General features: G+C 34.2%; 7 protein-coding genes across 11 annotated transcripts in view; 4 read left to right on the top strand and 3 right to left on the bottom strand.

Annotated features, from left to right (window-relative positions):
* Positions 1-7,134: 7,134 nt before the first annotated feature.
* Positions 7,135-10,824, top strand: LOC130968879 (calmodulin-binding receptor-like cytoplasmic kinase 3). Of its 2 annotated transcripts, none has more exons than XM_057894367.1 (7): positions 7,135-8,321; positions 8,441-8,632; positions 8,834-9,105; positions 9,268-9,433; positions 9,515-9,604; positions 10,040-10,338; positions 10,497-10,824. In XM_057894367.1, exons 1-7 carry the CDS (start codon positions 8,060-8,062, stop codon positions 10,704-10,706), a joined length of 1,491 nt encoding a protein of 496 aa, XP_057750350.1. In that variant the 5' UTR covers positions 7,135-8,059; the 3' UTR covers positions 10,707-10,824. The 2 variants fall into 2 exon arrangements, with proteins under 2 accessions (XP_057750350.1, XP_057750340.1); XM_057894357.1 differs by having other exon boundaries at positions 7,136-8,321; positions 8,420-8,632.
* Positions 10,825-10,999: 175 nt separating this feature from the next.
* Positions 11,000-15,260, bottom strand: LOC130968860 (putative chloride channel-like protein CLC-g). Of its 2 annotated transcripts, XM_057894346.1 has the most exons (8): positions 15,047-15,260; positions 14,757-14,957; positions 14,399-14,576; positions 13,939-14,201; positions 13,195-13,464; positions 12,274-13,091; positions 11,963-12,171; positions 11,000-11,680 (listed from the first exon to the last, which is right to left on the bottom strand). In XM_057894346.1, exons 1-8 carry the CDS (start codon positions 15,196-15,198, stop codon positions 11,537-11,539), a joined length of 2,235 nt encoding a protein of 744 aa, XP_057750329.1. In that variant the 5' UTR covers positions 15,199-15,260; the 3' UTR covers positions 11,000-11,536. The 2 variants fall into 2 exon arrangements, with proteins under 2 accessions (XP_057750329.1, XP_057750321.1); XM_057894338.1 differs by having other exon boundaries at positions 11,963-13,091.
* A 6,158-nt stretch (positions 15,261-21,418) lies between these two features.
* On the top strand, positions 21,419-26,271 carry LOC130968841 (synaptotagmin-5). Its single transcript, XM_057894319.1, has 12 exons — positions 21,419-21,940; positions 22,054-22,101; positions 22,254-22,374; positions 22,558-22,679; positions 23,000-23,101; positions 23,565-23,639; positions 23,744-23,823; positions 23,937-24,087; positions 24,201-24,431; positions 24,976-25,272; positions 25,562-25,675; positions 25,927-26,271. The coding sequence occupies exons 1-12, from the start codon at positions 21,728-21,730 to the stop codon at positions 26,071-26,073; spliced, it is 1,701 nt and encodes a 566-aa protein (XP_057750302.1). The 5' UTR covers positions 21,419-21,727; the 3' UTR covers positions 26,074-26,271.
* A 298-nt stretch (positions 26,272-26,569) lies between these two features.
* LOC130968850 (bifunctional purple acid phosphatase 26) lies at positions 26,570-31,536 on the bottom strand. Its single transcript, XM_057894328.1, has 10 exons — positions 31,300-31,536; positions 30,553-30,775; positions 30,278-30,478; positions 29,970-30,081; positions 29,638-29,864; positions 28,875-29,013; positions 27,927-28,147; positions 27,582-27,703; positions 27,249-27,410; positions 26,570-27,131 (listed from the first exon to the last, which is right to left on the bottom strand). Exons 2-10 carry the CDS (start codon positions 30,715-30,717, stop codon positions 27,053-27,055), a joined length of 1,428 nt encoding a protein of 475 aa, XP_057750311.1. The 5' UTR covers positions 30,718-30,775; positions 31,300-31,536; the 3' UTR covers positions 26,570-27,052.
* A 1,332-nt stretch (positions 31,537-32,868) lies between these two features.
* Positions 32,869-34,497, top strand: LOC130932773 (uncharacterized). The gene is made up of 2 exons (XM_057862190.1): positions 32,869-33,744; positions 33,934-34,497. Exons 1-2 carry the CDS (start codon positions 32,869-32,871, stop codon positions 34,495-34,497), a joined length of 1,440 nt encoding a protein of 479 aa, XP_057718173.1.
* Positions 34,498-52,049: 17,552 nt separating this feature from the next.
* Positions 52,050-54,170, top strand: LOC130976792 (uncharacterized). The gene has a single exon (XM_057901721.1). It carries the CDS (start codon positions 52,278-52,280, stop codon positions 53,469-53,471), a length of 1,194 nt encoding a protein of 397 aa, XP_057757704.1. The 5' UTR covers positions 52,050-52,277; the 3' UTR covers positions 53,472-54,170.
* A 12,301-nt stretch (positions 54,171-66,471) lies between these two features.
* LOC130968824 (translocase of chloroplast 90, chloroplastic) overlaps positions 66,472-67,834 on the bottom strand; it is a 4,627-nt gene continuing 3,264 nt past the window's right edge. For 2 of the 3 annotated variants that reach the window (XM_057894298.1, XM_057894306.1), the window contains one exon: positions 66,874-67,834. This exon is cut by the window's right edge and continues 1,762 nt beyond it. In XM_057894298.1, coding sequence (XP_057750281.1) covers positions 67,342-67,834 — 493 coding nt within the window. In that variant the 3' untranslated portion in view covers positions 66,874-67,341. Of the gene's footprint in view, positions 66,696-66,873 lie in introns of those variants that run through there. The other variant, XR_009081749.1, reaches the window with a different exon arrangement.

The raw sequence follows: 67,834 nt of genomic DNA, 5'->3' as shown, positions 1-67,834 counted from the left end.
CTTTCCATCTTTTTTATTATCTATATTGGGAATGATTCCATGGGCTTTCAATGGGACCATGCCTTAGATTGAAATTCCTTGGGGTTCGTTCCATTTTATTGTTAGTTGATCTCTTCCATTTACTGTTCCTCTTTTGCTTGATGAAAGACCTCCTAGGCCGTGTATCTTGTTAAAAAAGGGGACTTTCATCCGCTTTTGAAACTAGATTTTTCGCAAAAATTTTCCGCTTAGGGAAATCCATTGCTGCTTGGTAGTAGTTTAAGGCTCAATGATAGATCATCCGCGCTAGGGCTAGCATCGCATCCCATCTTTTTCTACTAGAATTTCTCATCTTAAATCTTATTGCTTTGAGATCTTTTTCAGAAAGAGAAAGTGTTTCCTGTTGCTTTTGATTTTACATAAATCACTGAAAAGGAATCCTCGTCTTGTACCCTTTTGACCGTAATAAGACTCAGTTTGCTACTGAATCTCTCGATTGGTTTGAGAGAAGCCTCATATGGCCTCTATTATTCTGGTAGTAATAGAGACACTCTCAGGCACAGGTAAAAGGAAAATCTTTGCTATTTTGCTATATGTAATTATGTAAAGCAAATATTATTGCGCCTAGTTCATGTGAATGGGCTATGGAGACTTTTATCTCATATTCCTATGGATGGAACCAAGAGTCGTCTAAGAGGTTTTGCATTCTAAGGATATTTCATTATGCGACTGATAGGTGGCCATTATTGATCATTTATACCGTGTTTGAACTATTCTTTGGTCCAACATACGCGTCTAGTGTAGTTAGGATTCGTTTTGAAACTCATTTTGTTTTAACTCACATAGTTACACTCATTCCTCCCTTGGTATCAATACCTTTCTAGTTTATTATCCTATTACAGTTAGAAAGTACTAAAAAGTATGAGATAACATTCTTGTCTGGACAGCCTTTCGACTACTATGACTTCTGGTCACTTTTACACCATTTTCAAGTATGGCTGGCAGCAGAAAATGCGCAGCTAAACATAAATACCCTGTTGATGATGATGTTCTCATCACCAATAGTAAGGTTACCTCCAAATACACAAAGATTCTTAGTAAATTAGGTGTATCAATATTTTATAATCAATATATCATTTCAAATAATGGTGCAATCGAGTTTGCTAAGAAGTTTTGGGTCAAGAAAATGTAGGTCGATTTATCTCCTATATCTCTAAGATCCTTATTGCGTTATAGGAGTACGATTGGCTTGTGCCAAATAGGTGTTCACTGTTAATGTACTTAAGCGCCTAGGAGGTGCAGGCTATCATGTTAGATCTCATCTTATGTCTACTCAGAGTAAGTGTTGGGAAAGACTTTACGCGACCTAACAGTAGGGAAGGGCAGTTACCTTTAGATTGGAAGAGGTCTCCCTCTCAATCCTTATCTAAGGGGTAAGATCATTGCATGTCTTAGAAAGGAATTCAAGCTTAAGGAGTTACGGTTGCCTCCAGAGCAATTACTTTTCGAAGGTGAACTTGAATTCAATGAGCATACTGTGATCTATCTTTGGGTTAAACAGTGGCTTAAATGGGTTTATTAGTATCATTCTGTTGCATGAAAAGAATTTGTCTCTATCAATGAGTTCACTATTAAGATGTTCATGTTTGAAAAGTGTATGATATGGCTGCAAGTTGGTTGATATCAACCAATACGAGGATGAGTTCAACAAAATGAGTTTCATTATATTATATTCATTGGAAACAAATTTTTGCCTTAGAGTAAGAACTCTTTCGAGTATGTGTTGTTAGATTCAACCATTGAATTTAAATATGGAGTCATTGGCTCTTCTTCTCTAATAAGGTAAGCTTCAATACGTTCTGGGTAACTATCCTAAACTAGTTCATCAACGGGATTTTTCACTCACTCTTGACTTTATTAGTTAGACTATGACTGAATCTTATTCAGATACATACATCTAGTCTGAGATGTATCAAAAGTAGATAAAGAAGAGCTAGCGAATCTAATGCTGCCCACTAAAGCTAAAAGCTAGTCGAAGAGTACTGTCCTTAGTAAACTCTCTTTACCCTTAGGTCGGGGGAAACCCGAGTCATTTACGTATACTAGTTTCTGGGAAAATTCGGGTCTGATGTAGAATTACTGCCCTCCATTGAAAACAACTTGATAAAGAACATGATAACGGACCTAATCGAAGCCAGAGAGATCCCCCTGTCTGATTAGCCAAATGTACATAAAAAAAAAACTGCCAAATTCAAAAGTGACAACCTAGCTTTCGATACTGGTACCCCTCACCAAGTATTATAGGTGAAAGTAGCTAAAAGATATCTGTTTTCTCAAGAATGCCATACTTGCATACACAAAAATAACAGAAAGTTTCATATTATTTCGTCCCATTCATTGTGGTTCCTCGGCCCAGCTAGCCATTTTCTTACTCAAACTATACACATTAAAAAAGGGGGCTAAAAAAGTCCAATATTTGATGTATGGCTGTTAAAATTCTTTTATAGCCTTTCTCTCTTTGTGAGAAAAATTGGTCATAAGAACCTCGAAATTAAGGTTGATCGATAATTACTTTTGGTAAAGTTTATGAACCGCTTTTGGAAATAAATTATCTTTTCTTATAGACTTTTTGACCCAATTTCTTTTATTATGTCTTCTTCCTCTTATGCGTAAGGGATTCTAAGTCAATTTTATCGAGTATCCTCTCTCAGCCAAGGAAAGGCTTATTGTCTTTCTTAGGCATTCGATGTTTAAGTTTATACTTGACTAAAGAAATAATTTTTTTATTTTTATTTGCATTTTTACTATCTCATGCAAAAACGAGAGAGGATGCTTTTCTCAGGACGAGCAGTGTGTAACTAAAAACTAGACTAAGAACCCCAAGTTGCGTATCTTTGAACTAAACTCTAGAGGGGAAGAAATTTTCGCAATAAGAGATGTTGCTTTCGTAGTTTTGTTGAATTCCAAGGGACTTGTAATTGAATAAATTAGAAGGCTTTACTAACTTCGGAGAAGATTCTAGTAAAAGAATTTGTCTATTTATAGGTGTAGAAGTTGCTGATGAAATTTATCCTTAAGCCTATTAGACTAGACCTGTAAGCATCATTTGAAAGAGTTGATATATAGTTCTGTTGGTCTCCTTAGGCCTTTAAAAGTATCCAGTACGGCCAAGGTATTCAACCTACACTCATTCTATCAACTAAAAGAACTTTTGACTCTTCCTTTGTCTAAAATAAAAGCAAAAGCACTAATTCCTCACAACAAACTCTAAGGCATAATTTCCTGTTTCGAATTCAGACGAATTTTTTGCCTTCGTAAGACATGTAAACTCTAGAGTCTGTCTATACCTACTAGAAAGTTGACAAGGATAGGACCTCTAAGTCAATCTCAATTGAACTCGATAACTTCTTAGAAAAGATCAAAGACTATGAACTGCTTTAACAGAGGACTTAGATGAGTTACTAACTTTCCAATCCATTTGATCTATTAGTCGATAAGGAATGTTGTGATATTGGCCTCCTTAGACTATGGATAAAGTTGTTTTTCTTTTTCAGTCTATTTTGACTGTACATACTAAGAACTCTTCTATGTACGAAGCCACTTACTAGGAGACGGCTGAAATGTCTTGATTGTCAATTTGTCACGTCGGGTTTGAATTATAATATCATTTATATTAATAATGTTAATTTTTAAAGATATAATTAAAAAATATTTTAATATTAATAATTAAATATTATAATTATTTTTAAGAATTTAATATTTATATACCAACAATTTAAAGAATTTTATACTTTAATTAAATTTATATATTTAGATGACATTTTAACTAATATGTTTGGAAATAATGTAATAATATATAATTAATTAATTATTTAAATTTTTTTTACATTAGCACATGAAAATTAAATTTTATTTTTAAAATTGTTTAAAATTTTCAAAACAAAAATATACTTCATCCAATTTTTTATATTTTTTTTCTTGGGGCAGGAGAATATGATTTTTTGGCAAAGACGCAAGAATACGTTTAAACTTTGGGTCGGATTCCAGCCTACTAAACTTATTAACCATTCTAGTCGGCCAATAAACGTTTAAATTCTGAGGCTAAATTAAAGTTTGGACCTTCACATTCTCTATCATATTAAAATTAAGCTCAATGCCAAAAAAAAAAGGTCGCTATCACTCCCAAAATAAATACTCTCCCCCTTTCTTCCAAGTGCAGTAAATAAAAGAAATGATTATCATTAGAATTAAGAAAAAGAAGTGATTTCTTTTATAATTGAGAGAATGAGAGCCAAGAGGAGTTTCGATTTCATATGATTAGTAAAAAAGCATAAACTCGTGTTTCATTTCCACGACCCCAAAAAAAAAAAAAACTCATATTTCAGTTTTGATTGAACATGTATTTTTAAGGGTAAAACGGGCAAATAAGTCAATGAAACACAAAAATTGCACAATTCAACTAAATGGAGAATAGATACATGAATCAATCAGAAGCACAATTACATGTAGTTCGTATTAGAATAATTTAAATTAAACATTCACAGTAATTCGAATCATTCTGATTCAAATTACACACACTAATTTGAATAAGGCTGATTCGAATTACACACACATGCTATCCTCACTAATTCGAATTGGACAGCTTCAAAGTTCGAACTACTCAAGTTTTGGTGCCCAAGTAATTCGAAATAGGGTGTTTCAAATTACTCATGTTTTGCTTATAAAAGGAGTTCGAACCAACCTTATTTAAATCACTATTTCAACACCTAATCCCACCAAATCTCAGAGAAAACAACCCAAAACGACTCCAACAAAGGTTTGAGCAGAATATTTAGCCGATGAGGGATAATTCAGACAGACTTTATCGTTTGGATGGAGTAACCCATATAGCTGGTGTCATCAACGAAGAGGTTAGTACGAACTTGTTCTTTTAAAAGTAGGATCGAATAACTTATATATATATATATTTTATGTTTGTGGTTTTGATAATGAATGATGTTGGTAATATTATTTGTGAATGATTTTGTTAGTGTTTTTCTTAGTGGTTTACGTAGTGGTTTTGTTAGTGGTATTGTTAGCGATTTTGTTAGTGATTTTCTTGGTAGGTTTGGTCGGTAATTTTGTTGGTGGTTTTTGTTAGTGATTTTGGTAGTGGTATTGTTAGTGGTATTGTTAGTAGTTTTATTAGTGGTTTTGTTAGTGAATAATCTATTGTTAGTGAATGGTTAAATTTGTTTTTAATTTTCTGGTACATTATCTTTGTAGCCCTAGCGACGGAGAGGCGACAGGTTCGTCCTGAGGTGCATTCACAGGCACGGACGAAAATGCACCAACAGGTCTCGAGTTAGAACCGGCTACGGTGCCTATAATGTGGATATTCCGGTTCGAACCCCTCGAGTTAGATATCACATCAACCAACTTTGCCAACAACTCAGGTGTCCTGACCTCGAAAAACTGCCGATGACAATGGAATAGGACCTGCAAATCCTCATCACTCCCTATGGTGAAATAATCGTACTTCACGTCATCTCGCAGCACTGAGATTGGAATGCGATAGAATAATTTCTGAACCCGTTTCACGCCTTGCAGCCCAAGTTTTTGTAGTATAGAATTCACGAAGTCATCAAATCTCGTCGTAGGTCTCATAAAAATATTGAGAAGATCCTTATTAGTGAACTTCACACCAGATTGTGTTTTTCTCTTAATTGACCCTCTGTAATACACCAACACTACAAAACTCTCTTCACTAGTCATTTTGTCACTCTAATAAGAGGAATTCACATTCACACCATATTTATACACGTTTGGCCCTTCATAATTCGAAACAGCCTATTTCGAATTATACCAATAATAATTCGAATCAGCATTATTCGAATTAGTGTAAATTACTGTGTGTGTAATTTGAATCAATCTGATTCGAATTAATGTGTGTAATTCGAATAAAAATGATTCGAATTAGTATTTATGTGTATGTACGTGTCATTCGAATTAATGTGATTTAAATTACTGTAAATATTTAATTCAAATTCTTCTGATTCGAATTACATATAGTTATACTTTTAATTGATTCATATATCTATTCTCCATTTGACTAAATTGTGTAATTTTTATGTTCCATTAGCTTATATGGATCATTTGTCGTATTTTTAATATATAAAACAGTACATTCTTCGTTCACAAAAATTACAGTATATATATTTTTTTACTATTTTTACTGCATCTATATATTATTCCTAATCAAGGAATGAATTGTACAAAATTTAAAGTTAAAGGGATGAATTGAACCTTACACCTTATATATATTGTTAATTAAAAATGCTATTCGTATATTAAAATTAGTTATTAATATATTTTTATATAAATATATGTATGATTTAATTTATTTTTAATATATATTTATATTTTAATATATATTTTATACTGATAATTGATTTTAATAATTAATTTTAATAAATTAATAATTAATATTTAAACTAAATTGAGCATAATTTTTTCCCCTTTTGTTACAACAATAATTTCATCAGCTCCATACCGAGGCTACTTAACTGAATAATCATATGATTGAGACATCTGTTTTTCATTTTTTTATGTATATTTGGCTTTCTGCAAGTATATTCACATTTGACATTTCCCAGTTTTTAATTTTTTATGGTAACCCTTTTCACACTTTTAAAAGATAAATTATATTATATGAATATCAAAATTAATTATTAAAATCAGTTATTAGTATAAAATATATATTAAAATATAAAATATATATTAAAAATAAATTAAACCATATATATTTATACAAAAATATATTAATAATTAATTTTAACGGTAGATTTTGGTATACAAATAACATTTTTATTAAAAAATTAAATAAAGAAAAGAACATTTTCACTTTGGAATACAGAATGTCAAGCATGCCCCCCAGATAGTTTCCGGGTAATTCCACAACATTTCCACTCTTCTCTCTGCAGACTTCCAAAGTTCAATTGGTCAACCACGCCATATCAAAATCAAAACGCAGCACAACACAACACAATAATACCGTAATCATAATTATATTAGAATGAATAAAATAAACAGTTAAATAAATATATTAATAATATTAAATTAATATAGGACTATAAGATGAAGAGTATATCATACTAGAGACGGCAATGAGTTATATACGTCAGAGTCCACCATTGCTTTCTTCTTTTCTCTTTCTAAACTCTCTCTGTGCATCTCTCTATGCAGACTTTGCTGAATAGTAAATTATAAAATTATTTGATTCTTCTTATCTGTTATATATATTAAACAAAAACACAATTTTCTGAATTATTTTCGAGTGTGAAACCGGGTTTATGAAATTTTCCTCCATAGCCGCCTCTTATTGTGTGTTTGTTTCTTTTCCCTTCTTGCTATGCTTTAAGCTCTAACCCCCTTTCTTCCTCATTTCCCAAATCCCAAAATCCCAGCTTTCCTTGGTTTTCAGCTCAAAGTTCTGTTCTTTTGTCCTATTATGCTGTCCACGTGTTTCGCCTATGCAAGGAATTGAGTAATCGGAGTTGTTCTAAGTTCTAACAACACTTGATAGCTTTCCATGGTCTTGGATTCCATGCCAGCTGGCTCCTTGTGATTTCTTTTTGTCGGATTCTTCGAACTGGGTGTTTGAGATTGTTGAATTTCAAGCACCCGTGATAAAAAAGGCAACTTCTCTTTTGCTTTGATCTCTCTTGCCTTTTTTTTTTCCCTGCAGAAATTCATCTTGGCCTTCTCAGTTCTTGATAGCCCAATTCAATTTTTCTAGTGAATTGGGCTAATAGATTTATCGATTGTTGCTAGGATAGTTCAGAGAAAGGGGAAAAGCTTCTCCTTTTGTTGAGTGTTTTTGAACTGTGACACCAAGAGTCATTTGGGGTTTGGTGAAATTCCAGGTACTATTTAGGGTAAATTGTGATATGATGCTTTGATCAGGTTTCTTTAGGTTTTGTTTGGCAGAAGTTGTATACACCAGCTTCGTGCTAGCTTCTCTAGGTGTGTGTTACAGGGAAATGCTTTCATTCTATAGTAATACTGAGAACTGCAATTGGACTGCACTGTTTAGTTGAGAATGGCCATCTTTGCATTATTATTGATGCTGTTACTCCAATTGTCAATAATTTCTAGCTCAGCAGTTATCTTGAGATCAAATGATTGTGGCACTGATTGGGTAGCTCATTCATATTCTAGTGATGGTGAAGAACTGTTTTACATAAATGGGAATGTAGTTAACAAAGTTGCTTTCTGTGAGGCCCTCCAATTGTACATTGCAAATGGTTGCAATTTGAAGGACTACTTTGGAAGTAACAACTGCGCAATGGATGGCTCATTTGGTATGGATCACCGAGATGTTAGTTTATGCACAGGCTAAATTTCCAGAATTGGAAACAACTTCTCTTTTAACCGTTGTATTACAATCTATTGTTTGCAGTTAACTTACCTTCGATGGCAGGAAGGAAACTACTTCAGAAGGATTCGAGCAGTAAATCTGAATCGCAAGGGGTTTCCAACGATGTGTCTCCCAAAGTTGGGCTTTTCGCGGGCGGAGCATTGTTGGTATGTTGTGCTGTTCTTTGTCCATGTATATATGGGAAGAAGCGAAAAGCAACTGCTCATGCTGTTTTGACCAAGGACCCGAATTCAAGTGAGTTGTTTTTAGCAGTGTTTTTTATCTTGTTTTTGGACTTTCCTTTGATAACCTCTGTGTCAGGCATTTTAATGTAATAATATTATGAATTCTGGATAGGATCTTTTGCTGTATCATTTTAAATGTTCAGCTTACATTATCATATGAAATTGTGCTTCCATCATACTTAAATGAGGAATAACGAAAATTTTGCTGTAGTATTGGACTCGGCTTCCTCCTTCGAAGCAAATTCTGTCCCGGAAAAGGTCCAAGTCCCAGCCAGTCCACTTCGAGTGCCACCTAGTCCTTCAAGATTCTCAGCGTCTCCAAAACTCAAAAGAATTGAATCATTGCATCTCAACCTCAATCAGATTGCAAGAGCTACCCGTAACTTCTCAGAAACATTGCAGATAGGAGAAGGAGGTTTTGGAACTGTCTACAAGGCTCAGTTAGAAGATGGCCACGTCGTGGCTGTAAAACGTGCAAAAAGGGTAAGAAGTTGATCGTCATATGTAGATTGAAATTCTGTATCCTAGTTTTAATGCTAAAGTTCTGGATTCTGTTTTTAAGGGAATTAAGTATAAGTTGATTTTCAATCTCTTAAAAGGGTAGAAGTACTTATTTTCTCTTGCTGAAATGACTTAATTGTTTAGGAACATTTTGAGAGCTTGAGAACTGAATTCAGCAGTGAAGTTGAACTTCTGGCTAAAATTGATCATCGGAACCTAGTGAAGCTACTAGGTTACATTGAAAAAGGACATGAACGCCTTCTTATTACAGAGTATGTGCCGAATGGTACTCTTCGAGAACACTTAGATGGTAAGAGCCTGTTCTATTCTTTACAAATGGTTGTCTTCAAATAGAAAATGATTTGGAATCCCACGTTTATTTAACTCACAGGTCAGCGTGGAAAAATCCTAGACTTCAATCAGCGCCTGGAAATTGCTATTGATGTTGCTCATGGCTTGACCTATTTGCATCTGTATGCAGGTCAGTAATCTCTCCATTTTTGCAACTCTCTCCCGTTCAGTCTTTTTCCATTCTCTCTTTTTATAAGCCGAATTCATTAATATTGTACACTACAGTTTAGATGATCAGAGTGTAAACAAGACTCCAAGAATCTAAAGTTCAAAGAACTTTAAATATTGTTATTGTGTTATTTTTCATGGAAGCACACTCTATCCACATGGCATAATGCTCAAGTCATGATCATTGATACCTTTTCAACATATTCTTACTTTTTCCCGTTTTGGGACCGACCCTCTCTTTACATTGATAATGTCCAGTTATTCATGATTGATAACGTTTTTTTGGCGGGGACCAAATAATGATAGATACTTGTTCCCTTGCACAATTGGCATCTTTGTGCAATAGTCTACTCTTTATAGATCTGCCAATTGATTCCTAGCCTTTGTCTTGGAACAGAGAAGCCAATTATCCATCGAGATGTGAAATCATCCAACATTCTTCTGACAGAAAGCATGCGAGCTAAAGTTGCTGATTTTGGATTTGCAAGAATTGGCCCTATGAACTCCGATCAAACACACATTTCTACCAAAGTGAAGGGAACAGTTGGTTATTTGGATCCTGAGTATATGAAAACATACCAACTCACTACCAAGAGTGATGTTTACTCATTTGGAATTTTGCTTTTAGAAATTTTAACAGGTCGTCGTCCTGTGGAGTTGAAGAAAACTGTTGAAGAGAGGGTTACACTCAGATGGGTAAGCTCATAATATATTCTTATTTAGGTGAATTCTGTGTTTTTTCATTAGTGTTAATTGACCATTTATAGTTGCTTAGTACTATAATCAAAAGCTTTGTTGTCTTGCCTCGTTTCATTTTCAAGCATTTAAACTATATGGCTTGGATTTTTTTGCAGGCTTTCAGGAAGTTCAATGAAGGAAGGGTGGTGGAGCTGGTGGATCCGTTAATGGAAGAAGCTGTAAACTCTGATGTTCTGATGAAGATGTTTGATTTGGCATTTCAGTGTGCAGCACCCGTCCGGACAGATAGACCTGACATGAAAGCAGTGGGAGAGCAATTGTGGTCAATTAGGGCAGATTACTTTAAGAATTCAAGAAGTAATTAGTGAAAACTTCTTGATGGGATTGTGAGTTCTCTTGTTTTTGGTTCTTTTTTTCTTCTCTTGTATCCTGTCTAAACATGTTTGCTTTCAGGCATTGTGAATTGAAGTTTATTTCTTTCTATTTGGGTCTTTGTTCTCTCTTTTTTTTTCTTCTTAAGTTAATTTCTCTAACAATAATACTGTATAAACTCGTTCTCAAAGTGGGTAAAGTGGAAGGTTAAGCAAGTAGCAAAAAACATGAAAAACTGTTACAAAAACTACCTAAAGTAAAGTGAGGAGCTTCCACTTGTTTCCAATGTAATCTTTTCACTGTATAGTTGATAATGAAATTTGAAACATAAAAGATTATGTTAATGAATTATTCTGTGATTCCTCTGGACCACAACTATCCCTATAAACAAATAAAAAAGATGGCTACAAATCTGAGTAGGTATTAGATGATTATACACCACACTTCATATTTTCTCTATATGAAGAGACCAATTATTATGACATTTGAAGTATGAAGCTATAAAAAATAAAAAGAAAACCTACTTCAAATTATAGCCCTACTTTTCATGGAATAGCATGACATTGCCAAAGAACAAAATTTCATGTGAACATTCCAGGGCAATCATGTTTCTTATTTGGTCTATCCACTGTACATATGCGGATCAATAATTGAAGGACAAGTGACTTGTGGATATAGCATGGCTAGATTTTCGTAAGAACCAAATGTGATTCTCCCCATTAGCACCTTCATGAAGCTGGGTACTGTGTACTCATGAATATGTAAGCCTTGTCCACACAAGAATATCTACAATTGTTGGAAGTTCAAGCTTTGGTAGCATTACTCAGAAGCCAGAGAAGAGATTTCCCAGACAACGGAACCGGAACCTTAGTCTTTTCCACCTGCTACTTACCAGCAAAGGATGCACCCCCAATATATGTTCCGGCATGAAGTCGTGTCGCGTTAGTATACCCACTACAGGTGATCTCTGCAGCCAGCATGCACAAAATTTAGATAGAGAACAATAATGGTGAATTCCTGGTGTGATGATCTAAAAGAAGCTTGTGAATTGCAAGGTAGATAACACAAGACATGTAACAAACCAGTTCCACTCCACCAACCTATTACCTAATATAATTGCATTGTTATAGGGGAAATAAAACAAGGACACACTACATTTTCCAAATTAGTTTAGCACTCAGCTTTTACCAACCACAAAAGCATTTAACTTTTTCCATAAGAAATTGCAGTAAGGAGAGAAAATACTTACACCAGTGATCTTGGGTATCACTAGCAGGTGCCTTAAACCTACTTCTCGAAAAAGTGTAAGGGCCTTTCCCAGTGACATTGTCTCCACAACAGTATATGGTGATGTATTTGTAAATGGATGTAAATCTATGAACATTTCCATTTCTTCCTCTGTTAGTTGTATATCTTCTATCTTTTCACCTTTGTTTGAACCCTTCTTTGCAAAATCATCTGATGTAAATTTCTTGAAGACATCATCCCCTATCGCCCTTGGTGTGGACGAAAAAACTTTATTCTTTAACAAAGTAACAAGATGGTCACGGAGGATTAAACCTGATAAAACTGGTGCTTCAGAAAGTGGAGGCTCATCGATAACAGGAAATCCGTTGTGCCTTGTAGTTTTGAGAATGAACACTATATTGCGGACTTTCTCAATGCCGTTAAACATCTGAAGTGGCCCCGTGACGACGTCACCTACCATTAGCTGCCTCATATATGGTTCAGCATGAGTTTCTAAATAAGGGAAACCTTTGGCTTTCATAATAAGGTCATATATATTTGCATTGAAAGCATCAGCTACAGTCTTGGATACCAAAAGCACCATCATGATCAACGGTAGCAATAACAAATTATTTGTCAATTCCAGCATAATTACACATAGCGAAACTGTTGTCCTCATCGATCCACCGAGAAAAGAAGCAGCACCAAGAACAGCATAAAGGCCATGGTGAAGATTGGTCCTTTTACCTACCAACATGCCAACAAAGCGACCATAAGATGCACCAGTAACAATAACTGGCACAAAGAGACCAGCTGGAGCAACAACTCCATAGCTAAAGATACTTAAGAAAAAGCATGTGATGAAAAAGATGAACATTGATGAATACTGAAACTCTTCATTAGTGTCCCTGCTAAATAGATTCCTAATAGCATCATCGTTTGTGTTAAAAATGAGGCTGGCAAGATCATTGTAGTGATCGGGTGGGCATTGGAATTTCTTGAAGTTGCCGGATCGGCCTATTGTTGGGCAAGGCTCTGCTGCATCAAGAGGACAAGGTTGGCAAGATGCAAACCATGGCAATCCAAAAAGAAGAAAGGAGGTAAAAATGGAGATTACACAGGCAAGCACAATTTTGCATATGGTGCCTTTCCTGCAATATTAAATGATGATAAAAATTAGTGTGGAATAATACATTATACAATATTATAAAATGTCTAATTTTGTTGTAAACAATTAAGTATAGTCATGCTTACTCATTGATAAAATTGTATACACGAAGAACTTTGCTCAGCATAAAGTTATATAAGCTTCCGAGAATCCCTCCTATAACACCAAGAATAAACACAAGAGGAACTTCCGCCAAATGATATGAAATACTTGCTGAATAAACATCAAACATTATCAGTCCCCCTTTACCAAATAACCCACATTTACCACTTAAACATACATCAATCATAGCACGAAGCACAATTGCAACTATTGCTGTTGTGAAGAAAGCTCTCCAGAGAAGTGCACTTCTCCACCTAGAGAACAGAAATTAATGCTTAATTAGCTTCTTTGTGAGATACCGAGGGGAACAAAATTGACTTGTGGATTTTGAAGTTAACAAGATAAATCAATGACCATGTATTGAGCAGAATTGGAAGAAAACCAATTTGGACAAATAAAAACACAAAAGTGCAATTATGTGATTGCGATTCCAGTTTGAAGGTTGAGGAAGTTTCTCAATCAACCCTTTTTATGTAAACATTTATAAGCAGAATTCAAAGTGTCTGGATTAATGTGTATGATATCCATTGTAAGTAGGAACCATTGACTACAGAGAAATTGCACATCAAACAAAACCAACAACAAATCCTTTTCGAACTCGCCGATATGAGAGAAAAAAACTGATTCGAATCCTTTAGCAAAGTAAGTAAAGTTAACAGAATTTACTAGAGTCAATAAAAATTGTAATGACATATATGCATAGCAATACAGGAGTTGGGAAAACACACCAAGATGTCATCTCTTCAAGAGCAAACAACACCCCACCAACTGGGGCACGAAAGGCAGCAGCAATTCCAGCAGCTGATCCACACATTACCAAATCTCGTCGATCTCGGTCATTCTTAAAAAAGCGTAACCACTTCCACGTTAAACCATATCTCTTCGACCCGCCCTGCCCCAACAATGATGCCACACATGCACCTGTATGGACCATGGGCCCTGCTTTCCCAATAAGAAGAGATGATGACACTGCTGTAATGCTTCCAATAATCTGTACATAAAACCAAACAGCAAAGTAAATCTCTACTTCAGTGCAAACAACAATCCTTGCTAGACTGAACAGATTAAAGGAATCCAGAGTACTAATTAGGAAACAACAATTTCAGTAAATATATTATGAAGCTGAAATCATGAAAATTTCTATCCGAATTAGAGCTCCATGAATGTGAGAGCCTGGTATTTGTGTACCTTAACAAACAGAGTCCGTACAGTAAAAATTCCAGGTGCATCCACCCCATTTAGGTAAGCCTTCACCTCCGGTATACCGGAACCAGTAGCTGCCGGTGCTATCAAAGCCGTGATTACAGCAGAAAAGATAGTGAGACCCAAATTCGAAGCGAAAAATACTGCAAATGCCAACAGAAACCTGTAAGAAATTAATACATAGACTTTATCAGCAACTTCACATTCTAAAAACAAAACAATTCATTACTGCACACCAAAAAGCACAAATTCTGAAAACATAAACACAATTTCACAACACTGTTTCCAATCCATCAAAACTAGAAAAGAGAGGCAAGGATGAAAAATTGAAAAGTAAAAGTACCTCCTTTCCAACATCATATTGGATGTGATAACAAACTTGATGCCAGCGAGATTCTCAACAGCGAGATTGTTGCAGAATGCGATGAGGCTAACGATCAAACCAATGAGGAAGCACAAGAGCCACTTCATGAATATGTATTGGAATATCTGAGAGGCCCCTCTGCTTCTCCAATCCTGCTTGAAGAACTCGTTCTCTATGATCCTGCACAAACCAATGGGATAAGATTGGGAAATGGATAACGGAAAAGTTTCCAACTTTGGAAGAAAGAAGGAAGAAGAAAAAGGACTGACTCGTAGTCAAGGCTCTCAATTGGGGAGACATTGGAGCCTACGATGGCAACCTGAGAAGTAGAGTTGACTAAGGATCTTTGGGAAGAAAGCAAAGGTTGGTGAAGAGACTCAGGGTCACCATTAAGCGTGTCTTTCCTCAACGCCAACAGCATGGCTTCCACGACCGCCGTGCTGCTGCCGCTGCTGGTGGTGGTTGCGTTTGGTGCTCTCTCTTGTCAAGTTTTTTGGTTTTCTGTTGAGTAGTAAAGTGAAATTATATACTACTTTTTCAGCTGAAAAATATTAGTTTTTTTTATTATCATTTTAAAAATATTATTTTAAATATTTTTTATCCAACACGCCTAAAATTTTATTACATTTAATAAAGTGATAATACATAGTTAAATTATTTATATAAAATTATTTTATACTGATTAATATATAAAAATTAAATTTTTTTTTTTTCGTGATGAATCTTTAGTATTCTAATTTGATGACCAGAAATATATCAATTAAGAATATAATTATGTTATGTTATATATATATATATATTAAAATTAATTATTAATATAAAATATATATTAAAAATAAATTAAATGATATATAATATAGTTAATTTTAATATATAAATAATATTTTTTTTACTCAGTATAACGAAGGAAAAGTATGAGGTAAGTTTTAAAGTGATCCATGAAATTACACTCGAGTCTGAAAGTGGTCTATAAAGTTTATAGTTATCCAATTTTATCATTGAACTTGCACTCCGGGACTCATACTAGTCCTTAAGACACTTTCCGATCATATGAATACTGAAACCACGTCATTTTGTATTATATATATATAACAACTAGAGCCTCCACCTCCCCTTCCGCTTTCCCAATGCCGACTATCCCTTTTCCTCTCATCTATGGCATCCTTTTCTAGCCACCCACCAATGCCCGCTCAACTTTCTCTCCCTTTTCACCAAAATCTGCATCTTTTACCTCTTAGAATCACTTTCCATTTCTTAGACTTCTTGTTTTCTGCATCAAACACGCAAAGAAAAAGATAAAGAAAAAATAATAAGTCTTTTGGACTTGTACCATGTTCTTGCTAGAAGGAGAAAGAAAAAGAGCTATTTTCTGTTCTGCAGTTTTTCTACGTCAATGAGAGATTGGCGAGGTAGAGGAAAAATTGGGGGTCGTGTTCTGTGAGTGATGATGAGGCCGAAGGGAAGGAATGAGCCAGCGGTGCAAGGTGGTGGCGGTGGCTGGTCTTGTGCAAAGAGGAGGAGAAAAACAAGGAGAATAAGAATATGAGGAGGAGGGAAGAAGAAGGGATCGTGGGTTGGTTTCTGGAGTTGCTAGTGGCTAACAGCTTGGGAAGGAACGATAGAGGGAGATGTCGCGCGGTTTGGGTTCGACAGCGGCGCTAGGGTGGTGGCAACCGGCAGCAAGTTTGTGAAGAAAAAGGGGCTAGTTTCGATGGTCTTGTGGGTTGCACCGGTAGTCCGCAATAGAGAAGCCAAGGAACAAAGAATAACGGAAGAAAGAAGAAAAAGAGGAAGGGGAAGGGGGATGGAGAGGGTCGGAGGGGAGGCTTTCAGTTTTTTTTTTTTAAATACAAAATGACATCGTTTTAGTGTTTTGATGAACAAAAAGTGTCTTAAGGACTAATATGAATCTCGAATTACAAATTTAAAGATAAAAGTAGAGATAGATAGAAAGAAAAAAGTGACTAAATCTCCATTTTGATCCTCGAGATTCATGGGATTGCTCATTTTAGTCCTCAAAATTTAAAATTATCTATACTGGTCCTCCATATTTAAGTTTGGGCACCAATGTAGTCTCTCGACTTTTTCCGGCGATGACTTGGCAAATGGAGTGCTAAGATGACACTTTTCTTGCCACACTGGATGATGAGTAAACGACGTCATTTATCTTTGGCGCTCAAACAAGTCAGAAAAGTCGTCTAAGTAGACAACTCTTTTAAACAAGTCAGACTTTTAAGGCTCCACTATTAGTGTTGTCTACTTGAATGACGTTTCTAACTTGTTTGGGGGTCAAGGATAAACAGCGTCGTTTACTCATCATTCAGTGTGGCAGAGAATATGTTATTTAAGTACTTCGTTTATCTAGTCATCGCCGGAAAGAGTCGAGGGACCACATTGGTGCCCAGACTTAAATTTGGAGGATCAATATAGATAATTTTAAATTTTGGAGACTAAAATAAATAATCACATGAATCTCATAAACTGAAATAAAGATTTAGTAACAAAAAAAAAAAAGTCAAAAACTACTACTATTCATACTCATTGGTATTATAATTAGGATTCCCTATTAGTATTATTATGTTATATATAGAATACTTAAAAAGACATTTATAGTTAAAAGATATGTAATAAGATCAGTTTAAATAGCACATTTATAATTACTTTTTATCTAATTAAATTATAACTAAATCAGTTAAGCATAAAAAAGTATATTTAAATATTTCATAAAATGATACATGTTAACATGTACTCTTTTCTTAATGGCTAGAATATATACTGTCGAACATATTCACCAACCTTTTGCTTATTTGAAGATACTTTAATTTATAATATTTTTATTATATTATATTTTTAGCATATGGGATTGGGAAGAAATAATAAAGTGGGCGTGACTCACTCTTTAATTGCATACTTGTATATTTCGTTTGCAAAATTGTCACCGTAGTACACATGAATTTAAAATTACAAGTGTGGACCTAATGTCTAAGGGCATCGTACATATTTATTATTTGCAAATAAAAAAATGTTTCATACTTTGAGTGACAATAATGTGTTAGTGACTTGGTGGGACTTAGTGGATTGCGATAGTAGTTCTCTCCAGCGAAAGACTTCATTTTTATTTTTTTCTTCTGAATTTCTAGGAGAATATCCTTTTGATGTCAAGTTATTGGCAACTCCATGCTTAATCAAATAATCAAACTATCTGACACTTATTTGATTAATAAAATATTGTATACCTAATCAAGTTAGGGTGGTCTAGTGATTAATTCATTAATCCGCTTAAATAAAATTGGAGTTTAAATTTTGTCTTGTGCATACAGTAACCCATTGGCCAGCAACAAATCCTTAAATGAAACTCAGTATCGCAAAACAAAAAAAAAATATTGTATACCTAAGATAAAATTAAAATTTTTTATATTTATTTAAATAGATCATAGTGAATAAATAGACAACATGACAAATTTAGGTTGAATTAATTCTGTATACTTTATTTTGATTCTTTTAAGATACTAGATTGCTTATCACATTCGTCATCTATGAGTCGCTGAATTAATCCATCTGTCCAGATGAGTCACTAAATTGAAAATTATGTTTTGGTTTTTAACGATAAACTCAATAGAAGGAAGTGCTTTCTACTTTTAGCTATTAGCTTTTCGCATTTATTCTTGTGCGCGTGTACCAATTACATATTTACATTGCTACCACTGCTTCTTAATTACTATTATTTTATACAATAAATGTGAGCGGATTTTATAAATTGAAGTAGGAAAAAAGGATATAGATCCATGTGGCAATGTATATAATAAATTTTATTTTAATATACTGATAATATAAAATATTTTATATAATTATATAATTATATATCTATTTTTTAAATAATTATTCATATAGTGAATAAAAATAATAATTGTTTTAATGATATAATATTATTGTAATAAAAATTAAATTTTATATTTTATACCTATTCAATTCGTCTAGTCTAAATGGTTCATAACGTTTTATATCTATTCATTTATTAACGAGAATATTGACATTTCGATTTTCAATTATTTTTGTTGGATCTTCACCAGAGAAACATGCGGTGAAAGAAGACACGCAAATAAAACAATGGACGAAATGTTTAGGTAATTACTCGTTTATTCCTTTTTAAATTATACTAATTATATATTAAAATTAGCTATTAAAATAAATTATTAATATAAAATATATATTAAAATATAAATATATATTAAAAATAAATAAAATTATATATATTTAATAAAAATATATTATTAATTAATTTTAATCACTAATTTTAATATGTAAATAATATTTTTAATTTCGGTTTAGGGGCTAGCACATGTATCCCGCAAAGGCAGAACTGTACTTTCAAATGGATATAGATATAGATTAAAGGAAATTCTTTTTTAAACGTTAAATATTATTTTATTTTAAACCAAAAAAATTACTAGAGTTTGAAAAGAAAATATTACGTATAAATAAATAAAACATCAATTTTAATATTTTTTTTTAAATAAATAAAATAAGTAATTATAATTAAATGAAGTAAACATTTAACATAATCTACTCTACAAGTGTCTCGGTTTTAATTAGCAATAGCACACTAGGACGCAGTGAGCAATGAGGGAAGCTTCCTTATGCAATGGCGGCAATGCCAATGAGTATGTGTTTGGTACATTCACGAAATTGTTTCACAACACATGCATACGCAATAATAATTGCATTAGATTAGATAACTAACCTTCCGTTCAAAGGAAGACCATTAGATAAGCACCTAGGTGTAACCAACCACAATTGATTCAAGTGGGGTATGTTTGAGGTTTCTGTGTCTCATTTTTATTTTTATTATTTAAGTCAAGTTGCTTCCATCATGAAGATAAATAATGTAAATCATACATCTACTGATTGTTCCTGCTACATCGTAGTGATTCATTTCACATTCCAATATCATCATAATAATCACAACTTCTCCCAGAAGGGAATAATGTATGTAATTAAATATTGATCATATTATTGGGAACAGGAGCGTATGTATGTATATAACGTTCAATTATGATAAAGTTACTTGTTACTGGCTACTACCTTACCAATTTGATTTTTGATTTTATAGCTAGGACATGGGCATGGTAATGAGTGGTGTGGAACTGGAAACGCATTATATATCATTTATCAGTGATCTCTCATAATACTGTGCTGCACCTTTTTATTTCATTGTTAGGGTGGCTATATTATTGAAGCCATTTATGAACTGAAAAGGAACAATAATAACATGTATGTAACATTATTATCACCTGCTTCCTTAATTCTTTTTTTTTCATATATATATTATTATTTTTTTCCTGAAAATGTCAAGAGAGAGTTGTTTTTAAAGACTTTAAACCTGCATGAATAAATTTTTGTAATAAAATGTTATGGACTAATTTTTTACGGATGAATTCGAATCTCTGATATTTTTTTTTATTAATGAATTAATCAGATAAATTTTTTTTGGGGGGTCAAGGGGTTGATGTAGTGATATTTGTTATTGGGCTTGGACTATGAGGAGCCCAGTAATGTTGTGATATCTAAACCAATGAAAACCTTGTATAATGGGCTACACTTTTCATTTATCATATCAAGCCCATGTAGCCCATAGTTAAAAGCCTCTTTACAAATTACAATAAAAAATGCCTCTCCTCATACTTGACCAAAAATATAAAATCACGTCACACAGATTAAAAAAAAAACAAACATTCATCTTGTAGTATTTTTTTTTTACAGGAAGCTTATCCTTGTGATCTTGTGCTCCCAAATTACGCTTTCAAGAATAATTTATTAACAACTGCCTTTCCCTTTTAGTTTTATACGAAATAAACTTTTTTGTTGACTAAGAAGAATTTTTTTTTTTTTCAAATTTGTACCCATCGAAAAGTTCCTTTTATTTAGTTTCATATCTCCAAATGGCAATTGGCGATTGGTGCACTGCAGAGCTGGAAACCTGCTCAACAAGAAAATGTCCTTTTCACCAAACAGAAGAGTCCGTTTGTCACAATTTTAGGATTTGTCATCAGGCCAATATAGTCTAGGTCAAGTACTAATCATTTCTTAAGTAATTTTTGTTCTTGTCTACATAGTATTTGTTAATTTGTATATACTCGTCACCTTAGCAGTGGGGACCTAAATTTAAACTACATGTGCCTTAAAACTTAAGACTGGACTTAGCCCGTGCTATAAAAAATATCAATTCTAGATTTCTAGCCAATATTGTCATGTAGCAATCTTTTAACGCTTCCTATAAAATGCAAGGGACCAAGGGTGACCTAGTCATGCGTATCCACATATAACCATTCACGTTATCCTCAAAAATGGAAAATTTTCTTTAAAACCATATAAAATATAAAAAGATCTCAACAACATTACATGAGTAGACGGATCCCTATTCCCATTATCTTCAGCCGAAAATGGATGAGTAATTAATTAATTATGTTTACTAATTAAAAAAATAAATGCTGACATGGCGACATTCCATTGGTGGGACGGCTTAAACCTCAATAAACGGAAGAAATTCAATTTAACGCAACCAAAGAGTGCGTGGGTGGCGTGACTCTCTGACTTCCAATGAAAAAAGAAAAGAAAAATAACGTAGACCAAAGTCAGAGTTTTAGTTAATTGCAGTAATAACTAATGAGGTGGTTTCGCTGTCTGGCTCTACCTCGATTAAACCGTAATCAACTTCTAAGTTGTAAAATTAAGCTCCCGCTTAACAATAAACACTATCACTAATCAGTAATCACCGCTTCCGTACAAGTACTACTCCACTAGTTACTGTAGTAACAATTATTGTGATTCATTTCATTCTTATCACTGAAAGAGAGAGAAGGAGCATCGTTATCACACGTTTTTCCTCCCCGGGATCACAAACAAGCACAGAATCGGTGTGACTGTAGAAGGAAGCAAAGAAAAAGAAAGGGATGGGTTTCGTGTTTGGGTTGGTGGTGGGGGTAGTGGTGGGGCTCGCCGTCATCGTCGGATTCGTCCGCTCAGAGAATGCTCGCTCCAAGCAGCGATCTCAGCTCGCCGCCACCATCGCCGCCTTCGCCAGGATGTCCGTCGAAGATTCCAGAAAGCTCCTCCCGCCTCAGTTCTACCCTTCTTGGGTCGTCTTCTCCAACCGCCAGAAGTTATGCTCTCTCTTCTTGTTCGTATTCTTTGCATCTGGCAATTAATTAACTCATTCGTTAGACTCTCACACTCTTCACTTTCTTTTCTTGTTTTTGTGTTTGTGTTTCTTCAGTTAACGTGGCTCAACTCGCATCTTACTAAGATCTGGCCCTATGTTAATGAAGTAACTTCAACTTCACTCTCATTATGACTTCTGATTAATGAACATATCTTGGATTTTGGTTCATTAATTTGCCTAATTCATAACTGTTTTGTTTTGTTTTAGTTTCTTTCTATAATTTATTAATGTGGACATGAATCTGGTGGTACTGTTAGGCTGCTTCTGAGCTCATAAAGATGTCGGTGGAACCGATTCTAGAACAATACAGACCCATCATATTGGCTTCTCTCAAGTTTTCCAAGTTTACTCTTGGCACTGTTGCACCACAGTTTACAGGTTTGGAATTTTCTTAATTCAGTCTTTCATTTGCTTCAATTGAAATTTAGAATGGTTATTTGTTTTCTAGAATGTGGACTTCGTGTTTTGTTTGTTTTATGCAATCGTGTTATTCATCTTAGTTTCAAATTTTCTTACTGGAGCTTCTGCTAATGGATGTCATGAAATTTCGCTGTTCTTTAGGGGTTTCTATAATTGAAGATGGAGGGGATGGTGTTACAATGGAGTTGGAAATGCAGTGGGATGGCAATCCAAGCATTATACTTGATATTAAAACTCTGCTTGGTGTTGCACTACCAGTACAGGTGAATGTCTTCACTTTTACTTATTGCGGTGTATCTGATTAGATCTCTTCAAATTAACCGGTTGCCTACTTATTTATTTTGACGTTCATTTCTCCAGTCCTTATATTCAGTTTGCCTGCTAATTTTGCTAATGTATAGAAATGTTTATGATTGAGGCTTTCTAAATTTCAAACATCATTCGTTTACACAAGTCACGATATTAACGATATTAAGTTGATGTATTCATTTAATCATTTCCATCCAAAAATGAAAGAAGGATTGATGCACTCCTTGAACGGTTATAGTTGATTTTGTGTTCTTGCTCCTCTCTCTCGTTTCAGGTAAAAAATATAGGATTTACAGGTGTTTTCAGATTGATTTTTAAGCCACTAGTTGATGAATTTCCTGGTTTTGGAGCCATTAGCTATTCTTTAAGACACAAGGTACGATATTTTTTCTTGAATTTAGGCACTTTCCATGTGTTTCAGTGCATCTGCATTAGTATTAGGCTTCCAATGGTAGTATCCAATGGGGCCAAATGCAATCTTGAGGTTCATTTTCAGTCAAGTTAAACTGAGGTTATATGCTTTTGCAAGATCATCCAAATAATATATAAAAAAAAATGCATTTAGGTGTTTATTAAATTTCTTACATATTAGGCAAGGCTAGGCACAACAGTAAGAGTGTTAATTCTGACTTGATCTGAGGTACTTGCCATGGGAACTGTCTCTTTGCTCATAGCTCGTATATTTAGTGTTCTCAAATACACCCACACTGACTGCATGCAGTGCCTTCATCCCAACATTCTCAGTTTGTCCACTTGCCAAGCCATATTTCTACAAAGACCTGAAAAGCTCAGGAACCTATGTGTAATATATTTAATTTTTCAGAACTTTTAACTTTCAGAAAAACTTGGATTTTACATTGAAAGTCGTTGGCGGTGACATATCAGCAATCCCTGGATTATACGATGCAATTGAGGTTTGAACTGCTACCACCATTTCCAATTCCTGCCTCTAAGATGAATTGGTTATGTGCCTAAAATAAGGTGTTTTATAATAATTAGGTCTACTATATTGTTTCAGGGGGCAATTCGGGATGCTGTTGAAGATTCTATTACATGGCCTGTGAGAAAAGTTGTAACTATCTTGCCTGGAGACTACAGGTATTCAAGTTATAGGAGTACTTTAACTACAAATCAGAAGATACTGTGGTATGATATTGGTTTGCTATATTCCAGATTTTCCATTTTGGTCCTCACTGTATTTTATGGTCCAGTGATCTGGAGTTGAAGCCTGTCGGGATATTAGAAGTAAAGCTTGTGCAAGCAAGGGAATTGACAAACAAGGATATCATTGGGAAATCGGATCCATATGCTGTCTTATACATACGGCCTTTACGTGACAGAATGAAGACTAGCAAGACAATTGTAAGTTAGATTCATCCATCCCTTTTCTGTCTCTATTATATACCATTCTCTTGCAAGCATTTAATTTATTAAATTGTGGAAGAAATAACACTCTTTCTTCTTCTTCCCTGCAGAACAATGATTTGAATCCTATTTGGAACGAACACTTTGATTTTATTGTTGAAGATCAGTCCACTCAGCACTTAGTGGTTAAAATCTTTGATTCTGAAGGTTTACAATCATCTGAATTGATTGGGTGTGCTCATGTCAAGCTTAGTGAACTTGAGCCTGGTAAAGTTAACGATAAGTGGTTGAAGCTGGTTAAGGATTTGGAGATCCAAAGAGATAACAAGAACAGAGGGCAGGTGAGAATTCCTATTTTGTTGGAAAATCTACCATCAGATGACTTTCTAAGAACCTTAGATGATAAATAAAGTCTATTTGAGCCATCATCAACCTATCCTTCTGGGATTGTTAGTTTGTCAATTGTCTTATCTTCCTATATATTATGAGAAAAAATTAGTTTGTTGGCTCCATGCATTGGGTGGTATATACAACAGTTATTCGAAAAATAACTTGGTTGCTTCATGTAGAAATGGGATTATGCACTTTGCAACTGGAGTCTCTTTCTGTGTTTTTTTTATTAAGTGATCCTCTTTCATTCACACTGAGCACTTGTCCATTTTAAACCACAAAGATGTAATATCATTTTTGAAATGTAGATGCTTCTGCTTTCCATAGTTCAAAAACTGAATGGTACTAATCAATAATGTTTGAAATTATATTCATTTTCTTTGTTTGAAAACTTTTGTTTATATAAAAAGAAATGTAAAAAACATATTTTCCACTGTATGTCTGACATAAAAAATAGATTTTGTTTTTCTCTTAATTTTTGTTCTTTATGCTCAGGTACATTTGGAGCTTTTGTACATTCCTTTTGGCATGGAGAATAGCTTTACCAACCCATTTGCTACCAAGTACTCAATGACATCCTTGGAAAAGGTTCTCAAAAGTTCAACAAATGGAATAGAGTCTAATGGAAATGAAAATGAATTTACACAGAAGAGAAAGGAGGTTATTATTAGAGGAGTCCTTTCTGTTACAGTGATATCTGCTGAAGATTTGCCTGCAACCGATCTCCTGGGGAAATCTGATCCTTTTGTTGTTCTTAGTTTGAAGAAAGCAGAAACTAAAAATAAAACCAGGGTATGGTCTTCTCATTTTGATGGACCAAGTACAAAAAGTAACTTGCACTTCAGGATCATTTCGAGAATCATAGAAATGGGTCTGAAACAAATATAGATATGGTTTACGAACTCTATTATACTTACTTTTATATCTTTTTCCTTTACTCTTGGGGTGGATTATGGGGGAATTGTGGATGATATCTAGAATGGTGCATTTCATGTTTTCCGCTGCTTTATATTATTGCAGCTTAGTTAATTATCAATACATTATGAACTTACGTGACCCAGGAAGCTTGTTAAATTCACAGGTTGTCAATGACTGCTTGAATCCTGTTTGGAATCAAACATTTGACTTCGTGGTTGAGGATGGATTACATGATATGCTAATGGTGGAAGTGTATGACCATGACACATTCGGAAAGGTAAAATATATGCACCGTTTGTTCAATTAGTTACCAAGATTGCCCCATTTTTTTATTGTCTCAATGAGTTTAAAGTCAATTGGCTCTAAAGTTTATATACCAATTATGTGTGGACTGACAATGTTGTATCAAGAGCATTAACAGCTGAATGGAGGTTATAAATCTATGGATGTGTCTTCTGCCCACACACAAAAAAAAAAAAGATATGTCAATTTATCATTTTCTGATGGTTGCGCCCTTAATTGATGCAGGATTATATGGGAAGATGCATATTGACGCTTACTAGGGTCATATTGGAGGGGGAATACAAAGAACGTTTTGAGCTTGAAGGTGCAAAATCTGGTTATTTGAATTTGCATCTCAAGTGGATGCCTCAACCAATTTACCGTGATTCTTGAGTTTCTGACACAATATGTAAGTTCATAGAGAATACAGTTGTGCATAACGTAGACCATATTGTCACCAACATACTTCTGCTATTGTATTGTGTATTTTGAATCTTTCTACTGGTTATAATAAGCAATGTACATACTCATCAAACATGGTAAAGATATAAACATTTTTGTACCACATTATCCCTTGAAATCTTCTTGCCCTGTTAATTGCTTTGATCATTAGCTCTAACCTCTATGCCACCGCCTCTTGTCATGCTTATATTTTATCGACCTGCTGTTTTCTGTCCAACGTCATATACACATCCAAAACAATTTTGTGAAACCTAAAATCGATTTCTATTTATAAAATAAACTTTTGCCATCTTTTCATATACTTTGATATCATTATAGCTAAAGGAAAAAAAATCTTTAAAAGGCCACGATCTCATTTAAAATTGCTATTCTATTCAGCCACCTACAAAACTGTGGTATCAGATTTGATTATTGACAATAACTAAAATTGTGAGAGAAACAAAAATTTATATATAGGTATAAATCTTGCTGAGTACTGAAACTGAAATCATAATAATAATAATAATAAAAAAAGCAGTTGAATTGAATTTTATATGCAAGTCCCCGTTACATTACACTTGAAGTAAGGTAATTATACTTTGACGCATAACGTTGATTATTTTCCCTCCATCCCTCGGTCCTCATCTCCAAATAGTAACACATTGATGAAAACAAGTCTCGGACTGGTGACTTGATCATCCTTCTACTTAATAGTACGCACTATTTATTAATTTGGTTTAGGCTTTTTCCTCTTCAGCTGCAATCTTGTGATCTAACAATCATTAGCATGATAAGCACACGCTTATTACATTTCCAGAGACCTGTATTTCACTCATCCCAAAACTATTGAGCAGAATATACTAGTGAGCGAGCGTTTATGACACTATTTTTCTTCACTACCCCCAACACATGCATTCTTCAAGCTACTCTCTTAGATGGTGGTAATTGTATCTGCATCAAATAGCCTCACTAGAAGATGCTTGTTCAGCTTTCTTCTCCTATGACTTCCCCTGTAAATACAAGAAAATGGGAATTATCATATGGCTCTAACATAAAGCTTTAACATAATAAGCCTCGTAACAAGAAGATGCATCAATCATTTACAGATTAGTGAAAAATGAACCTACCAATACTGGTTATGCAACACGAATGAGTCAGTTTTGACTTTCTTGCCATCATCATTGCGATTCCAGTGGTAGACAGCATGGGTCCTATTCATTATCTCCAGAGTGGAGTGTCCATAGCTGGCTTCTCGAAACGCAGAGTATTGAGGCTGTGGTTCGGTAAACCTTATCCAATAAAAGGTTTGAAAAGTGAAAATCACATTACATCATTGATAAAACGATTACAACGGACACGAACCTTGAAGAGATTAACTAGAAATGAAAGCAAATATTAAGTGATCTTTTTTGAACAAGATTAGCTGCCTATACTGGACAAAGTCAAAGCAATTTACTCACCTTGAAGCAAGACCTTCTTGATTTCCTCCATCTCCAACTGTTATGTAAAGAGGTGCTGATTTGTCCGGTACGGGATACCGGTGACCGCTGGTGATGTTGTAGTCAACATTGGAGTAACGATACTGAAAAAGCGGGCAAAAAAAATTGACTATTGAGAATATAGTAAGATATCACAAGGATACAACACTTTAAGTATAATTTACTTTTTTCTGACGGGAAAATATCAATATTCTCTATCCTAAACTGCTAGTATCTCCAAAATCACGTATTCACATGCCATCTATGCTCTGTGTAGTGCAAGGACAAAAACCATATCAGGGAAAGAAAAAAGGGTAGAAACTGTACCGATCTTTCATAAGCATGAACATGACCAGCAAAGATCACATCAACTTTATGATCGATGAACCAGCTCTCGAAAGCTGCTCGCATGCTTTCACCCTCCATGTAATGCGCTTCATTACTGTTGTAGAGTGGCACATGCATTAGAACAATGAGCCAAGGTGTCTTCTCCCGATCAACTCGCTTGAGCTCATCTTTGAGCCAAGTCCACTGAGGTGTGTACTTCACTGTCATGAAATATCAATATTGTTAGGAATATATATATATATACACACACATACACATACAGTACACTGTACAATAACATTTTGAAAAAGAACAGCAAGTACAGCAAAAGATCACAGTTCTTTTGCAACTAGTACAGATGGGCTCTTACTTACAGAAAATTTTCAAGTGTACCGTCATATCGGTGTTTCACTGATTTTTAACCGTTAATCTTAATTATAAAAAATATATATAATATATATAATTAAGATCAACGATTAAAAATCACTGAAATATCGATACGACGGTATACTTGAAAACTTTCCCTTACTAAATGATATTTCTAAGGCCGAAAAAACAAAAAAGTGGGTCACCAACATTGTTAAAGATAAACTAATAACTAATCAGGTCACTTTCTTTTAAGTGATCAAGAGGACATTTTTTTCGTAAATTTAGAATGAAGATAGAAGCATTTGCTCCTTATTGCTCTACATCATGCATGTTTCACCTAACACATGCTTTTTATGGTTATGAACACTATGAAACCAAAGTTGCAAAACTATGTACTAGAATATAGCAGATAACCAGCTTCTTCCTTTTTTTTTTTTTTTTTGTCAGTGAGAGATTAGGGATTTCGTGACATCATAGATACATAGCATTTTTCATAACAGTGTGGTTCAAGATGACATATAGACAGATAATCAACATGTACAGAAAATCAATAAATAAATGAAAGAGGAGATTTGTTACCAAAAGGTGAATAGCTGGATATCACAATAATATGAGCAGATGCACGCCGGATTGCATACCAGAGGGGGTTGCTGCTTTTGGAGGCCAAATAAGGAGTAGGAAATCGGTTAAGAAAATTCCTGAAAGGAACAACTTCTCCCTGAACATGTATATTGAGGAATATTAGGCCAGGTCCATAACATCCAATGCAAAGATGTTGAAATTTTGAAACATTTGCAACAAGAGAAAATGGAAGTCTTATAATTTAGAAACATTTGAAACATTTGCAACAAAGCTCTTGAAATTTACTTTATCAACACAAAACTATTGGGTCTGAGCAACAAAACAGTTGATGGCTTTTTCTGTATAAAATAAGTTTTAATCATATTAAATTTGCTACAAAACCACAGAAAATAGCAAGGGTGGCACGAAACAAAGAAGACATCTAGCTCAAACCATAGTTTGCATTTAGTAAATAAGCATGCATCAATATCAGTTCAGCTTTGCGATGTAAGAGAACATCACTGGAAAATAAAATATGATTCTATCGGTAAAAATCACACATCACTCAAGAAAATGATCACACAGTTCCCCTGTTCCAGACATGGTAGTTTAGTCGTAGGATAGAGTGCACTTTTTCACATACCCTCCAATAGATAAAAGAGAAAAGGGCTACAATTAGAGTTTACCATTCTATAGGTGCATAAAGTAATCACTTCATTTTACTCTACTAGTGCAGAAAAGAATAACCAATACTCATCCCAGACTCAGGTTAGTACTCTACCATATAGGGCATGTAATCTATTTCATGATTTCCAGCAGACCAAATCCATGGTTGATATGCTGTACTTTTTTCAACGAACCGGCCCCATGTATCCCACCGCTGACCAACATCATTGTACTGATACCTATCAGCATAAGAAAGATCCCCAACAAACAGCACAGTCTCAGCTCCGCTCTCAATGTAGTGATCAAGTGTGGAAAGCGAATTAAATGTCTGGCCCAAATCACCTGCAATGTGCATACAATAATTTATTTATGAATGACTCTAAAATCCAGGATATAAAAACCATGTTGTAGTTGAACAAACATGGGGAAAAAAAAAAGACAACTTACCAATGATTCCAAATTTGTAGGGAGCATCTGGCCCCACTTTGGGAGGTGTTTTGAACCAAAAATCTCGAGAAGAATCACCACTTCCTATTCTGTAATAGTATTTAGTGTCATACTGAAAAGGGGAGATCAATGAAAATTAAATGAACAAAAGCTACAATGTGAGATGACAATTATACAAAAATAGTGTAATCTTATGAAAGTTAAAACACATGACAAGAGCTGGATTTTCGTTCTCAATTTTTAATTTTGACACTGCAATGGAATGCCGCTGATGATAGTTCTACTTTCCAATTTGATCAAAATATTACCTCAAGATCTTCAATAAGGCACTGATGAATGAAACCAGACTTGTATTGATAGAAAGTGTAGTTTGTAAATGAACCATCTGCAGAATCTTGAAGTTTATTCTCTGATGTTCCATATTGCACTTTGCAGGATCCTGGTTCATCAGTTGTCACCCAGGAGATGATCACTGCTTTTCCATCATAGTCACCTTGGGTGATATGTACCTAAACAGATTTAATTAAGGCAGCGAGTCATTAGCTTATAACATTATCATCATTAATATTATTTCAAAACTTACTTGTTGAGGTGCATTGTAACCCTTTGGAACTGCAAATGCTTCATGGTCGAGGGGGATGTCGGTGGATGGATACTCTGAGCGAACGAAAGAGCTTGTGATCCTGGCACTCCCATCTTTGACAGAGCTGAGGAACACAAAGGAAGCTAGGAAAAAATGAAGCAACATCGTTGTAGCTGGTGAAGCAACCCTTGGCTTTAGTCCTTTACCAGCCTCAGAGCTTAAACTACATGCATTCAAAAACCAAATGAAATTCATTTTTAACTGTACAGTAATACAGTGTTAAAGAGTTTGTTAAGTTCATGTTGAATTTAGGTCTGGGAATGACTTGCTTTAGATGCTGTCGAAATATAATCCTTTTCTACAGAATTCTCTCGAGACTGTAATTAGTTAGATTTGGTTAGCATTTCCTTGAATCCACTAAAGAGAAGGTGCAATGAGCTATGAATTAGAGAAAAGGTAGCATTTTTTCCAACTGAGATGCAGAAAGCAATTCCTGAATCCCTAACTAATAATAATACGAATATGAGGGAGGCAAGAGAGTAAGCATTTTTTAGAAGCAAAGGCGGGTGAGGTTGAATAAACATTCCATGTCGAAAACAGAGATAATCGCAATCATTGAAGAAAGAATAATTAAAAGGAATGAGAGGTATTAATGAGGGTTATGACTTCATTGAAGATGCTATTTCGATCCTAGAATTGCATATCAGTGATTAGGAAAAACGCGGAGAGGGAGGGCGAGGAGGTTACCTTTGGATCAAAGAAGCATTTGCAGAGAAGATGTAGAAGAATGAAGAAGTAGAAGGAGTGTATTAAAAGGGAAGAGGAAGAATTGAGAAGCCTTCAAGCCCTCTGGTTTTGGGCTTTAGGTCGGTGTAAGGTATTGGGGACCGGAATGTCGCACGAGCAAGTGGTTAACGTGAAACGAAGGATAGCACACGCGCCTCCTTCTCATTCGTCCAAACTTTCCGGCTTACTCTGTCTCATTCCCTCTCTTAAATCTTACTTTTTTTCATCATTGCTGATTGTCATGGTCAAATTTTAAAAAGTTATATTTAGGGTCATTCACTTAAATAAATTATTTCACCCTTAATATTACGTAAATACATTATTTTTAAATTCAATACACAAATACATTGCTTCACGTATTTATATAAATTGCTATTGGCAGTAGCGATTTACAAGTGAAGAGAAACTGCTAGTACCAACCACAATTTACGTACAGAATGGGTTGGTCGTAAATCGTTACTGTTAGTAGCGATTTATATGCGTTTGTGTGTGATAGTAAACCGCTAGAGCCTGTAGCGGTTTACGTTAAGTATGGCTGAATGGGCTGCCTATATAAACTATAAAGGGGCCAAATGTGGAGAGGTAGAGTGTTATTCACAAATGGAGGTGGATAATAGCTTTGTGGCTCTTGTCCACTGCTATGGAAAAATTCAAAAGAGCAAAAAGTATGGTGTGAAATTTACAGATAGAGAACCGCTTAGTATTTTTATCCGATCGTCGAGTACATTGACAGAGATTAAGCTAAGCATATTACAGAAGGTCGGTACTAGTGGGACGAAGTGGGTAAAAAAGTTGTTTTACAAGATTTTCATTGCCGTTGTGTCAACTGGTGTGAGATATGAGACCTTCGTGATAGGGTCGGATGAAGACCTGCAGGTCTTGTTTCACTGTAGGCATAGTTTTCCGGAGGTGAGGATACCTGAACTGCTTGCGAAGTTGGAAGATGGTGTGGAGAGCTCCGGGGCATCGGCACCGAATCCTCAGTCGACCACAGTCGGTGGTGCCTCGACATCGATGCCTGTGGTAGCAGCGACACTTCCGATTCCTGAGCCCGAACATGCTGGGGTTGTTCATGCATGTGTGGCTGCTGTTGTCCCTGATTTTGAATTTGAGGCCGGACCGGATCGAGTTGAGAATGCGCTGTATGACGATGATTCAGATGAGGAGCCGGTCGATATCGGTGGAGATAGTGATGATGATATTCCAAGAGGTACACGTACAACCCATGGAGGTTCCGGTTCTGGAACACAAGAGTACCCTCCCCACCTGTCGTCTTTGAACTTGGAAGCCATCGGCCAACACCAGAATGTAGAGGCAACATTCGATGGGCAGGGGATGCATGATGGGACACCTTTGACTGAATTTCAGATTGGGTAATCATTCCAGAGTAAGGAGAAAGCCGTCCTGAGCGTTAAAGATTACAGCATTCGGCATGGAGTTGAGTACAAGGTTTTGGAGTAAGACAATCTGAAATACCAAAGGAGATGCAAGGAGTTTGGTAACGGGTGCACGTGGTTGATTCGGATAGTCATGCGGAAAAGGAAGGGCACATGGGAAGTTAGGAGGTACAACGAACCAAACACGTGTATGGCCACATTGATATCGAGCGACCACAAGCAGCTTGATTATCATGTCATCTATGCGAGAATCTTTCCATTGGTTAGAGCTGATGCGTCCGTGTCGATTAAGGTGTTGCAAGAGGCAACGAAAGCGACATATGATTTCAGGCCTAGTTATCGGAAGGTGTGGTTGGCGAAGCAGAAGGCGGTAGCGCAGATCTATGGCGATTGGGAGGAATCATATGCGGATCTGCCCCACTGGATCCTTGGGGTCAGATCCACCATGGACGGTTCCATTGCTCTGCTAAAGACCTCCCCGGTTAGAGTGGGTGACCAGGTTGATGAAGATAGAGTCTACTTTCATCGCATGTTTTGGACATTCCCTCCATGTATTGAGGCATTCCGCCACTGTAAGCCACTCGTAAGCATCGACGGAACACACCTGTATGGAAAGTATGGCGGGACATTGTTGTTGGCGATTGCTCAGGATGGTAACTCGAATATTTTGCCTGTTGCGTTTGCACTTGTGGAGGGGGAAAATGCGGAGCCTTGGTCATACTTTCTATCCAATCTTAGAAGACATGTTACTCCACAGCAAGGTATTCTCGTGATCTCTGATAGACACAACGGCATCAAGGCTGCACTGGAGTCCCCCGATAGTGGTTGGCGACCTCCCCATGCTTATCGGGCATTTTGTATTCGGCATGTTGCTGCAAATTTTGCCCTTACTTTCAAGGGGCAGGATGCGAGGAGGTGGCTGGTAAATGTCGCTTATGCAAAGACGGAAGCGAAATTTGACTATTGGTTTGATATAATGAGGACAGAGAACCCGGCCATGTGTGATTGGGCAAACAGGATAGAGAATAAGAGGTGGACACAGCACAAGGACGGGGGGGAGACGATATGGTCACATGACGACCAACATTTCTGAGTGTGTGAACTCTGTTTTGAAGGGAACAAGAAATCTACCAGTGACGTCCTTGGTTAAGTCGACCTATCTCCGGTTGGCTGAGTTGTTTGTTGTCCGGGGGGGTAGACAGCAGAGGCACAGTTAGTGTCCGGGCACCGGTTTTCGGAGTCACTTGTTAAGGCCATTGAGCGGAACTTGAAGGATTCGAGGTGCTTCACCGTGACTGTGTTAGATAGGCATCAACTTGACTATACAGTGGCTGAGACTACCCCCACGGGCAAATTCTCGTTAGGTAGCTATCGAGTTTCTCTACAGGATCGCACCTGCGACTATGGATACTTCCAGGCGCTGCACTACCCCTGTTGCCATGCCATCGCATGCTGTGCACAGTCACGGCTAGATTGGGCCACTTACGTCGATGAAGTGTACACCATGTCTGAGGTGTTTAAGGTGTATCAGATGTCCTTTGCACCTTGTATTCCAAAGGGGCTTTGGCCCCCGTATGACGGTCCGACTGTGATCCCTGACCCGAGCATGAGACGGGCAAGAGAAGGACGACCACGGTCCACCCACATCCGCAACAACATGGACGAAGCTGACACCAGTCGACCGAAGCGGTGTGGCCTATGCAGGCAGCCCGGTCACACCCGAAGGGGTTGCCCTCAGCGAGGTTCTACCAGCGGCATCTAGATTTATCATGGTTTAGTTCCTTCATATTAGTTTACGTGTCATTTTACCAGTTATCAGTTTAGTTTTTGTTGTTACGAATGTGTCCGTTTGTATCAGTAATGAGTTTTAATTGTGATCAGTTTATTAGTTAACGTTAATTCAAGTAGTTGTTACTCACTTTTCTAGATTTATCATGGTTTACATCCATTATATAAACGATCAATAACCATTAACCAGTAAATGAAATTCTAAAATAACAGTCATCCATAGAAATTAAACATAAAGTCCCTAACGAGTACATAAACCAAAATCCGAAAAAAAATACAACACAACATGCTAATCATCGCGATCATCCCGGGCTGCATCATAAAAAGGACCAAGCAGATGAGATCCCGTCCCACATCGAGTGGGATGCCTGACTCTAGTCGGTCGGGTCGCCTCCTGTCCAACGTCATCAACTGGAGGGTCTAACCCAAACGCAGACTGGGGGGTGCCTCCCATGGTGAACCAAGTATCCAACGGGCTACCTGCAGGCTCGTTTAGATCCACCACATACTGACCCTGATAATCAGGTGGTTGGGAATGCATCTCTGTCATATGTGGCTCGTAAGCTGCGGTATCAAACTGCACATCCGGCATCTGCGGCTGGGCAGGCTGGGCATCAAACTACACATGCGACGTGCCAGCATCATCCCTAATCAACGCGGCAAACTCTACATAAAACTGTGAACTCCCCAACTGATCATCTAAATCCATAGTCATCGTCGGCGTCTCAGGATGAGCATACATGCGCGAGCTGGGCGCAGGCATCGGAGAGTAAGATCTGCTGGTGAATGTCTCGCCTCCAGCCTTATTCGCTGTGTTCCCACTTACTCCACCACCAAACTGGGTGGCACCCGCAGTACCCCTACGTCTGGCACTAGACCGACGAACACGGTGATCGCCCCCATCTCTAGCCTCGTCGCCTGCATCATCCTGCTGCAACTGATCATGTAACCATCGCCACTCTCGACCGGTGTCCCGACCCTCTCTGAAATGCCTCTGGAGGTATCTGGGTGCCCCTGGGATCCGCGAATGCTGCCCCTGGGCTAAGGAACCGATGAACCTCACGGTACCACCAATCTAAGTAATCAGCAGAGGGACTGGGATCTGCCACTCGGTCAATGGCAATGACTGCATCAAGTCTGTTCCCCCAGTGTAAATGCCAGGCCTAATAGTAATGAGGGAACCACCTATCTCCTCCCCTTCCGTCCTTAGCATGCAGCCAGTCTATGTTCAAAGCATCCTCGGGGATATATTGCACTCCACCCAACTGTGGGACAACCCTATCAACCTGATGCCACTCGATGACCGCAAAGTATATCAAAGTAGTGACCGCTCGCCATATGCAACTTTGCTTCTCTGTAAGGATCTCCGGATGGACCACGGCAAGTACATCAAGCGCGGAGTAGGGCTCCCATACAATCTGAAAATTCAGAATTCATCAGACATTACCACAACAAGTATATATCTAGCAGCCACTCGAGAGCAAACCACAAACGAAACCCTAACTAGTATAATACTTACATCACGAGCGGTCAAGCGATCCAATGCAAGCCGATAGCTTAGGACCCTCTGTTCCTTGCCATCGTTCGGAGGTAAGTAAGCAGACCACCTAAATGTAAATCATATGAAACACAAACTTAAAAAACCGCCCATGAAATTTTTAAGCATTAAAAAACATAACCCATACCTGGATGCCAGCGAAAAAGAGAAAACCTCAAACTCGGACGGCCTCAACGACGAAAACCGCCAGAATATCCAACTCTGTAGCAACTGGAAGGGACCCGCAAGGTTAGTCACATTTCTGTTCGCTACCCGACACATGCATCGGTACTACCAAGCCAAAGCGGCCGACCCCCAGCTATACCTCCCCATGTCATCAAGATTTGCCACAAATGGCAACCACCGTATATGTACCCGGTTCGCACTATTGTCACCAAATAACTGAGTGGATAACAACATCATGATGTACGCACGTGCGTAGATGCGGACAATCTCCTCGGTCGCATCTGGTGGTAGCACCCTAAACCTCTCGTGGAACCATGTAAAGTGTACCATCATCTGCTTGACCTTATTCGGTGGTGGCCGCTCACCGAATAGGTCCTCAAACCACTCCCAGGCTAGTTGGCCACTCTCCATGTATTTCTCAAACTCACCGAGGTAACCATTCACAGCCTCCCCATCCACAGGCAGCCCTAGCTGAAATGCCACGTCTTGCAATGTCACTGTGCACTCTCCGAAAGGCATATGGAACGTATGCGTCTCAGGACGCCACCTCTCAACGAACGCACTAACCAATGGCTCATCCAACCAGAACCATTGGCTGTTTAGCCTGGCCAAATGGTACAATCCAGCCCTCTCTAAATACAGGATGATCCTTTCATGCATGGGCATATTCTGTTGCCGTCTCACATTGTATATACACCTACTGGGCTGCAGAGAACATGAAAGAAATACAGGGTACAATTAAATTCTCCTATCCATACAAAAATTCGTCTATCCAACAGTAACAAATATCTTAAACCATCAACAAATAATGAACCGGTAAACAGATTAATCTATGAACCCTATAACTAACTCGTCAAAAAATATGTAGGCTTCAAATTATAAAAACTAATTACAACAGTAAAAATAACAACACACATACTTGAATAAATAACCGCCAGAATTATAAAAATATTAAAAAACTTTAAAATAAAAAACTCCATATCATACAAATACACTAACCGAACTAAAATAAATCACGAACGTCAACTGTCCCTTTCCCTTACCCTAAACCAACAACATGTAGAGTAACATTCATTGAAGGGAACTAAATTCAGCTAACTAGTCATATTTATAACTTAACAAAAAAAATTCAAAATAATAACCCAAACCGATTAAACTAACATCCTAGCATGCGAAGCCTAATTTCAAACTAGAGGGATTAATCTATAAATTCTAGTTCATCTACCTTACATACCATTTTTCTAACTAAAAAATGCTAAGCCAAAAAAAAAAATTATTAACTAACCTCGTCACCATAAAACCGGCAATATGCGCAATACCGTTCAGTCGGTAGAAGCTCCTTCTGTCTGCCATGATAACTCGCCGGAGGTCGCCGCTGAGATACCTCGGACCCGCTCTCAACTTGCTCTGACCTCTCTTTAGAATTTTCTCTCTCTAAAAAACCTCACCAACCCTCCAAATGAATAATCCGCGGCTACCACCACGGTTTATATAGGCAGCCATCCTACACGTAAACCGCTATAGGCTCTAGCGGTTTACGCACGCACACCAACACACGTAAACCGCTGCTGCCAGCAGCGGTTTATGACCAACCCATATCACACGTAAACCGCAGTAGGTACTAGCGATTTCTGTTCACCTGTAAACCGCTACTGCCAGTAGCAGTTTATATAGATACGTGAATCAATGCATTTGCGTATTGGATTTGGAAACAATGTATTTGCGTAATATTGAGGGTGAAACAATTTATTTAAGTAACTTGCCCTTATATTTAATAGTATTTATATATTTTTTTGAAATGTTTAAGAATGTTTTAAATGGTTTTAAAATATTTTAAAAAGTTTTAAAATATTTTAGAAAATCTAAAAAATTTTAAAAGATCATAGAGTAATTTAAAAGAGTCAGAATGTATATATAGAAGTATGAAAAATAATATGAAATAATTTAAAAGTATTTAAAAAATTATGGTAAGATAGATATTTGTAATGAAAGTTCTGAATGATTAACCTGAACCGTTGATTAGATTTAATTTTAAACATTCATTAAGAAGGTGTGGCTATAAATAGGAGGTGAGAGTTAGAGTTTTGGTGTGTAAGTCATGTGTGAATCATTTGTAACAAACACTTGAGTAATAAAGTGTTTTTTTCTACCAAAACTTCTTTTTCTCTTGTGTTCTATTGTATTCTTAACTTTCTTGCTAAATATTGAGGGTTATGTTGACTTGTCTTAATTCAAGAAGTTGAGTAAGTTCGAGTAATGGTATGGTAACGTTGAAGTGTCTTCAAGGGACTGACCCACGCACACGTCAAATACACAAAATAAAAATATTTTAATTTGTGAAATGCTGACATGTAAATGACATGGTGAATTTTCAGATAGTCATATATATTTGGTTAAACGAGTTAAATTTTAAAGTAGTTATTGAATTTGCAATTGAACTTTGAATTCGTCCTTAAATTTAAAATTATTTCAAATTTATTTTGAATTTAACAACTATCATTCTTGAGGTATTTTTTTGTAATAGATTGATGACGCAGTTAGATGAAAACCATACTAAACTTGTAAATGTCGTTCTTTTCTATCTGATCTCTAAATACAACTGAAACGATATTGTTTTAAGTATTGAGAGAGATTTAATACGTTGGTATTATTGTGCCTCTGTCTCTCACGGAGTCTCTTTTTTTTTCTAATCCTTGCAGCTATTTTGCAGTTGTCAGTGTCCCCACTGCAACAGCAATTTTTCAACTTGAAATCTTTGGCTCAAATAAACACTACAATTGTATCACATTTGGAGCTCTCAACCTCTCATGCTCTATCTTTCTTCTTCCTTTCCGTATTCGATCTCCACTCCATTCATTGCCACCTTGTCACTCCTAAAATCAACTTCTCTCTTTTCAACGAGAGCATTTGATCTCGCCATCAGAATTATCCCCATCCCTGCTACTCCAAGTCCTCTTCCATCGACCGCTGATGTTGTATAGCTAGCCTCCTCTCCGCTGTTAAGCTATCTTTTCTCTTCTTTTCAATGATTGTTGATTGTCTACTCTACTTTTCTTTATATACATCATCATCTTTTTTCATAAATATTCGTCAAAAAATATATTAGGGGCGAATTTAGAATAATTTTAAGTTTAAAAAATGAATTCGAAGATCGATTGTAAATTTAAAAACTACATTATAGTTTAATTCTAATTAAACATATAAAACTATTTAATAATTTATAATACCATTTTATAAAAAAAATGTCATCATAAAAATATTTATCTTTTAATTATTGTTATTGACTTATTATTTTTTTGTCAATAATATTATTTTTATTTTTGGATATTCATCAATGTTGCATTTTTTTGTTCTGTATGGGAATAATGTTGCATTTTTTAAAGATAAACATATATGTGAATTTTTATTTTTCTGTAAACACAAGATTTAATACATGTATCTCTTCTATGGAACTTAAAAAAAACACGGCAAAAACTAAAAAAAAATTCTTTTAAAATGACAAATTAATAAAATAATAAAATAATATTTTAATCATTTTTGAATTTGTAACTTTTATTATTTGTGAATTTTATTATCTTAATTCAATGATGATTAATGATATACTTTTTTTTCTAAAATGACAATACTAACTTTAGAAAATAAAAAATTAAAAAATTTAATATAATAATAATAATAATAATAATAATAATAATTTATTAGTGAATGGCCCTTAGCCTATCAAATCTGAAAAATACTGTAATAACAAGTATAATAATCCGCGTCATGCACGTGATAAGATTGAAATTATAATTTTAAGTTGTTTTATTAAAATTAATTTGAATTATAATAATTTGACTAATAAAAAAGTAACATGTTATGCATTGTTCGTTTTTTCTTAATCTAGTGTTAAGTATATCAACTCTAAAATAATTATTAATCAGTTTTAATAATTTATTTTTTTCAATAAATTAGACATATATACTTAATGTGACCATAAATAATCTATTAATACTTTTCACCAATAAATTTTTATATGTTATTTTACACCGTGAAGTAAGAATATATCAAAATCAACTTAAATTGAACAATAAATTATTAGAGAATTCTAATGCACAAAGTTCTCTAATAAATAATAAATAATTTAAAACTACTAATATTTATTTAATACACCATATGCTAATACTAAGAGTATTTTTTAAAAAGATATATTCGTAAAAATAGATATAATATGATTACAAATATAACATAAACAAATATGTTAAATAAAAAGTTAAACCAATATGCTTACCAATGCCTTTATTAAATTTTGCAAATTGGAGAATAAATATATATTCGGTTGTTTGGTGATCACATAGATAATTGAATAATTGAGTTGTAAATTGATCTCATAGTGTGCACCTTATTTTTTCCCATTTCTAAATAAAAGCAAGAATTAAGTGAAATAAGTAGTAATATATAATGAAAATGATAAAATATTTTGCATATGTATAGATAATTATTACAAAACAAAATCTTATTGTGAAATATTAAAATTTCACATACTCCAAATCATGAAGATCAACCACAATATAATGATCACTTCTTCCTATTTTTGATATTGATATAAGCTCTTCTTTTTCGGTCAAGAGTCCAATAACATCTAATTGAAAAAAAATGAATTAAAAGTATTAAATTAAGGACAAATAAATGAATAATATAATAAATTACTTATAAATTAAAGAAAATTTATCAATTTATTTTATATTAAACGATAAAACTAACAATATATTAATAAAAGGATATACCTTTAAAAAAGTCGCAATACAATTTTAAACATTTGCATAAATAAACTATTAAAATTTATATTATCGATAAAATGATGCTATTATATGATTTCTTTGCAAAAATTGAAAAATTTTTTTGTGTAGATTAATACAAATTAACTACGTACCAAATAAGTTGGATTATTCATTTGTTTGTTTCAATATATCAACATGAGCAAAAAAATTGAAATGATTGTCAAGAATTTTACGATCATCGACCGTATTTATTATACGTGATTCCTTCTTAAAAGTTACTCTACATACGTGTGCAGTCGGAATATAAATTTTGCTTGATTCCTCAATCACAAAATCTGAGAAGACATAGACCTTTTCCTCAATCAGTTTATTCTCAAACATCTTTGCCAAATAATTCTTGATTGAAGAATGAATTTTATCACACTGTAAAACAAATTAAATATAAAAACTATTAGCACTTATAAAGCTATTAAATGGCACTGTCTTTAATTGCAATGGTTTACTTATCAAATAAATTTAAAATACGAACAAAAAAATTTATAAATTGGACCTAACATCACTTGAAAGAATCATGAAAAATAATCAACCAACTTTAACATCCATTAGAACTATTTCTATGTAAGCCGTCTTGTTCTTGTCAAATTTGGATGAGACTTTCCATAACCTTATAATTCTTGCCTTTATTTTCTAAACTTTTTCATCACATAATCTACCATAAGTAATACTATTAATAGAATCGTAGCTAGCAGCCATTAGGTATGAAAAATAAAAAATAGAAAAAGAACAATGTGTGAATTATGAATTCTCTAAATGATAAATAATTGTAAAAATTCAAAATATATATATATATATTATACACGGTAATAATTAGCCAATATTTTCAATAGAGATACTTGCTACAATTAGGTGAAAATTATGCTATTATATTTTATTATTAACCTTTATGATTAATTCAATGAAAATACTTACTCAATATATATGTTATCTACATTAATTATATGCTAATATTTCTAGAGCTAAAAGAGGAGATATAAAAATAAAATAATTAATGAATAAAAATAAGAGTAAAAAATAAAATATATTAATTAAAATTCAATTTGTTAAATAATTGATTTTGTATCCATGCAATATAATTTCATAAAAATGTTATGAATCACAATCGTTTTATACCACAAAAGAAATATTATATGTAGTTTTTAGTAGATAAAAATAGTTATAAAAATTAATTATTAATATTGATATCAATCACAATATATTATTGATACCTTAATCCTTTTTAAAATATGTTTTACTTTTTAAAATACAATGCATGTATCATCTATACCTTTTCTTCTATTATATTATTATTATTATTATTATTATTATTATTATTATTATTATTATTATTATCTAATTGATATCAAATTAAATAAGTCATTAATGTGTATCAACTATCTACTAATAAAATTATTGCAAATGAAAGAGAATTAGAACTATATCAATTAATACAATTAGAATAATTAAAAATATTGATGATTGATAATTAGTTTAATATGCATGATATCTCATTTTCATTAGTGATAATGTATTAAATATTGATCTTATATAATTATAATAAAAATATTTTCCTAAATTAGTATAATCATACATTATTCATTAAATGTTAATTGTAATATAATTATATTAAAGATATTTTTATAAAATAAATTTAGAAGAGAAAATAATACTTTCATTTTGGAGGAAAAATAAATTCATGAGAAATTGACACCTCACTTTTATTAGTTGAAAAAAAAATCTAATTTTAATATATTAAGTAGATTTTTTTATGTATTAATTGTAAATTTAATATTAAAACATGACAATTTACTATGTTATTTTACTATTACTATATGTAGTATTACATTATAAAATATAAAAAATTGAAGTGATTTTATAGCTTAGATGGATTGGACTAAATATAAAAATATAAAACAGAATTGTATTATTAAATTTTAGTAATTTTAATTAGTCAATAATTTAAAATAAGATAGAAGTGACTATTCATAATTGAATAGTTTTGGCTGATTAAACTAAAAAAATCGAAAAACGTTCTAATTTAAAATAAGATAGAAGTGACTATTCATAATTGAATAGTTTTGGCTGATTAAACTAAAAAAATCGAAAAACGTTCTAAATAAAAAGCTAAATTAACTTTAATATTAAATTTATTAATATGATTTTAATTTTATATAATAGTTAGATAATAGATTAGTAAAAGCAAATGGAATGATGACTTTAATTAGTATTCGATAAAATATTCATTTAGAATAATTAAAAAAAAGTAAAAATATGATATTATTAAAAATAATATATTTTTATGTTTAAAAAATTATATTTAAATAAAATATTTATAAAATATAAAATTTAGAGTAACATAGCTTCATGAACATCAATCGTTAATCAATTATAAACTAATATGAAATTATAATACAATTTATTTACGAAAAAATAATCAACAATTAATATTAATAAATATAAAAATCATCAAAACACTTTGATTAAAAGTATGAGTGGTTAATTATTAATAATATTTTGTTCATAACAAAAAGTAAAAATATAATTATTCAGATTTAGATTTTAGAAGAATTAACATTATAAGTAACAAATGATTTATTTTATCATGCATATTATAAATTTATGAATCAAACTAATTGATATAATGAATTATAATTAATTAATTGGTATAAATTATAATAAATTATATGATATTTAAAAAAAATAAAATGAATAAGAAGAAAACAAAATAAAATAGAAGAGATAGAAGACTACAATAAAATAAATTCAGTGTGAGAGTTTTTTTTTTTAATTTTTATATCGCATCCATTTCAATAATAATAAATAAAAATACGTCAACTTGATATCTAAGAGAAAATGATGAAATAAAATCATAACACAGTTCTAAAGTAAAAGCTTAAATTAGACCATAATATTATTGCACAACACAAATTGAAATTAATTTTACATTATAATATACCACACAAATAGGTAAATGACTTAAGTTTAAACATGATTTTTTTTTATTTATGCATACATGATAACACCATGGTTTATAAATTTCTCATAGATAACATATCATATATTGCTCTGAATAATGAGTACAGAAGTTGGAGTGTGGTGGTTTGTGTCCATGATAGTTGCCTTCTTGCGACGACGCCTCATAAGAAGAAAAAGAATTGTTATAAAAGCTACCGAATGAAAGAGTAATTGGTAAACAAATGATATTTTCTTCTAGCATATATAGTCTTTTATAGTGGTAAAATAAAAATAGAAGGAATAAAATTTTGTATTTTTATATTAGGAATATAATTTGATATTTATCTTAATAAAATTAATAACTAATTAGTTATAATTCATGTATTTAAATAAATAAAATAAAAATATTTTTAAGAATTAATCAAATCAATTAGTTGATAAAAATAATTAATTAGTATAATTGATTTTATTTGATTTGATTTATTGAATTCAAAAAAATAAATTAAGAAATAATTGATTGAATTAGTTAGTTAAAATAATTAATTGAATTAATAATAATACATGGTTAATTAAAATAGTTTATATACAGATTTTTCAAGTTATTACAAGTTTAATCACCCGTGCCATGCACGTGATAAGATTGAAATTATAATTTTAAATTATTTTATTAAAATTAATTTAAATTATAATAATTTGATTAATAAAAATATAACATGTTATGTATTATTTGTTTTTTCTTAAGCTAGTTAAATATATTAATTCTAAAATAGTTATTAATTGGTTTTAGTAATCTACTTTTTTTAATAAATCAAACATATATATTCAATGTGACCATAAATAACTTAATACTATTTAGACTCACCAACAAAGTTTTATATGTTGTTTTACTGTCAAGTAAGAACATATCAAAATTATCTCAAAATAAATAAGAAATTATTAGAGAATTCTAATGCATAAAATTCTCTAATAAACAATAAATAATCTAAATCTACTAAAAAACAACTCAACACTTTATTTTCTTTGATGCCTGCAAAACATATACGTGAAATAATATTATATCAATGTTAGTATATAATTTTACAATTATCGACCGTATTTACTATACATGACTCATTCTTAAAAGTTATTCTATACACGTGTGCAGTCGGAAGATAAATTACTGGACTTTATTTTACTTTTCTAAATTATTATAATTATGCATTATTCATTAAATGCTAATTGTAATATTGTAATATAATTATAATAAATATATTTTTCTTAAATAAATTTAGAAGAGAGAATAGTACTTTCATTTTGGAGGAAAATTGAATTCATGAGAAATTGACACTTCACTTTTATTAGTTGATAATGTATCAAATATTGATTTTATATAATTATAACAAAAATATTTCTCTAAATTAGTATAATCATGCATTATTCGTTAAATGTTAATTGTAATATAATTATAATAAATATATTTTTCTAAAATAAATTTAGAAAAGAAAATAGTGATTTTATTTTAGAGAAAAAATGAATTCATGAGGAATTAACACCTCACTTTTATTAGTTGGAGAAAAAATCCAGTTTTAGTATATTTTGTCATTATTATACATTTTTTTCTAATCATATATCCAATGTTTTCTTTTTGCTTTAGCATTTTGAACTTGGGTTAAACTTCTATTATATGATAGAATTAATATGAGTATATTTTATTATTAAATAAACAAAGTTAATATAAAATAAAATTATACATAAAAAAAGCAAAGAAAATAAAATTAAAATAGCAAAAGTGATAAAAAGATTATTTTTATAATTTGTTTTGTCATTTTATGTATAGAAGATTAGAAAATATTAAATTTTAACTAAATTAATTTTTATTTGTGTATTAAATAAATAATAAATTATCTTATTTAATTTATTCCTTAAATTTATATATATAATAAATCAAATAATTAAAATACATAATTTTAAATTGTGTGATACTTAAATATCTATTCAAATCAATTAGTTGATATAATTAATTCATTATAATGAATTGACTTTAATGAGTTAAACAAAATAAAGCAGAAGCATGCTACGTTGATTCTATCATTAAAGGTAAAAATTCGATTTTTATATAATAGAATAAATAGAATAGATAATATAATAAACGGCGCGAAAGAGAAAGATAAAATTTTAAATCCTAAGTTGTTTATTTGGATATTGCAATGTGGGTATCACATTATTTTACTTATTCTACCCTATGGACCCTTTTGTAACTTTATTTTAGTATTAATGGAAGAATGACTTTAATTAGTATTTGATAAAATATTCAATTAGAATAATTAAAAAAATAAAATTATGATATTATTAAAATTAATACATTTTTATGGTAAAAAATTATATTTAAATAAAATATTTATAAATATAAAATTTAGAGTAACATAGTTTCATGAACATTAATCAATTATGAAATAACATCAAATTATAATATAATTATTTATGAAAATAATCAATAATTATATTAATAAATATAAAAATCATCCAAACACTTTGAAAAGTATGAGTGGTTAATTATTATTCATTATTAATATTTTGTTCATAACAAAAATATGATATTTAAAAAGAAAATAAAATGAATAAAAAAAAAAAAGAAATAGAAGAATAGAAGACTATAATAAAATAAATTGAATGAATTTTTTTTTCTTTTTACAAATTTTATATTACATCTGCTTCAATAATAATAAATAAAAATACATTAACTTAATATCTAAGAAAAATGATGAGATAAATCATAACACAATTCTAAATAAAGCTTAAATTAAACCAAATCATTGTACAACACAAATTAAAAGTAATTTCACACTACAATATACCACACAAATAGGTAAAGGACTTAAACTTAATTACGAATTTTTTTATTTTATGCAAACATGATAACACAATGGTCTATAAATGCTTAATGGATAATTATATTGCTCTAAATGATGAGCACGGGAGTTGAAGAGTGTGTGCTGATTTGTATCCTTGATAGTTACCTTCTTGTGACGACGTCTATAGGAAGAAAAAAAATTGTTGTAAAAGCTACCCAATAAAAGAGTAATTGGTAAATGAATGATGTTTTCTTCTAATATATGATTTTTTATTGTGTAAAATAAAAATAAAATGAATAAAATTTTGTATTTTTATATTAGAAATAGAATTTCTTAATGGATAACATATTATATATTGCTCTAAATGATGAGCACGGGAGTTGAAGAGTGTGTGCTGATTTGTATCCTTGATAGTTACCTTCTTGTGACGACGTCTCATAGGAAGAAAAAAAATTGTTGTAAAAGCTACCCAATAAAAGAGTAATTGGTAAATGAATGATGTTTTCTTCTAACATATATGATTTTTTATTGTGGTAAAATAAAAATAAAATGAATAAAATTTTGTATTTTTATATTAGAAATAGAATTTGATATTTATCCTAATAAAATTAAATAACAAATTAGTTATATTTAAATAAATAAAATAAGTTAAACAAAAATATTTCTAAGAATTAATCAAATTAATTAGTCAATACAAATAATTAGTATAATTAATTTTATTTGATTTATTGAATTCAAAAAATAAATTAAAAAATAATTGATTGAATTAATTAGTTGATATAATTAATTATTATAATTGATTGGATTTAATGAATTAGAAAAAATAAATAGGAAAACATAGGAGACATGATTTTTTTAACTAAATAATATGTATTTATTATTTAATCATTATAAGTAATAAATCTATGTTATTATGTACCTTATAAATTAATGAATTAAAATAATTGATATATAAATTCAATTATTTGATTGATATAAATTATAATAAATAGTGTGATATTTAAATACATAATCAATCAATTAGTGATATAATTAATTTGCTATAATAAATTGTATTCAATGAGTTATAAAAAATAAATTAAGAAACCGCTAAGAGTATGTCACGCCCATCATGAAGTGCAGAAAATTCAATTTTTATATAATAAAAATATACATTCTTATATGTTATAGAAAATGATTTGATTCCATGAACTTGCTTATTTTTTTTTACTTGCCACCTATATTCAGCATGGAATTTTAATTTTTCTAAAATAAATTTAGAAGAGAGATATTACTTTCATTTTGGAGAAAAAATAATTTATAAAGAATGACACCTCGCTTCATTAGTTGATAATGCATTAAATTTAATTTTATATATTATAATAAATATATTTTCCTAAATAGTATAAATCACATTATTCATTAAATGTTAATGTAATATAAATAAATAAAGATTTTTGTAAAATAAATTTAGAAGAGAGAATAGTACTTTCATTTTAGAAGAAAAATGAATTTATGAAAAATTGACACCTCACTTCAATTAGTTAGAGAAAAACAATTTTAGTATATTAAGTAGAGTATATTATTATTATTATATTATTATTATTATTATTATTATTATTATATTATTATTATTATTATTATTATTATTGTTATTATTATTATTATCATTAAAAATATTTGTGATTGATAATTGATAAGTAGTTTAATAATGTATTAAATATGAATTTTATATAATTATATATAAAAATATTTTATATAATAATTTGACACCCTGCTTTCATTAGTTGGGGAAAACCCAGTTTTAATATATTAAAAATAGAAATAGATTGGTATATAAATTATAATAAATTATATAACATTTAAAAAGAAAATAAAATGAATAAGAAGAAAATAAAAATAAATAGAATAGATAGAAGACTATATAAAATAAATTGAATGTAAGAGTTTTTTTTGGGTACATTTCATATCAAAGTAATTTACACTACAATATACCACAAACATAAATGACTAAATTTAAAACGAAATATTTTTTATTTATACATACATGATAACCATAATCTATAAATACTTCATAGATAACATATCTTATATAGCTTCAAATGATGAGTACGAAAGTTGGAGAGTGTGGTAGTTTGTGTCCACGATAGTTGTCTTCTTGCAACGACGCCTCATAGGAAGAAAAAGAATTATCGTAAAACTATCAAATGAAAGAGTAATGGTAATGATGATCTTTTCTTCTAGCATACATGGTCTTTTATAGTGGTAAAATAAAATGGAGGAATTAAATTTTATATTTTATATTGAATAGAATTTGATATTTATCCTAATAAAATTATTATTATTATCATATAATGGGTTAACAACTTGCCACTAATAAATCATTGGATAATGAATAAGAATTAGAAGGATATGAATATAATTAAAATATTTAAAAATATTTATGATTGATAATTAGTTTAATGATGCATTAAATATTGATTTTATATAATTATAATAAAGATATTTTCCTAAATTAGTATAATTATGCATTATTCATTAAAATAATTTAAAATATTTCTGATTAATAATTGATAAGTAGTTTAATGATGCATTAAATATTGATTTTACATAATTAAAATAAAGATATTTTCCTAAATTATTATAATTATGCATTATTCATTAAATGTATTCATTTTGGAGGGAAAATTGGTTCACGAGAAAGTGACACCTCACTTTCATTAAATATTTATAAAGAATACTATTTTGTATTAAATATGAATTTTATATAATTTTATATAAAAATATTTATAAAGAATATTATTTTTTAGGATAATGAATAAAAAATAGAATTATATTAATATAATTAAATCAATATAATTAAAATAGTTAAAAATATTTTTGATTGATAATTAGGTTAATAATGCATTAATTATTGATTTATATAATTATAATAGAGATATTTTTAAATTAATATAATTATGAATTATTCATTAAATGCTATAATATGTATATAATTATAATTAATTTTCTGAATAAATTTAAAGAGAGTATAATATAATAAGAGATTATCTTAAATTAGTATAATTATATCATTCATTACATACCAATATAATATATATCAATTAAAGATAATTTTTAAAAATAAATTTAAAAGAGAAATAGTGCAATCATTTTGGAAGAAAATAGGTTCAAAAAAGTGACACCTCACTTCATTAGTCAGAGAAAACACAATTTTAGTATATTAAATAAAAGTAGATGTATAAATTATGATAGATTACATAACATTTGAAAAGAAAAAAAAATGAATAAGAAAAAATAAAAATAAATAAATAGATAGAAGACTACAATAAAATAAATTAAATGTGAGAGTTTTTTTGGTATTTCATATCACATTTGTTCCAATATAATAATAAATAAAATACGTCAACTTGATATCTAAGAAAAATGATGAGATAATCATACAGTTCTAAAGTAAAAGCTTAAATTAGAACATAATCATTACATAAACATATTGAAAGTAATTTCACACTACAATATATCACAAACAGGTAAATGACTTAAATTTAAATACAAAACAGTTTTTATTTATACATACATGATCTATAAATCTTCATAGATAACATATCTTATAGAGCTCCGAATGATAAGCACGAAAGTTGGAGAGTGTGTAGTTTGTATCCACGATAGTTGTCTTCTTGCAACGATGCCTCATGAAGAAAAAATTGTTGTAAAGCTATCAAATGAAGAGTAATGGTAAACGAATGATATTTTCTTCTAGCATACATGGTCTTTTATAGTGGTAAAAAAAATGGAAGGAATCAAATTTTATATTTTTTATAGGAATAGAATTTGATATTTATCCTAATAAATTATTATTATTATCAATATAAATGGGTTAACAACTTGCCACTAATAAAATCATTGGATAATGAATAAGAATTAGAAGGATATGAATATAATTAAAATTTTAAAAATTTTTGATTGATAATTAGTTTAATGATACATTAAATATTGATTTTATAATATAATAAAGATATTTCTTAAATGAGTATAATTATGTATTATTCATTAAATAATAAAAATTTCTAATTAATAATTGATAAGTAGTTTAATAATAAATTAAATATTAATTTATATAATTATAATGAAGATATTTCTAAATTAGTAATTATATTGATACAGTTATAATGAGATATGTTTCTAAATTATATAATATTATTCATTAAATATTACAAATTAATTATATTAAAGATATTTTTTATAAAATAATTTTAAAAAATTATTTGATATACGTGAATCAGATAACAAAGATTTATTATTATTATTATTATTATTACTGATATTATTATTATCATTAAAATTATTAAAAGTATTTTTAATTGATAATTGATAAATAGTTTAATAGTGCATTAAATATTGATTTGATATAATTATAATGAAGATATGTTGCTAAATTAGTATAATTATATATTATTCATTTAGTATTAATTATAATATAATTACAATAAAATAATTTAGAATAGAAAAAATTTTTTTATTCGTTTTGGAGGGAAAACGGAGGCATGAGAGATCGACACGTCACCTTTAGTAGCTGAGGGAAAACCCAGTTTTAGTATATTAAGTAGATTATTATTATTATTATTATTATTATTATTATTATTATTATTGGATAATGAATAAGAATTAGAATTATATAAATATTTTTAAAATTATATAATTAAATGACTAAAAATATTTAAAATCAATGTGCGTTATTAATATTATAAGATTTGATCATTTTATGATTAGAATCAAATATTCTTATCATGATTATCACGATCGGTGCCATTATCATATCATTATCATATATTATTATTATTATTATTATTATTATTATTAAAATAATTAAAAGTATTGTCAATTGATATATAATTAATAAGTAGTTTAATAATGCATTAAATATTGATTTGATATAATTATAATGAAAATATTTTTTTAAATTAGTATAATTATGTATTATTTATTAAATATTATATTTAATGATAATATAATTATAATAAAAAAAATTTATAAAATAATTTAGAATTTAGAATAGAAAAAAGTGCATTCATTTTGGAGGGAAAATGAAATTATGAAAAATTGATACTTCATCTTTATTAGTTAGAGAAAAATCCAATTTTAATATATTAAGTAGGTATGAAATTAGGAATGCAATAAGCGGTGAGGGATGATTTACATGGCAATCAATTTACATGCAAAAGAAGCTCACTGATTTGAAGAGCAGCATATTCCATGTGGCAGTGGCACCTTTAAGCCTTGTTCCACCACTCAGCATTCCTCACACTTATTAAAAAAAAAAAAGGAAAGAAAGAAAATTTAGTGAGACAAAAAGGTCCTTTCCCATTTCCGATTCCAAGCTGCAAATAGAATCCAAACAGCATCACGAAACTCGAAACATTTTTCTTTTTTCTCTCTCTCTCTCTCTCTCTCTCCGTGTCTCTGAAAACACACCATGGAAGACACAGATAAGAACAGCACCCCGCAAGTTCTAGAAGTGCTGCAAGCACTGAAACAAGCATCACAGGAGCTTCAACACAAGCACGATAACACATCACTCGCCATTAAAGCACTCCTGGAGCTCCACACTGAGTCCGATACAATACTCTCCAACGACCCAAACCTCTCCGCTCTCTCCCACCATCTTTCCCGCCTCAAGCACCTCGTCGACCACATTAACTCCACCACTTCCCGCCACCGCCCTCACTCCCTCCGTTCCTTCCTCTCCCGACGACTCTCCACTCACTCCATCTCCAAGCTCGCCAACTCCATCGAGTCCGAAATCCAAGCATGGATCGACCGCGAGAGCATCCACTCCCTCTCCCGCCACCTAAATGACCATCTTGCCCCCGACCAGTTAATCGCTCTCTTGACTCAGTTCCGTCAACGACTCTCCCAGGGTTTCAACCGCGACCTGCAGGACCTAGTTCTCAACAATAAGATCTTCTCTTCACTCGAATCGGTTCTCTTCGACGCTAAATGCTCCCTCAATGTTCGCGAGAACGCGGGGCTGGCTGTGGCGGCGCTGATTCGATTCAACAAGGACGTCTTCGTCGGCCAGGTTCTCATGGGCCCTACCATTCGAGCTTTGGTGGGTATGGGCTCGCTGCGTTCGATTGAGGCTCTGTGTTCTCTGATCAGGTCAATCAAGTCGCCGTTTGTGGACGAGATTGAATCGAACGGTGAGATTCCCAACATCATTGGGCTTTTGGATTGCGAGGAGTTGGAAATGAGGGTTTTGGGGATGGATTGCGTGCTTGAGATTGGGTACTTCGGGAGGAAGGAAGCGGTGGAGGCCATGCTCAAGGAGGGTTTGGTGGAGAAGCTTGTGGAGCTGCAAAGGTCGGAGCTTGGCGGGGATTTGATCGATTTAGATCACGAGAAGAAGAAAGAGGAAGAAGATGAGAATGATTGTGATGAAGATGGACAAGTTAGAGAAGGGAAGAGGCAGAAGAGGTTCTTGGAGGGACACCCTTTTGCGAGCTGCGTAGCGAGGTTTGCAGTTATGCTGGAGGTTGGAGAAGGATTGAGACAAAGAGAGAAGAGGGCATTCAAGCAGGAAATTCTCGTTAGGGTTAGGGAGGCTTCTGTGTCTGATGCAGAAGCTGCCACCATTGTTGCTGAGGTTTTGTGGGGCACTTCGCTTTAAGAAAGATTTTTCTATTTTCCTATCTCTGCATTTCACTTAAACTAGCTGCCAAACATGGCCTAAAGAGACAGGAAGAAAAGAAAAGTTCTTATTTTTGTCTATTTTCTGTACAAATTAGATGTGGGAGGAAATGTAGGAATTAGGTAATTGGATTGTTCAATTGTTAGTGTAGTTAATAATTTTGTGTTGAATTACATTTTGTATATCTTGCAATTTGGGTGAAGAATAATTCATGTCATTGAGATTGAAGACCAAGCACTTCCTTTTTTCTTAAAAGAAAAAGTTCTTCTGGAAAACATGCAGTATTGCTCTAGATCTCAGTTGAGTCGATTATTTGTTCTTGTTTGTTACTTAATGTGGTTTAAGGATTTTGGTAAAGGGGAATCAGCATAATGGGAAGAACCGGAGAAGGATTCGGATGCATAATATGGTGGGGACAAGTAAGGTGAGGTGATGGCTGCTGAGGGATCAAGATTCTGTATGAGGATCGTTTTATGGTATATGCCATTTTAGTGGCAGGGATGCCTTGGAAACAATAAACAAACATAAGGTATACCTAGGAGAAATCATAATAATAATAAAGAAAGAAAGAGAGACAATAGTTTGGGATTTGTTTTTGTTTGGTGGGCTGCTTCCAATGAATGTATTGACGATTCATAAAAAATGCAATGACATGTTTCTTATTTTAAATTTTAATAATGTAGTTTCTACAGTTTTTGTTAATTAATTTTATGTTATTTCTATAATAGATAATAGATGTAATAGACTATAAAACGTAATGTATCAGGATGGAAGTGAATGGGAATTAGGTCTACTTTGGATAAACTGCTTCGTTAAGATTTTTTAAAAAAATAGTTTAAATAATAAATAATTATATTAAAAATAACTTATAAATAAGTTATTTTGTATTTAAATTTTTAGTTTTAAAAATATTTATTTTATAGAAATATGATAAAAAATAGTAGTATTATAAGAGTTTTTTTTTAAATTTTTTTATAAGTTTCTAAATAGCTTCTTAAAAAGTCATAATTTAATTTAAAAAATTACACTAAATATTAATATTATTATTTTTCATAAGTCAAAATTCAAAAAAATTATTTTTAAAACTTTCCAAACATGTTTCTATCACGTTTTGCATATTTCTTCGTTAATTGCTGATGCATATGGCAGACACGGTCACACAGGGAGGGTGATACCTTGATCCTACAACTACCATATACAAGCAATAAATTATAAATGTGTTGTGCACATTTGAATGGCTTATATTTAAAAGCAAGCGATCGTTGCGGTAAATTATAATATCACATGGACTCGTGTTTAAAACGAAGACTTATTCCATTTATTAAGCAAGACTGACCGAATCATACAGCGTTACAGTATCATATTGTAAACTATGTTCGTAAATAAACTAATTATTATGAGCTTATTAGTTTCACCTGTACGTTCATATCCCTCTACTTTTTAATTATTGTATAATTCTTGAATCATTATTCCATTGGTGGAACATATGTTGTCTTTCTTCGTTGATGGTTGACTCTTTTGTTGCTCGTATAATTTGGTCATGCTCATAATATTTTGTTTGTCCTGAAATTGCTAATTGGAGCTAATACTTTAGGCTAATTTTTTTGGTAATGGATTGGAGAGATGTGTTATGCATAGCTATGAAGAGTTGGTGTATTTTTTATGGATACGGAGATAATTATTATTTTTTAAATTAGACACTACAAATCGAAGGCTCAAATTTGGATAAGGGTAAAAAACTGAGGGTTGAATAGAGTAGAAAACTGAGCCTCAATTTTGGATAGAGATAAAAAATCAAGGGTAAGTTTTGAGTTAAAAAAAAATCAAAATTTCCTAGATCAGAAGGTCCGATTTACAGGTTTCAAAAAATTTTTAACGTTAAAGCACAAATTTAAAGGTCAGATTTGTAAATTTTTTTTTCAAAAAAATTAAAACCACAAATCTAAGAATCAGATTTGTGATCATCCATAAAAAAAAATATATCAACTCTCCACATTATTTAAAAACACTACCACAATCTCAATAATAAAAATAAAAAGTGAATACTTTATAGCTTATATTTTCAATTTTGCAATACCCCATTTGTCTTGGGAGTTAGCAGAAACAATTAGTCAAAGTTCAAAGGAGCGTGAAGGAATTGGCATCTTCATGGAAACATCAAGAGAATTGCAAAATTTCAACGTCAATTACCACAAAGCACGTTTCTCGGACCACTGCTTTATGACACTGTAGAAACAAGTTTAGTAACCATCAACCAAGTTGCCCCATTCACCATCCTTACTCTTCAATCCTTATCCCTCCCTTGATCCTTCATCCCATATTTCTCCACTCTTCTTATCATTTCTCATGAAAACAAGAATATCCATACACACAAATTGTTATAGATTTATATATAGGGAATTGCTCCAGAAATTAGAGAGTAAACTATTTTTTGTGGTATAAAATGACATGGTAGATTTATTATACATATTTTTAAAGCGTAAAATCATTATATCTGTCTAGTTGAAGTTTTGACAAAAGGTAAATTTTGGAATATACATTTACTCTATAATTACATAAGAATATATCAAATTCTATATTTTTAAAAGAATAAAAATGATATGCTAAATTAATTATTTAAAATTCAATTTAAAAATAATACTCCATAATTTCATAAAATACATAAAGATAATTATTTTATGTATTTGATATATACACAATTAAATTTATACACAACAAATAATAATTTACTCTCTAAGGAGAGTTCCATAGCAATTGACTTTTATAGATGCAAATTTAGAAGAGCATGAAGGCTCGCGCCGCACGGCACATGGTCTTTGCATAATGGAATTCGTCATCCATGAAGTAAACCCGCACGTCAATAATCAATAATAATAATTGATACGTAACCCTTATCCTCGGTTGCACCAGAAAGCTCGGCACGTGAGCCAATGAGCTCGGCACCCGTATCAACCACCCGAAATACTCGGCACAGGCTGGCGTTACATCAAGCAAACTCGGAACAGGAGCAGATAAGCTCGACCGCGCCCAATCGCATAAAGCGGCACGTGCATCCGAAAATCTCGGCCCATGATCAGGAACCGAAGCAGCATTTCCCAACTGAGAATAAGAAACGTGCTCAACTGGTTTACAGCACCAAAACAGAATATCATAACCAACCTATAATCTAGGACTTATCCATATGAAAACGGTAAAACAATCTCTATAAATCCGGACTTATAGTCTCAGCTGAGATCAGGTTCAATCATCAGTTTTCACACTCACTTAACCACTCTCAGTTCCTTACTTTTTACTCTAAGTTCACCTATCTCCCTCTCAATTATTCTCTCTCTCACTTACCCTTTCTCACTTGCTCTCAGTCCCTTACTCTTTACTTTGAACTCATTTAATTCATTCACTTTGAATCACTACTGACTTGAGCGTCGGAGTATCTTGTGCAGGTATTCCCGCCACGGTGTTTGATTCCGGCCGACGTCAAGCTCTTCCCTTCTACCGGCGGCCAGTTTGGAAGTGCTTAAGCTCGGCCTCCCTTGTGTTCGGACGAATCACTTGGCGCCCACCGTGGGGCCCGGAGTACATCTAACCCCATTTTTTCCTTTGTCTAGTATTCTACTTTATTTTGCAGGATTCCCGATCCTCGGACATGGCTGACAAGGAAAATCCACAACTATCACAGGATGACCTCCTGGCTCAGATCGCTGAGCTTCAGGCCGAGGTACGGAGGATAGCCGAGCTCTCAACGCAAAACAATGGAGAGAACTCCAAAGGCTCGGCTCATAATGCCACAGACCCCTTGAACATCACCCCGCCAAAGGAGAAGCTCACCCTCGACAACCCCTTCTCCGAGGAGATCACAAATTATCAGATGCCAAAGAACTTTACTCTTCCGCTGCTGGAACCGTACAAAGGTTCGGAGACCCCGAGCCCATAAAGAAGTTCCAATCAATGAGTTTTCAACGGCCCCAAGAACGAGCCTGTCATTTGCCGAGCATTCCCAACCTACCTCGACGGCGCGGCATTACTATGGTTCTCCAAACTCCTGAGGGATCAATTTCCTCTTTCGAGGATCTCGCCAGATCATTCATCGATTACTTTGCCGCGTCGAGAATATGTACATGGATCGGACTATCTCGGCACCACAAACAGGCCAGCATGAGAGCCTTAAAGATTACATGACCCGATTCGCTGACGCTACCATGGAGATCAAGACTTGGACCCAGCCGTCACTGCATGCCCTCAAAGCCGGCCTCAGGCCCGGCAAATTTCGGGAGACTATTGCCATAACGAAGCCAAAACCCTAGAGGAGTTCCGAGAAAGGGCGGCAGGTCAAATGGAAATCGAAGAACTTCGAGAAGCTCAGAAATCAGACAAAAACCACACAGGAAAGATGAGGAAAGGACCTTCAGATCTCCAGGCAATAGAGACACAAAGAAACCCTCTAAACCAGCATCAAAGTACAACACCTACACCAGATTCAACACAGAAGAGAAAACTCATCAGAGAAATCCTCAACGCCAAAATCATTAAACCACCAGCCCGAGCAGGGAACTACCAGGATCAACGATTCGTGGACAAGACAAAACATTGCGCCTTCCACCGGAAGTTCGGTCATACAACGATGACTGCATCGTCGCAAAGGACCTCCTGGAAAGACTAGCACGCCAAGGTCTCCTGGACAAGTACATCGAGACCCGGAAGGGCAAGGGAGAAAACCGGACAGGACATAGCATAAGCAAGCACGGCTGACGACAAAAAAGAAGGATCACTCCTGACCCGCCAAGAGGAGTTATTAACCACATATCGGGAGGATTCGCAGGCGGAGGAGAAACAAGCTCGGCCAGAAAGCGGAGCTACAGAGCAATGCTGGCAATCGAAGGAACCATACAACCAAAGAAGGACAAAGGACCAGACATCACAATATCATTCAACCAAACAGACTTCAAATCGGCAAGCCCTAACCTCGACGACCCCGTGGTAATTTCAATCCAGGTTGGAGATCTGTTGGTAAGAAAAACATTGTTAGACCCAGGTAGTAGTGCTGATGTTTTGTTTTATTCTACTTTTACAAAAATGAAATTATCTGAAAAATTGATACAACCTTCCTCTGGAGAGCTAATTGGGTTCTCCGGAGAGAGAGTCCCCATCATGGGACACATATGGCTAAAGACCACAATGGGAGAGATCCCTATGGCAAAGTCAATTGATATTCAATATCTAATAGTAGACTGTTACAGCCCTTATAATATTATACTTGGGAGACCCGCTCTGAACACATTCAGGGCAGTGGTGTCCACATTACATCTCTGTGTCAAGTTTCCAGTGCAGGAAAACAAGATCGCTACAGTGTATGCCGGCCATCAAGAAGCTCGGCAATGCTACAACGCTGGTCTAAAACCAGTACAAACAAAACAGGAAGCTCGGCCCCAGGTCCAAGCCATCCAAACGTCTGCCAACACAGCGACACTGGCCGATCTTGACCCTAGGGAAGACCTCGGCGAAAGACCTCAGCCAATGGACAATCTTCAACAAGTAACACTCACAGCAGACGACAACCAATACACATATGTTGGAGAAGCATTAGAAGGGGCAGAACGAGCAAGACTCATTCAAATACTGCGAAGGAACGCTGACCTTTTCGCATGGACACCAGATGACATGCCCGGGATAAACCCCGAGGTCATCTGCCACAAGCTGGCAATCGACAAAACAGTCCGACCAGTCGCACAGAAGAAGAGGAACCTCGGAGAGGAAAAAAGACAAGCAGCACTTGAAGAAACCCAAAAGCTCCTCAATGCAGGTTTCATAAGAGAGATTCGCTTCACCACATGGTTGTCCAACGTGGTAATGGTAAGGAAGAGTTCAGGTAAATGGCGCATGTGCGTCGACTTTACAAATTTAAATAAAGCCTGTCCTAAAGATGCATACCCATTGCCTTGCATTGATAAATTAGTTGACAACGCCTCTGGTTTCAAAGCCTTGAGTTTTATGGATGCATACTCTGGCTATAACCAGATTCTAATGCATCCAGAAGACCAAAGCAAAACGGCTTTTATAACAGAACATGGAAATTTTTGTTACAAGGTAATGCCCTTTGGCCTAAAGAATGCAGGTGCGACGTATCAGAGGTTAATGGACAAGGTATTCCAACATCAGATAGGCCGCAATATGGAGGTCTATGTAGATGACATGGTAGCCAAAACACCCATGCAGGGGTCACATTGTGATGACTTATCAGAAATCTTCAAACAACTCCGAGCATATAACATGAGACTCAATCCAGACAAATGTGCTTTTGGAGTCCAAGGAGGGAAGTTCCTCGGATTCATGTTAACATCTCGAGGCATCGAGGCCAACCCAGAAAAGTGTAAGGCCGTGCTAAACATGACAAGCCCAAGAACAGTAAAAGAAGTCCAGCAACTTGCAGGACGAATAGCCGCCTTGTCACGTTTCCTACCTGCAGTGGCAAACCGATCTTATCACTTTTTCCAGACATTCTCTAAAGGCAAGAAGTTCAAATGGACAGACGAATGTGAAAATGCCTTCACCGAACTTAAACAGCACTTGACATCGCCACCAATCCTCCAGAAACCCGAGACAGGTAACCCATTATATTTATATTTATCAGTATCTAACCATGCTATAAGCTCGGTTTTGGTGACAGAAACAGGGAAAAAGCAGAACCCATTATATTTCATCAGTAGGGTACTGCAACCAGCAGAAACAAGGTACCCGAAGATAGAACAATTGGCACTGGCACTAATCACAACAGCAAGAAGACTGCGGCACTATTTCCAGAGCCACACAATCATAGTACGAACGGACCAACCATTAAGGCAGATACTAACCAGACCCGAGCTCGCCGGCAGATTAATAAAATGGTCGGTCGAGCTCTCCGAGTTCGATATTCGGTATGAATCAAGGAAAACACTAAAGTCACAGGTTCTGGCCGACTTTATATCAGAGATGACAAATGACACATACAACACAGACGTGAAATGGACCATACATGTCGATGGAGCATCAAACAAAGAAGGCAGTGGGGCCGGGATACTACTCAAGGAAGGAGACAAAGTGGTGGCCGAGCAGTCACTACAGTTCCGCTTCAACGCAAGCAACAATCAATCGGAATATGAGGCCCTACTCGCCGGACTAAAGCTCGCCCTACAACTGCAAATACCTCGAATAACGGCCTACTGCGACTCCTCGTTAGTGGTACATCAAATAAAGGGCGAATTTCAGGTAAAAGATCCTTTGTTAGAGAAATATTGGCTCATAACAAAGGATCTAATTTCAAAATTTAAAGAATTTGATATTATTCATGTAAACCGAGAACACAATACCAGGGCCGACGTGTTATCTAAACTAGCCACAACTCGGCAAACCGAGAACACGTCGGCACTGTCCCAGCTAACGCTTGACAAACCAAGTTTTGAGCAGGATACAATTCTGAGTATTACACAGGCCCCAGATTGGCGAACACCTTTTTTCAATTACATCAACACAGGCACTATACCAAACGACGAGCCGAACTTGCCACTCTTCCGACGAAGAGCAAGCTATTATACAGTACTCGGAAACACTTTGTACAGACGAGGGCATTCACAACCACTACTTAAGTGCATTAGCAACGAGGAGGCCGAGGAGGTCATGGCCGAAACACACGAAGGAGTCTGCGGCAGCCATATCGGCGGCCGAGCATTAGCAGCAAAGATCCTGCGAACAGGATATTATTGGCCGACGATAAAACGGGACTGCAGCTCCAAAGTTAAGGCATGTGATAATTGTCAAAAGCATGCCACCCTCTCCGAGACCCCAGCCGAAGAGCTCCACACCATAGAGGTAAGCTGGCCTTTCGATAGGTGGGGATTGGATATCCTCGGACCTTTCCCGAAAGCGCCAGGCCAGGTAAAGTTCCTCTTGGTTTCAATAGATTATTTCTCTAAGTGGATAGAGGCACAACCGCTAGCACACATAACGGCAGAAAAAGTGCGATCATTTTTATGGAAAAATATCATATGTAGATATGGTATACCAAGAGAGATAATCTCGGATAATGGGAGACAATTCACAGATCATAAGCTCGCCGCTTTTCTAACAAACTTTAACATCAAACATCATTTCAGCTCAGTAGAGCACCCGCAAACTAACGGACAAGTTGAATCAGCTAACAGAATTATCTTGCAGGGATTAAAGAAAAAGCTCGGCGACGCTAAGGGAGAATGGGCAGATCTCATTCCAGAAGTTCTATGGAGTTACAACACTAGCATTCAATCTGCCACAGGGGAGACCCCTTTCAAACTGGTATATGGCGCAGAAGCACTTATCCCAGTAGAGGTCAGCGTCCCAACATTAAGGACCGAGCTCTATGATCAAACGAGCAACCTACAAGCTCGGACAGCCGAACTAGACCTAATCGAAGAAGAAAGAGACATCTCCGCCATAAAACAGCGAGCCAGAAAACAATACCTAGAGCAAAGACACAACAGGAAAGTGGTTCCCAGATCTTTCAACAATGGAGATCTCGTGCTTAGGCGAACAGAGGAAGCCCGGAAACCCCCAGGACATGGCAAATTAGCGGCAAACTGGGAAGGACCTTTTCGAGTACTTCATAATCTCGGAAAGGGGGCTTACAAGCTCGAAACTCTTCAAGGAGATCAACTTCCAGGAACATGGAACATTTCCTCCTTAAGAAAATATCAGTCATGATGTAACATATAACTTGCGAATGATGGTACTCTTTTTCCCTCCGAAGGTTTTTTCCCAAAATACATGGGTTTTACTCGGAAAGGGTTTTAACGAGGCCGGACGCAACAAACCATTGTACTCGTACGAACTATTGAGCAACGGTTCATATTCTGAACAGTCAAAACGCACATTTCAAAGAATCCGAGCATAATCCTCGGAACCTTACCATCACTAGCCGAGCTTAATCCCCGGAAATGCCCACCACAAAAACAAGTCAAAACGTTTCTAACGAACACACTATTCCGAGCTTCATACTCGGAATTCAATCATGCGCATACCGAGCATATTGCTCGGACAAGGACATACTGACAATTCCCACAATTCTATAACAAACGAACACTAAGTGCTAATCCGAGCTTCATACTCGGAGAACAACGCGCACAGTCCGATAAATAACACTTGAATACACAACAAACATGACATTTCAAGCGAATCTTAAGGATAATCACAGCAGTACATCAAAACCTCTATTATCCTAATCCAAACAAAGAACGACTTCAAACAATCAAATAGTCGTTTTTCTCATAACGGCACACCACTACGGTCAATACGTATCACATTAGTCAAAGCTATTCGTTTCAAACCGAGCTATATACTTGGAACACAAAACATAACTGTCAAACATTCAAGTAAAAAGTCCAAAATAAAAGATCCGAAGGTACAACAAGCATCAACAATACAAATACTAACTATTCTATCTTATCACCTATGCTGGATCCCTCACTCTCGCTCCCAACAGCACCCTCATCCTCCACAAGTTCACCATCAACAACAACCTTCATAACATCGAGCTTTGAAGGGTCAGCATCAGGGTACAACACCTTGACTTGAGAAACAGCGCGATCGAAACCTTGGGCAAAGGCCTCATAAACCCCGCCTTGTAACTCCTTGATCCGAGCAGATAACTGATCGACCTCAGACTTCATGTTCTTCATAGAGGCCTCGTGCAGCTTTTGCTTCTCAGCAAATTCGAGCTCTCTCTTCTCCATGGAGGAAGACAGCTCGACAATTTTCTCATCCCTTTCCTGGATAATTCCAGATAACTCTTCAACACGGGTAACCTCTTTTTTCTCCCGTTCCAAAGCAAGTTCCTGAGATCGACCAACAGCAACAAGGCGAGCGCCAATCACCTACGAAAACAGAAAGTAAATAAATAAACGCCAAATCAGAATTCAAAAATAAGAGCAACAAAGTAACCTATACCTGCAAAAAACGACTAACACCCGCTCGACCAACATCATCGATTCTCTTCATGTCATCAGGAAAACAGCAGAGCTCGTCAGCCATGACACCAAAAGGATATAGCTTCGCCCAAAGAGATCTGCCATGCTCGTCCTCATCGTACCCATGGAGCTTCTTCTGCGATTCATAGGCAGACTCCACCATCTGCAATATTTGCGATGACTCCCCCTTACCATCCAGCACCTCAGCAAGGCTACCTTTACCTTGCCCCCTCTTCCGCTTCGACCTCGGCCCAGGACCATACTGGGCTACCCCAGCAGCAACGCCCTTCCCCACATTAGAGGAAACTTCTTTCTCGCTCTTTTTACGCTGATTAAAAAAGGATTTCAACCCGGCAGTAGTGATAGCAGGAGCTCTCTCAGCTGCAAAACAGCAAGCAACCAAATCAGGAAAAACAAAGAAAGATAGAAACACAAAACAAACACATTAAAACACAAATTACCTATATGATCATAAACTGCCTGCCTATCCGAATCCCATTTCAACATCTCGGAAACCGACAACAAACCCTTCGGACCCAAAGACTTAAACAGGAAATCCATGACAATATCATCATCAAGTAACCTATCATCTACATCTAGGGCTTGGTAGGGCTCAGCACACCAAAACAAAGGAAATCTTTCAACCAGATGCTCGTTTAAATAGAAGGAAAACTCCTCCGGGACGCTCCTAACCTTAACGAACATTGACTTGAAATCCTTAAATGAAGATTTATACAATCCAAACACTGCCCTACGAGGATAACTACTGAGATTTACCCACAAACCCCTGTTTACCCCCTTCGCCTGGAATAAGGAGAAAAACAACCTAAGGGAAGGCGGGCACTCTAAAAGTTCCATTAAAACCTCAAAAGCTCGAACAAAGCCCCATGAATTGGGGTGCAATTGGGTCGGGGCGCAGTTCAACCAGTATAGCACACCACACTCAAAATCGGTGAAAGGGAGCCTCACCCCCAATTCTGTGAAAAGACAACTGTATATATAAAAATAGGACCAATCATTCAATCGGTCACACACACGGTCATCCTCTCCACAAGGCAGCAACTCAATCCTAATATTACTACCAGGTCTAACCCAAACACCCGATCCTAAAAGCTTCACAGACTCTTCGTCATCAAACAGAGACTTGCGTTCTCTTACCTTAACATCAACCCAGTCATATAAACCACTCACATTACAGTTCTCCATAGAAGGCAAGAAAAGAAAAAGGCAAGTAGATGAGGACAAAGAGGGATTAACACTGACCTTGCTTACTCATTTCTCAGACAAGGAAAGACAAACCCCTATCCAGGAATACAGCAGTTGAAATAAAAAAAAACAAAGTAATGTACTATCCCACAAAAGAAACGGTTAATAAACCCTATGCATTTACTCCAGAACAGCAACAAAGAGATGCATTAAAACCACTACAGAATCCAATGGACAGGGTGCCTAGAGAAGCGGAGCGGTTTTCACATCAATCATGTCACCTTGGCGCGCAAAACGAAGCCACTAAAAACGTTCTACATGCTCAGCAGGACTAAACCGAACTCGGGGGCTACAAGGGCCATACACGACAAGCAATTTCGGCAACCGAGGATTACGACACTCCTTATCTAAAAGCTGGCCTTAGTCCTGTCCACATCAAGGCAAGCTTGGGGGCTATGATACGTCACCCTTATCCTCGGTTGCACCAGAAAGCTCGGCACGTGAGCCAATGAGCTCGGCACCCGTATCAACCACCCGAAATACTCGGCACAGGCTGGCGTTACATCAAGCAAACTCGGAACAGGAGCAGATAAGCTCGACCGCGCCCAATCGCATAAAGCGGCACGTGCATCCGAAAATCTCGGCCCATGATCAGGAACCGAAGCAGCATTTCCCAACTGAGAATAAGAAACGTGCTCAACTGGTTTACAGCACCAAAACAGAATATCATAACCAACCTATAATCTAGGACTTATCCATATGAAAACGGTAAAACAATCTCTATAAATCCGGACTTATAGTCTCAGCTGAGATCAGGTTCAATCATCAGTTTTCACACTCACTTAACCACTCTCAGTTCCTTACTTTTTACTCTAAGTTCACCTATCTCCCTCTCAATTATTCTCTCTCTCACTTACCCTTTCTCACTTGCTCTCAGTCCCTTACTCTTTACTTTGAACTCATTTAATTCATTCACTTTGAATCACTACTGACTTGAGCGTCGGAGTATCTTGTGCAGGTATTCCCGCCACGGTGTTTGATTCCGGCCGACGTCAAGCTCTTCCCTTCTACCGGCGGCCAGTTTGGAAGTGCTTAAGCTCGGCCTCCCTTGTGTTTGGACGAATCAATAATAATAACGAGTAAAGTAGACAAAATGTCAAAATCACGATCCTTAGATTTTAAAGCTCACAAGGCCAATCGGTTGAATACAAATTTCTCCTACCTTCAATTTCGTTGTATATGGAGGGAATCACGTGAGAAACTCGTCTTACAAAGAACCCTCTATAAAGATGGACGACTATGTGTGTGTTTGGATTACCGTTTGCAAACGGAGGTTTGTATAAAATTGATTTTGTAAAAGTGATTTTGATAAGAAGTGAGTTAGTATTAACGTGGTTTATGTTTGGTAATTTTTATTCAAAATGGATTATAGTAAACTAAATATTGTTTGGATTACATTATTCAAATCACTTTTAGATAGAAATTATAAAAAAGGACATGAGTTTAAATAATTATTTTATGTTATCTTATAATTTTATTTTAAATATTTAAAAATTTAATATTTTTTAGTATTCTCAGTATTCTTTAGTACTCTATAGAATTAATAGAATCATAATACAAAGTAAAAAAAATATTCTATACAAAAAGATAACAATAACAGTAAAGAACTCATAAAAAACAGAAGTTTTATAAAAATAATATGCATAAGAAAGTATTAAAAAGATATATTAAAAAAAGAAATATAAATATGAATAATAAAGGGTAAATTGGTACATAGAACATAAAGTTTAATCCAACGAGCTCAAAGCTTTTCTCTTCTCCAACGTAAATCCAAACACACCCTATATATCACGAAACCCTCTGTAGTCTGTACTGTGTCGTAGTATCCTCTGTGCGATTCTATTGCGTAAAACGATCCAAGTAGTTAAGGAGAATTAGTACAGGTAACAAAAGATGACAACACATTCTGAAAGGACCTGAATTTGAATCTTTTCTATGACTGCTTGTGGAGGTTTTTTTGGTAGGTAATCTGAAAAAAGAAAAAAAAAATCCAAGCATAGGAAGTAAATATCATTGAAGCTCAAGACGATAAAATGGTTGACTTGATATAATGATATTGATAAACTTTAAAAATCGTAATTTTAGATAGTTAACCCGATCTAACAATTTAGTTCAAGACGACCAGTAATGTTCTTATCATCATTCAATTAGGCAACAGAAAATAAATTTAAAACTTTAAGATTTTCCATATTTCAATAAACAATAGCTCCCAATGAGCACCAGCGAAAAATCATGTGCTGACTTATTTGAACAAATTACAGTCTTTTTTTGTGGGGGTTGGGGGGGTCTTTTTCCTCTACTTTACTGTACAATTATCGTTCATTGTACCAGAATGAATATCAAGAAGTCCTGAAGCTCTAGAACTTATTATTGAGCACCAATCTACAGAAATAAATAGGTTCTAAGAGGCCAGCCTTACCTATAAGAGACTTCCAAAAACAGGCAATATGCACCTCAAGTATCAACAAAAAGAAAACTCCAGCTAAACTCTTCAAAAACATCCGATTCTAACCAACTGTCTTCTGTCTTCTACGTGATATTTGGCATGTGGACAGCTTCAACACCTCTACTTCTTCCATGAACACAAGAAGAGGGTACCAATAAACAAACAGAAACTAGTCTCTCACATCCTTCCCCGTGTAGTTAGCTCCCCTTCTACGTGATAGGGCCTTCAGAACTGAGAAAACAGCAACCAAAGCAATTTGTAAATTCTCAGAGCTACTTGTCTTAATGCATATTTTCCCCATTCCGCGACTATTTAAATTAGCACTAACAGTTGCTCTCGTGCTTCTACTCAGCCTCAAGTCAGCTTGTAAACTTCCACTCAATACAGTCTCTTTGTTAAAGGAAAGGACAGTTGCCGTTAGACTTAAATTGTCATTTCTTACAGGATAATCTCCCCCTCGAATGGCAGCTTCAAAACTCCCACCATACGCCACCTGGCGAGAACCCTCCATTAAGCCTGCACTCATGACAAATTTTAATATATTCCCAACTAACAAAGTATCCTGAAGCTTTGCACCCACATAATACTTCTTTGCAAAGGACATCAAAGAAACACCACAGTCAGTAATATTGTGCTTTACGATTCTCAATTTTGTGTTGCTA

This window comes from Arachis stenosperma, chromosome 1, assembly GCF_014773155.1.
Source record: "Arachis stenosperma cultivar V10309 chromosome 1, arast.V10309.gnm1.PFL2, whole genome shotgun sequence".
NCBI lineage: Eukaryota > Viridiplantae > Streptophyta > Magnoliopsida > Fabales > Fabaceae > Arachis > Arachis stenosperma.
The sequence above is the reverse complement of the archived record's forward strand: the minus strand, read 5'-3'. Positions and strand labels throughout refer to the sequence as shown.

What these genes read in the sequence shown, in the direction of transcription:
- LOC130968879 (XM_057894357.1), top strand. Translation starts at nt 8,060, where the DNA reads ATGGCCATCTTTGCATTATTATTGATGCTGTTACTCCAATTGTCAATA. An exon ending in TCTTCGAGAACACTTAGATG is followed by an intron (nt 9,434 to 9,514) that starts GTAAGAGCCTGT and finishes TTTAACTCACAG; the next exon opens with GTCAGCGTGGAAAAATCCTA. An exon ending in CTATTTGCATCTGTATGCAG is followed by an intron (nt 9,605 to 10,039) that starts GTCAGTAATCTC and finishes GTCTTGGAACAG; the next exon opens with AGAAGCCAATTATCCATCGA.
- LOC130968860 (XM_057894338.1), bottom strand. Translation starts at nt 15,198, where the DNA reads ATGCTGTTGGCGTTGAGGAAAGACACGCTTAATGGTGACCCTGAGTCT. An exon ending in ATTGAGAGCCTTGACTACGA is followed by an intron (nt 14,958 to 15,046) that starts GTCAGTCCTTTT and finishes TGGTTTGTGCAG; the next exon opens with GATCATAGAGAACGAGTTCT. An exon ending in GTATACAATTTTATCAATGA is followed by an intron (nt 13,092 to 13,194) that starts GTAAGCATGACT and finishes TTAATATTGCAG; the next exon opens with GAAAGGCACCATATGCAAAA.
- LOC130968841 (XM_057894319.1), top strand. Translation starts at nt 21,728, where the DNA reads ATGGGTTTCGTGTTTGGGTTGGTGGTGGGGGTAGTGGTGGGGCTCGCC. An exon ending in GTGTTGCACTACCAGTACAG is followed by an intron (nt 22,680 to 22,999) that starts GTGAATGTCTTC and finishes CTCTCGTTTCAG; the next exon opens with GTAAAAAATATAGGATTTAC. An exon ending in GATTATACGATGCAATTGAG is followed by an intron (nt 23,640 to 23,743) that starts GTTTGAACTGCT and finishes ATATTGTTTCAG; the next exon opens with GGGGCAATTCGGGATGCTGT.
- LOC130968850 (XM_057894328.1), bottom strand. Translation starts at nt 30,717, where the DNA reads ATGTTGCTTCATTTTTTCCTAGCTTCCTTTGTGTTCCTCAGCTCTGTC. An exon ending in TAGATTACATGCCCTATATG is followed by an intron (nt 29,014 to 29,637) that starts GTAGAGTACTAA and finishes ATACATGTTCAG; the next exon opens with GGAGAAGTTGTTCCTTTCAG. An exon ending in TTCATGCTTATGAAAGATCG is followed by an intron (nt 27,704 to 27,926) that starts GTACAGTTTCTA and finishes CCGCTTTTTCAG; the next exon opens with TATCGTTACTCCAATGTTGA.
- LOC130932773 (XM_057862190.1), top strand. Translation starts at nt 32,869, where the DNA reads ATGCGGAAAAGGAAGGGCACATGGGAAGTTAGGAGGTACAACGAACCA. An exon ending in ACCCGGCCATGTGTGATTGG is followed by an intron (nt 33,745 to 33,933) that starts GCAAACAGGATA and finishes CCGGGGGGGTAG; the next exon opens with ACAGCAGAGGCACAGTTAGT.
- LOC130976792 (XM_057901721.1), top strand. Translation starts at nt 52,278, where the DNA reads ATGGAAGACACAGATAAGAACAGCACCCCGCAAGTTCTAGAAGTGCTG.